The sequence below is a fragment of the Ambystoma mexicanum genome, chromosome 3p, assembly GCF_040938575.1.
Source record: "Ambystoma mexicanum isolate Mex_15411 chromosome 3p, UKY_AmexF1_1, whole genome shotgun sequence".
Taxonomy (NCBI): domain Eukaryota; kingdom Metazoa; phylum Chordata; class Amphibia; order Caudata; family Ambystomatidae; genus Ambystoma; species Ambystoma mexicanum.
This window is the reverse complement of record NC_090925.1, coordinates 35,656,812-35,728,611: the sequence shown is the minus strand read 5'-3', so window position 1 is coordinate 35,728,611 and position 71,800 is coordinate 35,656,812. Positions and strand designations below refer to the sequence as shown.

Here is a 71,800-nt window from a genome sequence, read left to right as displayed (position 1 = left end):
ACGGTGCACTGTAGGAGTCACAGAGGGACCAAGCCAGCACTAGAGAGGAGATCAAGCACTTGAGCCAGAAGGAGAGAGGAGAAAAGGAGACACGCAGTGAGACTCCGGAGCAAAGGAGAGACTCAGCGCACCAGCGGGACGACGAGCAACAGTGCCGGTAAGGGGTCCGGCAGGCCAGCCTGGAAACGGAGGTGCAGAGAGGTCTCCGCCACACAGGAGATCGACCGAGACCCGCAAGGCATAAGGGGAGGAGGCCCAGCAACACAAGACGAAAGCAGGACACTGCGCGCAGAAGGACTGGGGGAACCACAGACCCAGCACATGGGCAGATGGGTACAGAGCAACCACGCCTGCCCCACCATAAGCCACTTGAAAGCGAGGAGGTGAAGGCACACGATAGTGCTAATCATAAGACACTTGAAAGCGAGGAACCAGAGGCACGTGACAGTGCTGATCATACGCCACTTGAAAGCGAGGAAGTGAAGGCACACGCCAGTGCTAATCATATGCCACTTGAAAGCGAGGAACCAGAGGCACACGCAAGTGCTAATCATACGCCACTTGAAAGCGAGGAAGCAAAGGCACACAACAGTGCTAATCATAAGCCACTTGAAAGCGAGGAGCCAGAAGCACATGCCAGTGCTAATCATACGCCACTTGAAAGCGAGGAACCAGAGGCACACGCTAGTGCCACCACAAGCCACTTGAAAGCGAGGAGTAAAGGGCCCACATCAACAACAGTGACAAGACACTGGCACACGAGGACTAATGCTGCTGCGCCACGACCATGACCAGGCACCATCGACCATGTCACAGTCAGGGAGCACAGCGGTAAATGCCACAGCACCCGCCACTACAGGAGTAACCCCCACTAACCCGGTATAATTCTTACGCCGCCCGAACCCGTTCTCACTAGAAACACAAGAGAATCAAGGACATAGACGGCAGGAGTTGATGGCAGAGTTGGAAGAATACATGAGGGCTGTAGGAAACCAAGACTCGCCAAACAAACTAGACATCTTCACAAATCTGGGGGGGAAAGACATAAAGAGTGTCATCAAGACCATCCCGCTGGCAGAGAGGACGACATACCAAAAACTCATTGAAGCCATCAATAGTTGCCTAGTAGTCGTTCCTAATAGGGACTATGAACACTACATCTTCAATTAGTGCACCCAAATGCCGCAAGAAACAATTGGACAGTTCATACTACGTCAGCAAAGGAAAATCACATACTGCGACTTCGCTAACTTCAATGACGATGAAGCCATCCGCCTAAGAGTTATCGAAGGATGTCTGTCATCAATAATTTGCAAACACCTACTAAAGAAGCCGCTACCCCTGAAAGAGATAGCTGAGTTGGCCAGAGTATACGAGAGGATGGACATCTAAGCTGCCCACATGGAAAACCCAAAGAAGTCGGACTCCATCGCAGCCATCACCAGCAGCCAACCAAGCCGCCAACCCGGCAACACGTACAGACAAGACCAGTGGAACGCCACAAGACGCACACCACCAGAAAGACAATGCTACCATTGTGGCTTTGAATTTCCACACAAAGGCCAATGCCCCGCCATAGGCCAAATGTGCATGAGATGTGGCCAACAGAATCATTTCCAGAGCATGTGCCGGAAAAGGCACGCACACTACCTGCATATCGGCCACCTAACCGACAAACACCAGTGAGACGTTTTGAGGCGCCGAGGCCCTTCAACCCACGGCCGTGCCCCGAATGGGAGTATGCTAAACCCACCATCAACCCCAGACCCGCGGCCCACTCCGGGTTCATCAGAGTGTTAGAGAACATGCAAGTAGAACAGGCGACCGAGACCTATGCCAACCAAGAACAAATATACCACGTGCAGTCTTACCCAGGGGAAGAACTCCATAGGGAGAGTGTTATCAGGGACCCCTATGAGAACCCACCACTCATAGAACAACCACTGGAACAAGAACAATACGCAGAATATGACCGATACAGCAGAGAGTACGTCCGCCTCATCTCTGATGCCTCAGACGACAGCACTGCACCTCGGGTGACAGTCCACCTAGGGGGAATTGACACCCCGTTCCTGGTAGATACGGGCGCCACCGTCAATGTCATGAGCCACCTAACATACAAACACCTGGCAGACAAGTTCCCGCTACAACCATCACACGCCCACATTTTCCAATGGGGCGCAACACAACCGCTGACCTCCAAAGGACAGTTCACGTGTGACCTCATTCGAAGGGGTAAGAGAGTCCAGACGACGATACATGTCATCCACAGCCCGGCAATGGGAAGGTGCCTGCTCAGCCACAAAACCGCTGTCGCCCTACACCTCATCGACATCCACTATGATGAATCGGAAGCAATTCAAGGGCTCCCGCCCAACTCCCAACTCATACAAGACATCGACCAAAACCCCCTAGACATTGGGCCTCATTCCGAGTATGGCGGTAAGGGATAGCGGCCACCGCTAACGAGAGCGGTGGCGGTAATCCCTTACCGCCATACTCCGAGTTCCCTTTGCGCCATGGAGGTTTTAACACCTGCCTTTAGCAGGTGTTAAAAACCATGGCGCTAAGGGACCTTGATGTTAATTACGCCACCGTAATTTACGGTGGCGTAATTGACGCCTTCCCCACTCCCATTATGCCCTATGGGGCAAGAATGGGAATGGGGAAGGGTAAATGGGGATTGGGGAATTACCGCCCCGCCAACCTTGGAATGGGGCGGTAATTCCGCCATCCACCAAGGCGCTGCCGGTCCGGGTACGGCGTCAACCAAGGCGTTAATAGCGCCATTGGTTAGCGCCGTACTCGGAATGAGGCCCATTGAGACACTAAAAACCGCCTATCCGGGCCTATTCGAAGGAGTGGGTATGCTCAAGGATAATGTAATCAAGCTACACATTGACCCATCGGTACGGCCAGTGCCACAACATCCCAGATGGATAGGTTTTCACCTACAAGCGAAGGTCACACATGAACTGCAGACACTACTAAATAACATCATAGAGAGAGCGACGGGACCCACACCTTGGGTGTCCCCACTTGTAGTCATCCCCAAGGCAGACGGATTCCTCCGCCTCTGTGTCGATATGAGAATCCCCAATACAGCCATCCAATGGGAGAGACATCCAGGACCGAACATCAAAGATATGCTAATAAGACTCAACCAAGCCACAAAGTTCTCAAAGCTATATCTCAACCAAGGATACCACCAGCTGGTTATCGATCTGAATCAAGATCCATCACAACATTCACTACCCACGAGGGCTTGTTTCTCTACAAACGGCTGAACTTCGGCCACCGAAATTCATCCGCCGCCGAAATTTTCCAGGAAACCATTCACAGATTAATCAGTCTGTCACCAACGCATTCAATTACAGTGATGACATCCTCATATTCGGAGTCAACCAAGACCAACACAACGCAGCTCTACACCAAGGGCCTCATTATGACTTCGGCAGTAACCCTTAAATCTGGTGGTAGTGCTGTTACCGCTGGATTTAAGGGTCCGCCGAATCAGGGCTTCGGTGTATTTCTCCCCAGCTCTGAGCTGGCGGTAAGAGCGTGAAAATTCCCCATTGAGCCCAACGGGGAATGGGGCATTCCCGAATGGGCTCAGTGGGGAATGGGGACTTACATTACCGCCAAACTCGTGATCCGGCGCTATTAGCGCCGGGGAGTTCGGCGGTAGGGCAAATACCGCCGGCGGTACCGCCCAAGTTGTGATGAGGCCCCAAGTCTGCCAAATCCTCCAGGAGGCTGGACTTACAATCAATAGCCAGAAATGTGAGATCAATACTCACACCCTATGCTTCTTCAGCCACATTTCCTCGGACCAGGGCATCAAAGCTGATCCAGACAAAATCTGTGCCATAACGAACTTACCCAACCCAAAGGACTTATCCGAACTCCGCTCATTCCTGGGCAAGGCAGGGTACTGCGCCCGCTGCCTCCCACAATACGCCTCACTGACGTGCCCACTCCGCCAACTGCTGAAGAAAGATCAACACTTCACATGGACAGACCAGTGCCAACAAGCATTCTCCTCCATAAAACGAGAGCTGGCAACCAATCGCCACTAGCATACGTCAACCCGCAATGGTGCCCCGAAATCACTGTAGATGCCAGTCCGGTAGGGCTGGGGGCAATACTGGCTCAAACCGACCCGCAGCACGACGCCACAACCCACATCGTAGCATATGCCAGTCGGGCATTGAACGCCACCGAACAAGCCTACTCGCAGGCAGAGCGTTAGAGCTTAGCTGCCATGTGGGCGTGCAGAGAATTTCATCATTTCATCATCGGACACACCTTCACGCTCATAACGGACCACCAGGCCCTGCTGGCCCTCTTTGGCAACCCAAAAATAAAGATGCCACCGCGCATCGAGCGATGGGGCATTCGCCTCCAGGAAAACGACTTTACAATCATTCACAAACCTGGGTGCAATGCCAACCCCGCAGACTATCTGTCACGACACCCAGATGGGGAGTCCGACACCCCAATGCAAAGAGAGGCCGATGGATATGTGGCATACCTGTCATTGAATGCCTTCCCCCCGGCAATCACAGCACAACTGTTTGCGGAAAAGAGCAGAGCAGACCCCACCATCAGGGCAGCAATCCACCTCACCAACATGAACAAGTGGTGACAGGCGGCCAACGAACACTTCGAGCCGGGGGAGGGGGAGGGCCCAGGACCACTGGGGCCCTTAACAGTGAGTGCAGCTAGTACCTGCCTGCACCCTTTTGGAGACACCACTGCACTCCTCACTTGAACACCAACCCCAGGGTATTTTGCATTGGTCAGCTCTGGTCCAATAAAAGCTCATCATAATAATTATTATTAATAATAATAATAATTACAATTAATAATTATATTAATTAAAATTGTCATGCGAGGGTCAGACTGGTCAGAGCAAAGTTGGATTTGTTTATTTTTGTTACCGTGGCGGTTGCAATACCTTTTTGAAATGATGGTTTTCTGACCCTCGCATGACCCCTCTCTGCCGCATGCTGGCAAATGGTCTTTCAATACCTCGTATGCACAGACTTTACACTCATTTCTGCAGCCACGCCCAGGCCTTTCCATGTGCCATACATAACTCGCCCACTCAAGCAAACACCAGAGCAGGATCTCGCAGGGTCTAAAGCAGAAGCCATATGTTGTGAGACTAACGGGACACAGCCTACAAGGCTAGAAAATAATTAACTTACATTGAAAGGAAAACCATTCTGATGTTTCGTTTAGCCCTAAACCGGAATTGGCATTCGGGCGTGCTGTGTGGATATATGTATAATGACAGTTTTTCACTTATATGACATGGCGGAAGCACAGCCCTCCTGGAAACAAATCAAGGCCTGGCTGGTGCTTCACCCATTTCATCCTGTAAGCATCAGTGAGTTACCATGCCAACGCAAGAGACTCCTCCCAAAATCCCCTTTCTCTCTGGTACTTACAATACCAATGTTTTGGCATTAGGTGGTGCTAGCGTGCCACCAAATACACCAAAACCAGAATTGATAAAAGGCTTACACTTTGAGGCTCATTACGAGTCTGGCGGTCTGGATATAAGGGTGCCCATAGCAACGTACCGGCACCCATTCTGGAGCACCACACTACAAGTCTGCGGGCAGGGCCCGTTGCTCCCGGCAGGTCAGACCTGCCGGGCACAACAGAGCCCGCCCGCAGAGTTTTCATGGAAACACCGGCACCGTTAGCCATGGTGCTGGTACTTCCGCCTCCCCACTCCCATGTATTCCTATGGGGCTCCATGGGAATGGGGATTAACATTTGCCGGCGCCTGACCTCCTGATCCACCGGGACTTGTAAAGTCCTGGTAGTACCGGGAAGTCAGGCGCTGGTAGAGTGTTGCGAATCCGGCGGTAACCCACTAGAAGCACCGGCAGGGTTACTGCCAGACTCGTAATGAGGCCCATTGCGATTTAAACAGTTAGTAATAAACAGGAGGACCATGCACTTGGGGGGAGGAGGTGAGTGGGGGGTTCATCTTAAATGCAGTGAAGTGCAAACGTAAGCCATAAAAGCAAGGCCATGGCCATTTAAGCCTTTCTTTCACATTGCAGGGCATTTCCGTGCCCATCCAAGGCAATGCCAGGCAGCTTCTAAAGTATTCCATGATAAAACACTCTGCAAAGCATACTTTGTAGGTGGCTTTTACTTTTTTACAAAACAAAGCATAAAAGTGAAGTGTAAAGGCAATTTTGCCTGCTTTTATTCTTAACAATTGCACGCTGCTTTGTAAAAGTGGAAAATTGCATGCAGCAGAACCAAGAGCATGTAAGGGCTAACGTTTGCGAGCCACTGCATGCAGCTTGCTACTTTTTTTTAAAATGACCCCCTTAAACCCAGTCCAATTTGGTAACAACTCTATTCCTTCGGCTCTTGGTCAGGTTTTGTCGGTTGGGTCTAGGTGCCTTGTGGTAGTTGTAGTTTGCAATTTGTTTTACTTAAAAAAAAATATATATTTATTCACCTTTACCAACAGAATTCAGTACATCTCCACCAGACTGTTGTTACAAGATAGCCAACAATACATCTGTCATTGCCATCATTTCTTTTACTTGGTATTTGTTACCCTGGATCTGTGAATCATGCCAGGTTTCTGACAGGTCCTTCCTGGTCAGGACAGACACCCCCCAACACTCCTTCCCTAGCTTGACATGGCAATACCCATGATCCTGTCACATGCCCCCACACTTTCCAATAAGTCTGCCTCCTAGGTTTAAGGTAGATTGTTTATTTCCCCCTTGGTGTTCCCCATGGAAAGAGAATGATTGTAGGGCTAGAAAGCATGGTAGTCTCCTGGGAGTTGTATCTTTGTTTCTGGGCATCCATAGTAGCCGAGCATGATTGGTTAATTTTAAGCGCCTTCTGTTTAGGTAATATCTTAGGGTACCCATTTTATCGCCAGAGACTCTAGCTTCACATTAGGATAGTTGTGCTCAAGGTGAAACGGCTACCTACTCGCATGGGTAATAGGTTCCCCTTCCCATACTGGGGATAGGACTGCCCTACACCCCATCAGGGATGCATTCGTTTGCAGGATGAGTTCTCGTGTAAAATCTAGCATTATCACTGCTTCGACTGAGACAATGCCTCATTATGACTCTGGCGGTAGCCGTGCCGGTAAATACCGGCACGGGTGATGCCGGAGTCATTTTTTTTCAGGCGCCTGGGAATGGGGAACTACCGGGGCATTACAGCCGGAAAAAAGAAAATCCCCATTCCCATCGAGTCCCATTGGACTCAACGGGAATGGGGAGGATGGATGCCCAGGCATTGTGTGCAACAGTGCAGATGCATCCGCCAAGGTCTGCAAGCGGGTGCCGGTCTGACCTGGCGGGCTGAATGGCAACTGCTCGCAGAACTCGTAGTTTGCCGGTCTGGAAACTACGGTACCATAAGCTTACTGGTACCGTTTTTTACGGACTGCCAAACTCGTAGTGAGGCCCAATGTTCTCCTAAACTTATTAAACTCTTCTTCAGCTGGTTGGTGCCATGAAATGGGGTTTGGTTGAAATTTGCATAACATGTCAGTGCACGGGGCCCCGGGAGAGGAGAAATTTGGGACACATTTTGTATACTACCCAACAAAGCCCAAACAACTCTAATATTTTGTTAGCGATGGGCCGTGGTGAGTTCTGGACAGCGTGGATCTTGGCATCTTGAGGAATTAAATGGGCATTCCCTATTTGGAAACCCGGGTATTTGACATTGCTTTGGGCTAGGTGGGGCTTCACCAGTTTGACTATCAGGCCGACTCCCTGAAGGCAGTTCCACAGCATATATACGTGTCTCACATGGTCTTCCCATGTCTGTCTATGGATAGCAATGTCATCCTAATTGGCCCCTGGAAAAGCTCAGTATTGTTCAAGGACCATGTCATGGAGCCTGGAAGGGAGCTGAAGTTCCATGCAAGCTGATGCATGGAGCACAGAACTGGAGCAACGCCTCTGGGGTAGAAAAGGCTGTCGTCTCCTTGACTTTGTGGTCCAAGGGCATCTGCCAGTAACCATTAGTCAGGTCTAAGGATGAAATGCTCTTTGCCATCTGCTCGTCTACCCTAGGCACGAGGTAGGCATCACATTCTGAGACACCATTCACTCAATGCTGAATCTCCAAGTATTGTCGGGTTTCGGTGCTAATAAAATAGGGGAGGCTGACTCACTTTGGGACAGCTCAATGATCCCCAGGTTCAACATTCTTTTCAGTTCTTGCATCTGCATTCTGGTAGTCTATATGGTTTCAGACAGATTATCCAGCCTGGGAAAGTCTGCATTCTAAGCAAGAACCCTTCTACGTTGCCGTGTTTGTCCAAGAAAACGCGTGGCAATGTTTCCAGGAATTCAGCTAAATCTTTCTGCTGTCGAGTCTCCAAGCTCAGTGTAATAGTCACTCCATTAATCTCAGAAGGAGGTGACATTTCTTGAGCATTATTCTCTGAGAGGCCTGTAGAGGATATCTGTTCTCCTGCCAAGTCTTTAGCTTGTTCACCGAGTAGCGCTGAGAAGGATTTTTGCAGACTCAGTTATGGGCAAAAAGACTTTGGTGATGACAAACGGTACATACCACCAAGCCAACACGTTGTTTTGGGTAGTGCTCAACTTCACCATAACTTTGTCACCCACTTGCAAAGTTCTCAACTTCACTATCCAATTGTAATTTGTTTCTTGACTGGCTTTGGTGGCTTGAAGATGGTTTCATAACCAGCCGTCTGCATTTGCTCCATTATATTTTGGGCTTCTGGATGGCAATCAAGGCCCAAACAATCAGCTCATCCGAGTTCCACCCATCTTCTGCACCCATTTTTCTTAGGAGGAGCTATAGGGTCTTGTTGAATTGCTCCACTAGTCCGTCCATTTATGAGTGAGAAATTGAGGTTCTGAAGATCTTAATATGTATTTGTATTTGTATTTGTTTTATTTGTATAGCGCAAACCAGGCCCGGAGGCTACCGGGCGCATATCTTAGCAACAATGGTTACATAGTATTCCGACATATCAGGTAACAGTCAAATTGACATAGTAATCAGAAGCATTGGTAGTTTGTACATATATACATAGGTAATCAGGTAATCACATTGCAGCTTGGACCTCAGATGTGACTAGCCAATGTTTGGCTTTGTGTTTGAAGAGATTCAGAGAAGGAAGGTTTCTGATAGTAAGGGGGACAGAGTTCCACAATTTGGCTGCCAGAACTGGGAAGCTGGATCCACCGGCTGTTTGGAGCTTGTATCTAGGGATCCTTAGGTTCTGGTTGACAGTAGATCTTAGAGATCGAGATGGTGTATACTGCGTGAACCATGAGGAGAGGTAGATGGGGGCCAAGTTATTCATGCATTTGTAGGTCAGGGCAAGTGATTTTAAGGAGATCCTTTGGGTGACTGATAGCCAATGAAGGTTCTTCCTGGTTTCCGAGATGTGGGCCGATCTAGGGATATTCAGGGCTGCTCTAATGGCGTTGTTTTGTAAGACCTGCAATTTGTCTAAATTGCCTTGATTGGTGCCTTGGTACAGTGCATTGCAGTAGTCCAATTTGGACATGACCAGAGTTCTAGCAAGGATTGTGCAGTTATGAGTGGACAGAAAAGGGCAGCATGCTGTGATCAACTTGCAGGTGTAAGCAGCGGCAGCTGCAACTGCATTTGTTTGTCTGTGGAGGGAGAGCGCGGAATCGAGGTAGATTCCGAGCATTTTGGTATCTTTGGAGACTTTTATGGAGTTTCCTTCGATATTAAAGGAGCTGAACAGTGGGTTCAGCTTGTTCAGTCTTTGCTGTGTGCCAAGGATGAGGAGCTCTGTCTTGTCGTCATTGAGACAGAGCTCATGTTGTGCCATCCAAGTTTGTATAACGAGGTATATGTCATTTAATGATTTAGAGTCAAACGTGTAATCGCCCGTGATGGGGATGATTATCTGGGTGTCATCGGCATAGTTAGTGTAGGTGACACCCAGATAGTCAAGCAAATCAAACAGGGGTTTAGTGAAGACATTGCAAAGGGTAAGGGATACACACGATCCTTGGGGGACTCCGCAAGGGACTGGTGCAGGGTTGGCAGCGGCGCTAGGGGAGAATACCCTCATCTGTCTGTTATCCAGGAAGGATTGAATCCAGTTAGTGGCCTTGTCGGAGAAGTGGGCGGCCGTTTTCAGGTGCTGACAGAGGATTTGGTGGTTAACCAAATCGAAGGCTGCAGATAAGTCTAATAGTAATAGCAGGGCTAGTTTGCCTTTGTCTTTAAAGTCCTCAATTTGGGTTTTGAGATCTAGGAGGGCTGTCTCCGTACCTTGCTTAGATCTGAAGAGAATTGTCTCGTGCCTAGTAGATTGTTTATTTCCAGGAAGTTCTGTATCTGAAGATACGCTGCTCTATCTAAGATTTTTAACAGAAATGGGACCGTCGTGATGGGCCTGTAGTTGGTTGGGACCTCCGGATCTAAGGTGGGTTTTTTTAGGAGGGGGATGACCCATGCATCCTTTAAGTTGTTGGGGACCACTCCCGAGTATTAACTTGTTCAACTCATTCATCAGCTTGCAGATAAAACTGCTCCCTGGCCCTGTTAATATTTCCTTGGGGAAGCCTACGCCTTTGAAAAACAGCACCCGTACATTCAATATGGCCTTGGTGGTTTTCTTCGGAGCGGAAAGGGCTCCGGGTACCTGATTCCATAGTCCATGATGATGAGAATGTATGCGTTCCCCCACTTCACTGTTCAAGGGATCCCACAATATCTATTCCAATTTGATAAAATGGTATCTCAGTGATGGGTAGTGGCTGTAGTGGAGCTTTAGGGATGTCAGCTGAGGAGGTCTTCTGGCACTAGGGATAGCTGGCATAGTAGGCTTTGATGTGGGTGCAAGCAGCTGGCCAGTAGAAATGGCTGAGTACATTATGTTGTGATTTCTCGAGTCCCGAATTGCCAGCCGCGAGATGGGAGTGGGCTAGCTCCATAACCGCTTTTTAGAACGGCTGATGAACCAGCAACTGATATTGGCTAACCCTGTCTACCCGTGGGTTAACATCTACCTGTTCCAGAGGCCCTCTTTGATCAATGAAATGTGGTACCCTATTGGGCTTCCCGTCTTCCACAGCAACCAAGTTCTCTTTGGCTTGCTCCAATAGACGGTCAAAATGCCAGCACTCAGCAAACTAATGGGATGCTGGATAGAAGTCTTGCTCTGACCCGGTTTTGTGTCTGAAATCAGCCTCACCTCTCTCGATCTTCTCCATATCCGCCAGTTCTTCTTGAATTGTATAAGCCCTGTTGCTCGAATTGAATAGAACGACTTTTACTTTTCCAGTATTATCTCCATGCACTTTATTTTATTCATGGTTGCCTTACACTGCGGTTATGGGGTGGGGGACACCGCAAGGCCCCTCCCAAAAGGGGGCCATCTGCCACAGTGCCTCCTCGTGACGGCCCTGTCACTGTGTTCCTTAACAAATATTAAACTTGCCCATGGTTTGCAGAAAGCGTTTTGTGCAGCCATTTCCCGGCCTTGCCAGTGGTGGGCTCCTAGAGCCAGGCATGACTCCAGGCTCGGCCCTGGCTCGGTCCTACCCATGAAATCACAGGCTCCCCCACCCCTACTTACCCCGCGGGAGAAGCAAGTCCGGTGTAAATTAACTTTTTGTGAATAGCCTCCATTTCCTTCTCAGGGTCAAGTCAAAGTTACCCAGTATAATGGGCCGCATTACACAGTAGGAGGTAACCATGCCGGTAATAGCGGCATGGCTACCCCCTTACCGGGTACCGGGTCTGGGTTCCTCGACTGAGGAATTACTGGGCCATTCCAACCTTGGAGGACCCAGTAATTTCTCATTCAAGGAACCCGGACCCGGTAGCTCCCCATTCCCATTCGAGCCCCCATAGGGCTCAATGGGAATGGGGAGCATGCTAACAACGGGCAGGTTGTTAGCATGCTGGTGTCCTCGCAGGACCCGCTAAGGCCGCCTGGTAAAACCAGGCGTCCCTACCGGGTCCTGCGAGGAGACCTCGTAATAGGTTGGTAGGGGGTTAACGGATCCGTCACCTTTACCGGCACCGTTAACCCCTTACCACCCACCTCGTAATGAGGCCCAATGTCTTTGTCAAATGGCTCATTAGTCAATTAGCCTAACTATTAAGGGACTCTTTTTCGAAATACCCCATATTGTTTATGCATTCATACAAATCTTGCGTGAAAAATGTGTGCATGGTTATCACACAGTGTAATGCTCTGTGGTGTTCAGAATGTTTGAGCAGGCATAGCGGGACCACAGAATGAAATGATCTTTTCCACTTCCCCAATCTGCTCCACCTGCATATATGCCAGCATTTGATTTTTACGATGCCATGAAGGCGTTTGATTCTATGTAAAGACCAGAAGCGAGCATTATGCTTCAACTTCTATTTATACCTGTCTTCAGCAGTTTCAACAAAAAAATCAAATAATTTCAAAACTCTTTTTTTTACATAACTACCTTTCCCTATTAACACTGTCCTTTATGTAGTCCCTATCTTGTCCTGTCAAGTGACCATAGTCCTTCCTGTTCCTTTTCTCCGCCTCTTCTTTTCCTGCTCTTCAGCTAGATAAGTACCCTTTACTCTTAGCTGAGAGCGCGAATGTTCACACTGTTTATAAACATTTATAAATATTGGCCTAAGCATGTGTAATAGCTTTTCTGCATAGCTTAAAGAGCGCTAAGGCGCCAGGGAACCAGAATGCTAGAGTCGACTAGTATATCCTTAGATATATACAAATCTGCCCGATAGGCAGCGGACGCACACAGCAGTTAGGGTGGAGGAGGCACAAACATGTGCCGCGCTAACAACATGACTGGGGACCCGCCAGCCTTATTCGTGAGGCAGGAACAACGGCCCCCTCCATTGGAGGGGCAGAGCTTGAGGAACTCGACAGCCCCTACCCTTGGGTGGGCGGGGCCACACACACACACACGCTTGTACGGCGCTACTTCAGTGAAAGCAACGGCACTCGAGGGAATAACGAGTTGCTGAAGAGACGCAACATGCTGTGATCCAGCACCGGAGCACTAACAGCAAATCACACAGCAAACTCCCTCAGAACAGGGAGAGGTCGCACACCAAGTAACAGAGCAAGTTGGATTACGACAATTAAACACTTGCTGCAGATCATGCACCAGCAGCCAAAGCTGACTTAATCTCTCGCAAACAAGATTAAAGCACTTACAAATCAGAGCTAGGCAGGTGCAGGCCATGCAGACAAACTCCACAGCGCAGCAGCAACCTGAATTCAGGTAAAGGCACAAGCACCCAGACAGAAGCAATGTTAGAGTTTGAGTGGAGTGAGGAGGAGCAGGCAGAGGACCTGGATCACAGCAGAAGCAGTGACCCAAGGGGTGAGAACCCTACAAGACAGACTGGCTACAATAGCAAAGAATTTGAGCCAGAAACAAAAGAGCACCAAAAGAACAGAGAGCACGTCCACTAAGGACACCCGATGGGGCCCGCAGGGGTGTACTGAGACCCAGAAGAGGAAGGCCTCTTCTGACCCTCTGGGTCAACCTTACGGGGCAGACAGAGAGGCCCTAGAGGCTATCAATGCCTTAATGAGCTTAGAGACACGATCCTGCACAAGTCGGTGGTGCCAAGCCTCACAACCCCAAGCCAGGCGAGGATAATATGGGGAATGAAGGGTTAGATTCAGAGGAAGAGTCACCAGAGACCCCACGTTCTTCTCAAGGAGAGGAGGAGAGAACGGAGGAGGGAGACTTAGAACCCCCCGGAAAGAAGAGATTATGAAAGGAGAAGCACATAGAAGATAACAAAGAGATTCGAACCCGAGAACATTAGAAACCCCATATCTTCAGACTGGCAGGCATCTCCATGAGTAGCCAAATACATGACTCAGAGACTGTGCAAGGCGCTGGAAAAGGAAGCGAAACAATGCATGAGAGCGGAATGCCCGAGACCAGAGCTACCAGGAAAGGTAGCAGAGGCGATGCACCTCAGTTGGACCCCAAGATGTTAGCTTTCGTGTCTAAGACATTCAGAGACCCCCCGAAAAGGGAATAGATGGATCATGGAGAAGCTGTCAGGAGAACGTTCTTGATCTTGCAGGACCACTGGCCAAGATCATGAACCTAGCAGAGCGGTCCCGAGATACCGGAGAAGAGGTTGAACCAGATATCCTGGAAAATTGGGCACAGAGAGCAATATGCCTGCTAGGAAACACGAACTGCGCTGTTTCCTCGGAGCGGAGGTGAGAACTCTTGTTAAAGATCGATTATAAACTAGGGGACCTAGCTTCTTACGAAGCAGGCAAGGCAGCCAAGGCCTCCTCTTCAGAGAGACCTTTGGAAAATAAATGGGGAGTTTTTGCTGAGACTGGTCGCAACCGAGGTCGAGCAACCGGTCATACCAGGGCACAAGGAGACATCAGAATAACAGGGCCCACTACTGGAAAAATAAACAGGACTCCTTTTTCCACGCTATAGGCCGATTCTCAAGGGGTCGCCGAGGAAGGGGACGGGGAAGAGGACAGAACTTGCCTGCAGGTGAGACATGCTACATATCCGCCAGTGGGGGGGTACACAACATTCTCGGCAAAACTGGTGCATGCTTTACAGCGATGCCTGGGTGCTACAGTAAGCCAAAGGACTACAATTAGAATTTACACAAGAGCCATACCAGAGCCAGCTCCCACCCCCGATACATATGGCCCAGACAGAGAGAGGAAGCTTGCACAGCAAGCATCAGGGCCTAGTTCAGAAGAGGGCCATTGAACCATGCACAACGCCCACAAGGTTTGTAAGCAACATATTCCTGGTACACAGGAAAGAAAAGGTGACACCAGTGGTAATCTAAAAGATCTGATCAGCTGGGTGACATACCACCACTTCAAGATGGAAGGGATTCACCAGCTATGGGATACACTAAGGCAAGGAGACAGGCTCACAAGGATTGACCCAAAAGACGCATATCTCACAATAACCATACAAGAGCAATACTGTCCCTTTCTAGCATTAGCCTGGGCGAGCGATACTGGCAGTTCACGACGATGCCCTTTGGTTTGGTATCAGCACATGGGCCTTCACAAAACTCATGAGACCAATAGCAGCCGCGATCAGGGAGAAAGGGATCTGTATTATCATATACCTGGACGACATCCTGCTGTTAGCAGACAGCAAGGAAACTCTCCAGTATCTGACAGGATGGGTAAAATATGCTCTCGTCACTAGGATTCCTATTGAATCAGGAGAAATCCTACACAATTGCGACGAGGAGGATAGACTTCCTCTGATTCATTGTAGACACCAAGGCAGCAATGCTGGAATTACCAGCCAGGAAAGTGAGAGACATCAAGAGAGAGATCAGAGGGTGCCTGGACAAGAGCGCAGTATCTCGAGGACATTAGCGAGAACAGTAGGTTTGTTAGCATTGTCTATTCACTAATTAGGGTATGATATTTATTGCAAAGATCCTTGACACTTTTTTCGCAACATTATAATAAGAATCCCTTGTACACATATTTCATGAAACGTACATACACATGTGATGTCATCAGTGATGTCATCAATGACATTTGTGATGTCATCTTTGATGTCCTGGGTGTTAGTCTTAGCAGTGCACGGTGGTGGCCCGAGTTATGGTTGCTTAGCTTACCATAACTGGCGAATTTCAAGGGTTTTTCGGTTTTACTTGGAACCATAACGTCCCTTTGACAAAGTTTTTTCACTGAATTTCATAGGTTTTTAGTAGCGCAACTGAACCATAACGTTCCTTTAGCAAAGTTTTTTCACTGAATTTCATAGGTTTTTAGTAGTGCAACTTAACCATAACGTCCCTTAAACAAAGTTTTTTCATTGAATTTCATAGGTTTTTATTAGTGCAACTTAACCATAACGTCCCTGTAACATCCTTTTCAATAGATGAAGACCACTAACATCTTATGTCCTCAAAGTGGGAACGTCGGGTGGTACAAAAAAAAAAAAAAGATTTTCCTTCCTACACCGGGACGCCTTCGGCGGGAGACACAGGGTATGAGCGGGGGGTGGGGAGGAACATGAGGGCGACACGGGGCATGAGCGGGGGGGTACAGGGCATACACGCGACATGAGCGGGGTTGGGGGGAAAGGAGAGATACAAAGGGCATGAGTGGGGGGTGGGGGAACACGAGGGAGACACGGGGCATGAGCGGGGGGGTGGGGGGTAACGCGGGGCATGAGCGGGGGTGGGGGGAACACGAGGGAGACACGGGGCATGAGCGGGGGGTGGGGGGCAACAGGAGACAGGCACGGGGCATGAGCAGGGGGTGGGGGCATGAGCGGGGGGTGGGAGGAACAGGAGACAGACACGGGGCATGAGCGGGGGGGTGGGGAGAACAGGAGACAGACACGGGGCATGAGCAGGGGATGGGGGAACAGGAGACAGATACGGGGCATGAGCGGGGGTGGGGAGAACAGGAGACAGACACGGGGCATAAGGGGGGGGTGGGGGGCAACAGGAGACAGTCACGGGCATGAGCGGGGGGTGGGGGGCAACAGGAGAGAGACACAGGGCATGAGTGCGGAGTGGGGGGTACAGGAGACAGACACGGGGCATGGGTGGGGGCAACAGGAGACAGACATGGGGCATGAGCGGGGGGTGGGGGGAACAGGAGACAGACACGGGGCATGAGCGGGGGGTGGGGGAAACAGAAGACAGACACGGGGCATGAGCGGGGGAGTGGGGGGCAACAGGAGAGAGACACGGGGCATGAGCGGGGGGTGGGGAGAACAGGAGACAGACACGGAGCATGAGCGGGGGAGTGGGGGGCAACAGGAGACAGACACAGGCATGAGCGGGGGGGTGGGGGGTACAGGAGACAGACACGGGGCATGAGCAGGGGGTGGGGGGCAACAGGAGAGAGACACGGGGCATGAGCGGGGGGTGGGGGGTACAGGAGACATACACGGGGCATGAGCAGGGGGTGGGGGGTACAGGAGACAGCCACGGGGCATGAGCGGGGGGTGGGGGGAACAGGAGACAGACACGGAGCATGAGCGGGGGGCCAACAGGAGACAGACACGGGGCATGAGCGGGGGGTGGGGGGGTACAGGAGACAGACACGGGGCATGAGCGGGGGGTGGGGGGTACAGGAGACAGACACGGGGCATGAGCGGGGGGTGGGGGTCAACAGGAGAGCGACACGGGGCATGAGCAGGGGGTGGGGGGAACAGGAGATAGACACGGGGCATGAGCGGGGGGTGGGGGGAACAACAGACAGACATGGGGCATGAGCGGGGGGTGGGGGTCAACAGGAGACAGACACAGGGCATGAGCGGGGGGCAACAGGAGACAGACATGGGGTATGAGCGGGGGGAACAGGGGACAGACACGGAGCATGAGCGGGGGTGGGGGCAACAGGAGACAGACACGAGGCATGAGCGGGGGATGGGGGGCAACAGGAGAGACAAGGGGCATGAGCGGGGGTGGGGGGCAACAGGAGAGACACGGGGCATGAGCGGGGGGTGGGGGGAACAGGAGAGACACGGGGCAAATAGGAGACAGACACGGGGCATGAGCAGGGGGGTGGGGGGAACAACAGACACGGGGCATGAGCGGGGGGGTGGGGAGAACAGACACGGGGCATGAGCGGGGGGGTGGGGGGCAACAGGAGACAGACACGGAGCATGAGCGGGGGGTGGGAGGAACAGGAGACAGACACGGGGCATGAGCGGGGGGTGGGGAGAACAGGAGACAGACACGGGGCATGAGCGGGGAAGTGGGGGGCAACAAGAGAGAGACATGGGGCATGAGCGGGTGGGGGAACAGGAGACAGACACGGGGCATGAGCGGGTGGGGGGAACAGGAGAAAGACACAGGGCATGAGCAGGGGGTGGGGGCCAACAGGAGATAGACACGGGGCATGAGCGGAGGGTGGGGGGAACAGGACACAGACACAGGGCATGAGCGGGGGATGGGGAGAACAGGAGACAGACACGGGGCATGAGCGGGGGGTGTGGGGGCAACAGGAGACAGACACGGCACATGAGGGGAACAGGAGACAGATACGGGGCATGAGCGGGGGGAACAGAAGACAGACACGGGGCATGAGTGGGGGGTGGGGGGAAGGAGAGAGAGACACATGGGGCATGAGCGGGGGTGGGGGAGGGAGAGAGACACACGGGGCATGAGCGGGGGTGGGGGGAGGGAGAGAGACACAAGGGGCATGAGCGGGGGTGGGCGGGAGGGAGAGAGACACACGGGGCATGAGCAGGGGGTGGGAGGGAGAGAGACACACGGGGAATGAGCAGGGGTGGGGGGGAGAGAGACACACGGGGCATGAGCGGGGGGTGGGGGGAAGGGGAGAGAGACACACGGGGCATGAGCGGGGGGTGGGGGGAAGGGGAGAGAGACACACGGGGCATGAGCGGGGGGTGGAGGGAGGGGGGAGGGAGAGAGACACACGGCGCATGAGCGGGAGGGGGAGAGACACATGGGACATGAGCGGGTGTGGGCTGGAGGGGGAGAGACACATGGGGCATGAGCGGGGGTGGGCGGGAGGGGGATAGACACACGGGGCAAGAGCGGGGGTGGGGGGGAGGGGGAGAGACACACGGGGCAAGAGCGGGGTTGGGGGGAAGGGGAGAGGGACACATGGTGCATGAGCGGGGGTGGAGGGGAGGGAGAGAGACACACGGGGCATGAGCGGGGGTGGGGTGAAGGGAGACACACGGGCAAGAGCGGGGGTGGGCGGGAGGGGGAAAGAGACACGGGGCAAGAGCAGGGGTGGCCGGGAGGGGGAAAGAGACACGGGTCAAGAGCGGGGGTGGAAGGAAGGGGAGAGAGACACATGGGGCATGAGCGGGGGTGGAGGGGAGGGAGAGAGACACACGGGGCATGAGCGGGGGGTGGGCGGGAGGGGGAGAGACACACGGGGCATGAGCGGGGGGTGGGCAGGAGGGGGAGAGACACACGGGGCATGAGTGGGGGTGGGGGGAAGGGGAGAGAGACACATGGGGCATAAGCGGGGGTGGGCGGGAGGGTGAGAGACACACGGGGCATGAGCGGGGGTGGGCAGGAGGGGGAGAGACACACGGGGCATGAGCAGGGGGTGGGGAGAGTCACACGGGGCATGAGCAGGGGGTGGCCGGCGGGTGGGGAGAGACACACGGACATGAGTGGGGGGTGGGCGGCGGGTGGGGAGAGACACACGGACATGAGCGGGGGGTGGGCGAGAGGGGAGAGACACATGGACATGAGCGGGGGTGGGCGGGAGGGGAGAGACACACGGACATGAGCAGGGAGTGGGAGAGACACACGGGGGGTGGGAGAGACACACGGGGCATGAGCGGGGAGTGGGCGGGTGGGAGAGATGAGCGGGGCACGAGCGGGGCATGAGCGGGGGGTGGGCAGGAGGGAGAAAGACACACGGACATGAGCGGGGGACGGGCGGGAGGGAGAAAGACACACGGCGTTCGTGTGCAGGCGGCAGATCCCACTCCTCGGCCCTCCGCTGGCCACCGTGTGCCGATGGCGTGAGCGGGGGGCTGGAGGAAAAGGGAAGACACGGAGCATGAGTGGGGGTGGGGGACTTACTGTGCAGGCCGGATACAAAGCCTCTCATGCGAGGAACAAAGATGGCTGGCGTCTCTGAAGCCAGACCACTGCACGCTTTCACCGCATCCAATGAGAGAGCACGTCAGATGTCCGCGGACATCACGCAAGCTGCTTGCCCAATCACCGTCCTGTCCACGGAGCGAACAGGGAAGTGTGTCCGCAAAGTGAACACAGATATCACTAATTTTTTTCACTTACATTTTTGTCATTTTCTTAAAAACTACTGGACGGATTTACACCAAGCTGCCGCTCCTGCCGCAAATTTGGTGTAAATCCGTCCAGCGGTTTGGGCTGTAAGCGTGAGCAAAGTTCTTTCCCATTATGTCTATGGGAAAAAAAAAAAGTTTTGGGCCCCCCCTTTAACTTTGCCCCCCCTGGACGAATCCCCACCAAACTTTGCAAAAAACTTCGGAGTGACCCAAATACGTTTTTTGCAAAGTTTGGTGAGGATTCGTCCAGGGATAGAGAAGTTATAAGCCGCCCAAAAAGTGCTCTTCCAATGGAAACTGCAACTTAACCATAACTACATGGCCACTACCGTGGACATGTAATATATATAAGGGTGTTGGGCGGTTTGGCGTGGGGTGGGAGGTTGTGAGCGGTTTCCCCCCACATATATGGTACAATTGACCTTCATTATTCGGTCAATTGTGGAAAGGTCAATTGTCATTCGAACAGTTGTAAAACGAACAATTCGTATACAACCAAATATGCTGCTGTCAAACTACGCCTTGTGAGGTTTCTGAAAGTAGTGTATTTTCTGTGCAGTGTTCACACTGCTTAAGTTAAGATTCTGGCCAAGACACACCAGGGGCCAGATTACAGACACTTTGCACCAGTGCAAGTGCATGATGGCACAATATTAGCACTAGGAACAGGTTTGCCCTCATGTAAAAAACATTGGGGCCATTTTAGAAGAAAATCGCACTGTGACAAGTGCAATTTTTCAAGGTATAGGTAGTAGAGTAAATATTGCCCTAGTGCAAAAAACATGTATCTTTGATATATGCTTGTGCTAGGGCAAAGTTTGCCCTAGTGCAATAATGCATTGAACGTGCATGTTTTTTGCATTAGGCTCATATTTGTCCAGGTGCTTATACCATGAAAAATTGCATTTGTCACAGTGCAATTTTATTTTGCACTAGTGATACAGTGCAATTTTACACTTGCACCTATGCAACGTTTCTGTTGTCTGGCCCCTGAGTATCTGGCCCTGTGCACGTGCCACAGCATGTCACAGAACAGGTGGTGATTTCTGCGGCAGGTAAGAGACACCAGGCCTGGGAAAGTCCCACTGAAAAACGCTTTGTGATTGAGGCTGGCCGTGCACCGCAGGGTTTGAATCTGCAGTGATCTGCTTTCACTTTCAATTCCTGGAAGCTGTGAACTCGGTCCAGAGCAGGGAGGGGTGCTCTCTGCAGAGCACTGGAGAAAAAGCCAGAAACGGTATGTTATAATTTTATATACATCCATCGAGAGCACGAGCCGCATGCCCAGGATTTAATGAGCTGGCTTTTTCGAATGCACGTGTAGAGCACGAGAGAGAAAGAGAGCAAGCATTGGCAAAGCAAACATATTTGTACGGATTCAACTGGCCTGGGTAAGATTTGTTTGTTGACGAGGGGGTTATGCAAGAATATGTGGTTAAGAACTGTGGGTAGTGTGCTTACAGTGAGTTGGGGGGTGTTTGGTGAAGTGGGGTTGCTCTGGGAGAGATTTCCCAAGCCCTTATCAAGCAGGCGAAATGTTTAAATGATAGTTGCTGAGCCATGATAAACATGCCCCACCTACAAGCAGGGCCTTTATTCTGTTACCATTGAGTTAGCTGCTTATAAAATGTTGACTGTTCATCGATTACCATGCATTAAACAGTTTTCTATATTTTATTCGAAAACGTTATAGTCTTAAATGTTTACTTTCGTAGCATGTGCTAAAAAGGCAGCTGATAAGCAGGTTTGAGCACTTGCTTGACCTTTTAAAATCGGCATACGTCATCTAAATTGCATTTGGCATGCTCTATGCCTGGGCAGGGCTTAGTAAATGCTTAAATGAGGAGCTCTTTAAACAGTTTAGTTGCTTAGTCGATGCTTAAGAAAGGTCTTTCTTTTTTACTATGTTTTGTGCCTTAATTTATATAGTGAGCAACCTATTAGCTCCACTTTACCTTATTCCGGACGAGAATGCCTAATCCCCCACACTAGCGTGAGATGGGGGTTTAGATTCTATTAAAGATAAGGAGGCGAATATTATGCATTAGCTTTCTTTACTCTGACATACACAGCAGCAAAGAAAAATAAAATTTGTATAAACTTTTTCTAAAAAATTTTAACACAACATCAACACATTACATTTATAAATGTCCCATTCCAAGATCGTGGATAGGTCATGCCCCCCTGGGAGCCAATGGGCATGCAGCCAAGTCTATAAATGTCTCCGTAAACAATAACAAATCCTCTTTCTGAAGCTGTTCTTTCACAAAAATGTTACTGTAGCCATCCTTAACACTATTCCATGAACGACGATTCCATGAACCAGGCGAACTCGAAACTCCTCAACAGAAGCGCAACCAATCTCCTTAAATCCGAACTTCTCACCCGAAATCTGAAACAAGCAGAACACAATTAGGGTGGGTGGGTGCAATAATATTCGCCTCCTTGTCTTTAATAGAATCTAAACCCCCATCTCACGCTAGTGTGGGGGATTAGGCATTCTATGGCAAGACAGGAGGCTCCTATTATGCAAGTTCAAAGCCCTTGCAGAACATTAACCGCTACATGAGCAATGTGTTTATGATAAAACGTTTTGAAAGTTGACTCTCTTGACCAATCAGCTGCTTTAAGGATCTGTTCTAAGCTGCCACCCAAAAAGGCGGCTTTAGAGGCCATCGCACCCCTAACAGAATGGGGACCAAACGAGGAAGTGTCAACTCCTGCCTCCCGCATAACCCATTTAACCCATCTGGCCAAAGTGGAAGGGGAAACCGGTTTATGGGGCTTTCTATAGGAAATCAACAGCTGAGAGGTATTAGGAGGTCGCAGATTTTTTGTTTTTAACTCAAAACATTTCAGACCTGCAATAACACACAATTTATTGTTTTCAGGGAAGGCTGGATAAGATATGGAGGAAGTCATGCATTTAGTTCTTCGTGAAACAAAAAAGGTAACCCCCTGAGGGGTAAACATTTTATTATCCACATCTAAAGCTCTTATATCGGATATTCTTTTAATAGACACAAGGCACAACAACATTGCTAATTTGGAAAAAAGTTGTTGCAAAGACAGATCTTCATTAGGAGGCCAGGCTTCAAAGAGATCCAATACTAAGTTAACTTCCCAAAGAACTGAATACGAATAGATTTGAGGGCCCTACGTACCAGGAAATGTCTACCCACTGGTTCCCCTTTCACCAACAGATGACCTGCAGAGATAGCCGACCTGAAGCCATTAATGGTCCTGTAGGCTTTGCCCTCTTTAAACAAACTCACTAAGAAATTAACCACCTGTACAGGAGGGGCAGAAATGGGATTGATGTGCCTACCCACACACCAGCTAGTCCAGCGATTCCACGCTGAAGAGTATCCCAATTTGGTAGAGGGGGCCCAAGAGTCTATGATGACTGACATAGAGTCCTGCGAAAGGCCTCGGAAGCACCAGGAAGCGCTGAAATCTTCCACGCCATAAGGGAGAGGTGCCCCTGAAGGACCAACTCGTGAGGAAACCCTCCTGGGTTCGTTAGTAACTGAGGATGAAAGGGAAGAAGATGAGGAATGTCTACTGAGAGCTCTAGGAGAGCCGGAAACCATATCTGGGAAGGCCAAAAGGGGGTTAGAATCACTAACGTGACCTCCTGCCGGCGTACTTGAACCAAAACTCTGGCTATCATTGCAAAGGGAGGGAAGGCGTAAAGCCTCTGACCTGACCAATTCTGAAGAAAAGCATCGGTAGCGAGAGCGCCAGGATCTGGTCTCCAACTGAAGAACCTGGACACCTGACAATTTAGCCTCGAGGCAAACAGATCTACTGTAAACGGACCCCAAAGGGAGTCTATCTTGGCAAAGAGGTTCCTGTCTAACATCCAGTCGCTCTTGTCTTGGAGGTGTCTGGAGTTCCAATCCGCTACCTCGTTTCTGATGCCCGGAAGGTATTCTGCCCTTAAGATAATATTGCGGTCCAGACAGAAAAGCCAAAACTGCTTCGCTAGATCGGCTAGGACCTTGGACCTGGTTCCTCACAGATGATTGACATATCTCACTGCTGAGACATTGTCCATACGCAGGAGCACACAACAATTCCCCTGATCTTTGAGAAGATTGCGGACTGCAAAAGATCCCGCTAACAACTCCAGACAATTGATATGAAGTCCCCTCTCTTCCTCCGACCATTTCCCCCCCATGGAGACCTGGCCTAACCTTGCTCCCCAACCTGCTCTGCTGGCATCGGACTCCAGAACTACATCCGGGGAGGGACCAAAAATTGCTTTCCCATTCCAGGCCTCCATGTGTTGGAGCCACCAAAGGAGTTCCAATCTGGCCTCTGGGGACAGTTCCACCATCTGAGAGTAAGAGAGACATCTGCGCAGATGCCGAGCTTTCAGGCGCTGCAGCGCTCTGTAATGAAGGGGGGCTGGGAAAATGGCTTGGATGGACGCAGACAACATCCCCACTATCCTTGCTAATACCCTGAGAGAGATTTTTTCTCTTTTGAGAATACCCCTGATCTCCTTCTTTATCTTGGATAGCCTGCTGGCTGGAGGAGCAGGATGCATTCTTTTGAATCTATATCGAAGCCCAGAAACTGGATACATTGCGTAGGCTGTAATATGGATTTTTTGGCATTTATCACAAACCCCAGGCTCTGAAGAAGAGTTACCGTGAATTTCAGATGAGAGAGCAAAACCTGAGCGTCTTGGGCTAACAGGAGCATGTCGTCTAGATAAATAATTATCCTTATCCCCTTGGACCTGAGGAGGGCCATCACAGGCCTCATCAACTTGGTGAAGCACCATGGAGCCGAGGACAGACCGAACGGGAGGGATGCAAATTGCCAAACCCAACCCCCCCACTGAAACTGGAGGAACTCCTGGTGTGGAGGGAACACAGGAACTACTAAGTAGGCATCTTCGAGGTCCAACTTGACCACCCAATATGCCGGAAGGAGGGTGTCCCTGAGGAGGTGAATTCCCTCCATCTTGAAGTGGTGGTAAACTACAAAGGAATTGAGGGCTTTTAAATTTATCACTGGGCGGAACCCCTGATCCGGTTTTGGGACTAGAAATATGGTACTCAGAAACTGGGATGCCCTGTAAGAGGCTGGTACCACCGCTCCCTTGGAAATGAGGTCCTTGACCTCCACATCTATCAGCAAATTCTTTATTCTGTCCAGAACCAAAGGGGCGGGAACTGACAACTGGCAAGGAGGGGAGTAAAACTCTATGCGATAACCTTGGACTGTCTGCAACACCCAGGGGTCTGATTTGAGTGATTCCCACTGTGGGAGAAACCTGGCCAACCTCCCTCCCATACCTTTGAGGGAAAAAACATTTAGCACTCGGGAAAATACCTGATGCACCTCTGGACCTTCTGGTACCTCTGCCACCACGTCCTCTCCAACCCGAATTTTGTTGCCGGAAGAATTGGGTGTATGCACCTCGGGCAGAGGATGTATTCTGGGCGCCTCGCAAGGCAAACTGACGGGGGCGGGAATGGCCCTGGGAAAAACGGCCGGAAGAGTGGGCTCTACCTCTTCCGGCCCTGGGGAAAACCTTTTGCGTGAAGACCTTCTTTATATTAGTCTGGGCCTTATCCAAGGCTGTGAAAGTATGGACATACGCAGACAGATCCTTAAGAAAACTCTCACCAAACAACTTCCCCTGAGCGGAAGGACCCGCTTCCCTCTCTGACATATCCGCCAGCTTTGAGTCCAGTCTCATTAGTAGAGACTTGCGCCTTTCCTTTGATATCGCCGCATTGGCGTTGCCGAGCAGGCATACAGTCCTTTGTATCCAACCCCTTAACATTTTCACATCAACAGGGGAGTTGGAGGCCGCCGCCTCCTCAGCCATCTCAAAAATCTGAGTGACAGGACCCAGAACATCTAAGAGGTTGTCCTGACAGCTGCGCCCGGCCTTATCCACCCCCTTCCTGGGGTCTTTTCCTTTCTGAGTCAAGAACACAGCCATAGGCTGATCAATATCAGGAGTACACGCCACCTTGTCCTGCAGGACTGGCCTAGGGCATCCGGAGCGTAACTTGCTCCTGTACCCTTTAGGTAGCGGGCGCCTAACCCAATACTCTAGGAATGAGGCAATCTCTTGAGAGCGTTGCCACTCTGCTGATCTGGGATGCAAAATGAGGGCCGGGTCAAAAAAGGGGACCCCATTAATGTCTAATACAGGACCTTCCTGTGTGGGAACGGGAGCCACCTTCTTCTTACGCCTCTTAGGGGGCGAATCAGAGTCCTCAGAAGAATCCGAGGAAGAAACAGGTATAGGGGATATCTGCGCAGGAAGCTGGGCATAAGAAGGCCAAGGGGTTGAGGTGAGGGGCTGAGACTCATACCTATTGCGCTTTTGGGCTCTACCCGGGGAAGAGTCAGGGGAAGAGACTGGGCGAGGACTGAGTTGTCCTGAAAGATGCTTTGTTTTCCCCGTACACTTTTTTGGGGCTTGGGGCCGTACAGAGGGGCCAGCGCTCTGGGGAGGGTGAAAATCCGCTATGCGGTTTATTAGCCTGTCAAATGCCGAAGCCAGTGTATCATTAAGGCCAGACAAGGCTGAATCAAGGGAAGACTGGATAGCCTGCTCCACTGTAGGCTGTCTATTCGCCTGCCCCCCCGCATTATCTGTTTTCTTGGAAGAGCGCACCTGAGTACAGGCATCCGCTGAAGCAGGGGCAACATTATTATTTCCCATGCCAGACTTATCCATCATTGGTCACCACAGAAGCGTAAAAAACTTCCAATCAATGCAGCCGAGCAGGCTGTGTGCTAAAAGCACCACAAGTAGCCGAGCAGGCTTACACAACAGAAACAAACCACCACAACTGGGTGAAAAAACTGGTGACAGCCGAGCAGGCTAAAAACACACCCGAGCAGGGTGAAAGGAGTGGGAACAGCCGAGCAGGCTGAGCACCAAAGGAGCACAGAATGAAATAAGGGAAACAGACAATAAATAAAATCTAATAAAATCTAAACCACTCCTTTTATGGTGCAATGAATTAATGAAAAGCTTCTGCACCGTGACACAAACCCAGGCACAACAGGCAGGCCTAGCCTGAGTGTCTTTTGTGATACGCGAGCAGCGTAGATAAAACAAACACACACCTTGCGTGTGAAACAAAAGCCAGTAATCTGAAGTGCAGAGAACCGTGTCAGGAAGAGGGCAAAGTTCTGTAAACAAACAGTATGAGTCACGGGCCCGGCTGCCAGAAAGAGTGCGTACTCTGTGGAAGGCCCGGCTAATGAAATAAACACCCTCTCATGAAGGAGAATTCCACACATGCAACGCTGCCTGGCTTTGAAAGGCACGCCCGTAACAAATGGCAAGAAAATAGCAAATTGAAAGGCGCACGAACGCATTGCTAAAGCAAAGGAACAACAAACACTTTAATGAGCAGGCGCCCGCTCCACACGGAGCGGCGTCACAAAGTAACACTGTCACAATGAAACACGCCTGACCGGAGGAAGGCGTTCGAAAGAAAGCAACTTTTAAAGAAATTAAATGCAAATTTCTCTCTAATGGTTTAAACAGCTACTCAATATGAAATGAAATAACACATGAACACTCGATATAATGCACAATAAGCCACGAGCTAGTGAGAGTAACTTAGCTGTGTCATCAGCAGCAAAGAAAGAGGATTTATTATTGTTTACGGAGACATTTATAGACTTGGCTGCATGCCCATTGGCTCCCAGGGGGGGCATGACCTGTCCACCATCTTGGAATGGGACATTTATAAATGTAATGTGTTGATGTTGTGTTAAAAAATTTTAGAAAAAGTTTATACAAATTTTATTTTTCTTTGCTACTGTGTATGTCAGAGTAAAGAAAGCTAATGCATAATAGGAGCCTCCTGTCTTGCCATAGAATACACATTCCCCGGCTGCTGTCCCAGCCACCCCAGGCCGCTCCCGGGATGGTGCAATTTTTTTGTTTTGTTAATGTGGGGAGGCAACAGGGATCCTCTGCCTGTTGCCTGTCCGCCTCACCCTCTCCCAAAAGCCCCCCCATTCCCTTTTCCCACCCCCTTCATCCATCCCCACTTACCTGCGGGATGGGAGCTCTGTGCTCCGGTCCCAGCGCTCCTCCCTTCCCCCACCATAGACATGGAAAAGGGACTTAGCCCCTTTGCTATATTGTGGACATCTTTTTTTTTCTTTTCTTCTTTTCCTTCTTTTTCTCTGGAGATTGGCTGTGCAAGCATCACAAATCTCCTCAAGAAAAATAATGAAAGCCATTCACACTTCTGATAAACGCCCGGGTGCAAATGGCTTAAATGCCCGCTTAGGAGGCCGGATATGAATAGTAACGGCCCACAGCCCAAGCTGAGGCTCTCGCTTTGCTTGGGGCTGCCTTCGCTCGGGCTGGCAGGCCGTTACCGGACATGTCGGCTCTCCTGAGTGGGCATGAATGTCATAGGAATGGCTGGGCCTGGCCTTTGAAGCACTGAACCCCTCCCTACGCACTGGAGCAGCTCATGTCTACCTGGAAGGTGATAACTCCTAGGCGAGACAGAGGTGGTTACTGCAGCTGAAACCATTTGGCTTGTTTTTGGCAAAAGCCTAGCCCCAGACAATGAATACACAGGTGCCCTTGACCAAGAAGTTCACAAGTAACCAAACTGATCATTAAAGGACATCAGTTTATAATTGTGTACTCCCAGCAGTCACTATGTCAAAACCAGACAAAGCTTATAGTTATATATTTATCTGCCACCAGACCTCTGATCTCATATCGTTATATAATCTTAAATCTGCTTGTTCACTTTCAATGGTATTCCTGTTTTTATTGCAAAAAAAGCCATTGTGAAAATTAGAATTACTTGAGTTACCTGCCAGCTGGAAATACTTTGGATGGTATCTTATTGAGGTAGTCATGAACATTCCATCAAAATTGTAGACTCCAACAACTTTCATAGCAGATTTTGCAAACAATATCAGGTTTACACCTTTTAGTGAACAAGCCGACTTGTCAATTTCTAAAAGTGAAGCCCCTTTGTAGCTACACATGACAAATACTCACGCCCTGCAGAAGGTATACAGGGGTTGTCTTATATGTGGATGTTGCTAAATTCAATAATGCACCCAGTGTCTAACAGTCCACCTGGCTAGAAACCCTCCATTGCCAGTTCGTAAAACACATAGGACCTCATTACGCGTCTGCCACCGGCAGGTTACCCGCAGACTTGCCTTACCGTTACTGGCACTCGATATCCCAGTGTTACCAGGATATTACGGGCAACAGTGGTAAGTTCCCATTCCATTAAGTCACATAGGACTCCATGGAATGGGAACCACTCAAGCACTGGCACCATTGTAAACGGTGCCGGTGCTTCAGTGATTTCTTTACCGGTAGGGGCCTGAACTCCCAGCAGGTCTGGCCTGCCAGTAGTCCACTGTCCCTACCGGCAGACTCGGAGTAAGCCGGTCTGGGAAAGATGCCACAGCTGGTAGTTTCGGCCCTTTTACTGGCATTTTTCCCAGACCTGCGTGCTCATAATGGCCTCTAAAGTGCTGTCTGAAAGTGAGACTATTTAGCAGATCTGACTTTCATGGTAGAATCCATTACTAGAACTACTAAAACTTTGTAACATGTAGATTCCCCCAGGCAAATGGAAATCCATCACAGATACTGGAAGTGTCGATGGGTGCAGGTTGGTAGTCCATGAGTCGTGTGTTCTGGTATGATTCTAGGTTTGTTGTGGCGCTGACACTTAGGCAAATGGGAGAGTCCCTCTCTATTAGCTGCCACTGCTGTGGTGCCAGGAAAGTCACTAGCTGGGTAGGAGGAGGGGTGTGGTGTGTTATAGGGATAGGTATGTTCAAATAATTTCAATGTAATCATGTCATATTGTACAACCTAAATTGCCCTCCAATGAAACTAACTGTACCCTACTGTGGTGTCTAGCCGGTGGTGTGCCGCTTATCTAGGGTGAGGGAACAGGTAGATGCTTGCCCTAAATACATAAAAGGCAACAGGAAATAGTAAAAACACTTTTGCGACAATGTGCGCTGTACCCCACCGTGCTAGAGATCATACAGGAACCACAATTACTTTAATATCCCTGTTTATCGACCTCGAGTACAGTACAAATTGAAGCTAAAAACATAGCTCAAGAACTGAAAGAGCTGTGTGCAGAGTTGCCATGTGCGCAAATGTTCATACGAAGGTGGGGATCCCTAGATTAATGAGAAACCCCATGAACTGAGCTGTCCAACCTTGCTGCAGTCTCTACCCCTCCTGTTGCCTCCCAGGCTCTTTACAATGCCCTTGCCTCTCACTTCATTTAAAAAACCCAGGACATCCAGTCCACATTCTCCACCCCCACCCCTCCTCTCCCCTCTCCATCTGTGCTTGCTGCCCCCCCCTTTAACCACCCCCCCACCATCCTTCTTGTCCTTTCCTCTTTTCTCCGCTGACGAGGTCGCTAGAAAAGGTCGATCAATGAAAGCCTCGTCTAAACAGGTTCATCCCTGTTCCCCTAAAACCATCAAGGACCACATTGACACCCTCGCTCTTGCCCTTGCTGATTTTTGCAACTATTAGGATCCTTCCCCTCCTCTCTGAAGCACTCCCTTGTGCATCCTCTTCTCAAGAAACCCACAGCTGATCCTTCTTGTCCAGCTAACTATTGCCCGATTTCCATTACTCCCTTTCTGGGCAAACTCCTGGAAAAGTTGGCCATCTCCCAGCTTAACCTTCATTCCAATTCTGTTGGCTGACTCCATGACCACCAGTCTGGCTTCAGAGCTGCCAGAAGCACGGAAACTGCTCTCCTGAACATACGTGAATATCTGCTCTCCAACCTTGACTCTAACATTTCCTCGGTCCTCATCCTCCTCGATCTCTCTTCTGTCTTCGACACAGTCAACGATACCATCCTGCTCAACCGTCTCCATGAAAACCTGGGTATCACTGATCAGGCTCTGGCCTGGCTCTCCTCTTTCCTCTCAGATCGACACTCCCAGGTCCAACTTGGGTCCTTCCTTTCATCTATCTTCCTCTCTACCTGTGGTGTTCCCCAGGGATCTAACCTCTTGCCCTGGCTTTTCAACCAATACCTGGCAACTCTCGCCCACTGCATTGCCACTTTCTGCTCAAATTTCCAGTACTACGCTGACGACACTCAACTAATTTTCAAGCTGCACTCTGCCACCTCCTCTCCCTCTCTCACCTCTGATTGCCTAACTGCCATTCAAGATTGGTGTGCCACCAATGATCTTTGTCTGAATGCCAGCAAGCTGGAGATCCTCCTCATCGGCACACCTTCACCATCCTTTCCCCTCACTCTCTGGCCGGCCTCTCTTTGCCCTCCTCCTACCCCCACCTGTGAGGCTAAGAACCTCGGGGTCATCTTTGACTCCACCCTTTCCTTCTCAGCCCACATCTCTGAGGTCTCTAAAAAGTAAAATTTCCTACTGCACCTCCTCAGAGGTACTCTGCCTTTCCTCTCCTTCCCCCAGAAGCTCATGGTATCCCAAGCTCTGGTTCTCTCTTTGTTGAACTATTGTAACAACCTCTTTCTAAATCTACCTGCCTCTACTCTCCGCCCTCTGCAACTAATCCAGAACAGGACTGTGAGACTTGTCCTTGGCCTCAAGCCCTGGGATCGTATCTCTCCAGGTCTGAAATCTCTCCATTGGCTCCCAGTGGATGCAAGGATAAATTCAAAACCCTCTGCATTGTCCACAAGGCTTTCTGGGGCCTGGGTCCAAAATACCTTCAGCTATCCCTCCGCAAATACCTCCCCTCTCAAGCTCTTTGCTCCTCTACCTCCAACTCCCTCAGGGCCAGTCGTTTTTCAAAGAAAAGAGCTGGGGGTAGATCTCTGTCTTTGGCTGGGGCCTCCCTCTGGAACAGCCTCCCTGCCACGCTAAAACTTGAGGAGAACCATCTCCGGTTCCGGAAGCACCTCAAGACCTTCCTCTTTTCTTCTGCCTTCGCTCCCCCTCTCCCCTGCTGATCTGTTCTCTCTTGGCACCGTGCACGTGGCCACCCTCTGTCATCCGGGCCCAGGTGCCTGCTCACCCTGCCACCCTCCCGCACTGCCTCTGGGCCACCCCTTGCACTGGGGTCTGTATCTGTACCCATACAGCCGCCCCCCTTTTTCTTCCTGCACTTATCAGACCTACCCTGTCTGCTGCCTTTAACCTAGCACTTGCAAATTGCTGGCTGCACTACCACTGTTTGTTGCATTTATTATTTATTTATTGTTATTTATCTGTTTCTCCTCTGCTTCGCACTTTCCACTTCTCCCCCTTCCATGCACTTTTCCCCTCCCCCTCTCCCATGCACTTGCGCGTTCTCAATGTCACTGGGCCTAGTAAGATTGCTGTTTTGTTCTCCCCTGTTCCCCTCCCTTGCCTTGTCATGTTCTGAAACACTTGTGTACGAACCCGATAGAAATAAAATAATAATATTCAGGGATATATAGGAGTGCAACCACATTCTTCAGGGACTTTGTTAGGACAGTTTTTCTGAAGTCCAGCTAAGGGCTTAGTAAAACCATTCAACTGAGGCAGTACAAGACTCCACTCTTAGTATAAGGCTGTACCACCTGAGTATATGGTAGCGTAGATAGAGCAGCCAGGCTTATTTTAGGAGGGAGAGAGGGAAATACACAACAGTACAAGTGAAATTGTAATACAAATGATCCAAAGAAACACTGAAACACTATGTATTGCAAAAATAAAGGATTTATTTAAATACAGGTAGGCCCAGATAAATCTAGGGGTAAGTAAGTACTAACACATTATAAGAAATCGCAGTATAAAAACACAGCACTACACTTGAAAGCACACAGACCCAAGTATAAACCTTATTTGGAACACCTAACAGTAGTTCTAGGGATGTCAAAACCTTGTTATACACATTTAGAATAGGTCAAGCCTATTCTTTCGGAGTAAAAGACCAGTGGTTACTTTTGGATAACATTCAGTAATACAAGGGCAGTAAGCCCTTCCAGTTGTACAGTGACTCTTGGAACAAATCACATAAAAAGTCAACTGGACAATATACATTTGGTGAATAGTGAAACACTTATCCTAGGTGCAGTAAAAACCTCTAACTACTTTTGTCATAACACACATTTATACCAGGTGAGTAAAACCTAAGGAAGTAATATACAATTACAGATGCTTTTGAAATCAGGGAACCCCAGATTGGGGTAAGCAATAACTAGATAAGTAAAACCCACATACTTTAACTTCACAATGAAGGGGAAAGTAAAACCCAATGTCACACGTTATTGAATTGTTATTCTAGGTAGGCAACAACCTAATGTAGACTTATTAAGGACAGGCTAGCAGCAAGTCAGGGGAAGCAAGACCCAGTTGGGGGACACTCATACAGTTATCCTACAGGAATAATCTGGTGAAACCAACACATTACTTTTGTAAAGAGGCATAACCTAATCACAGGAGAGTAAAATACCTTCACATCTACTTTCTATTAGACTGGCACAACAGTGGCTAAGGAAGAAAAGATGTTAACCATACTTTTAAGAGTAGTGTATCACACATTCAAGATCAGTAAGAACTTTTGTAACTGTTCACTCTTAGAATTACAGGTACCAACCAACTCTTTACAAGTAATTAAAACACTTGATTTCTTTTCTAGGCAGAAGTCCAAATCCCTTCAAAGTCTTTCCCTTATTCTTGGAGCATGAGTGTTCTCAGTGGCAGAAGCGGGGTCACTAGGACTAGTGACCAACAGGCAGTGTTAGAATAAGTTCTTTAGTAGCAAAAGTCAGAGATCCTTAGGAAAACTGGGCAAACAGGTGAGTACTTTACTTCTAGGGTTAGAAGAGGGTCCAGGGGCTTCACAGAAGACACCCCAGCAGGATTCTAGCAGTGGGACTGTGTGCACTGTTCGAGGGACCTCACAATCACAGAAAACACCCCAAAGATACACAGAAATCCCAACAGGCTTAAGGTAAGTATATACCCAGGAAAACACAGTACCTCAGCAATGAAGAAGAGATTGCCGCAGGAGAACTTCAGGGACTGTAGCCAAATACCCGGTCAGTGGATTCCTTGTCCTGGAGACTGAACACAAGACCTCAGAAGGGACTTTGCAGCAGGGATTGATGAAGAAGGCTCTAGGCAAGATTTCTCTCATGGCTGAATGCGGTTCTGCAGATCTGGCGCCTTTTCTAGGAGCACAGAAGAAGACAGAAAATCACGGTTGAAATTCTCATCATTTAAAAGGTCCAGCACTCTTGTGAGGGGACTTTTCGGACTTGATTCATGTCTCTGTAGATACACCAAGATGCCCACGAAGTTTCAGCGAGATTCAGAATTCGGAAGACCATGCACCGCACAGTGGCTGGAGGTCCCATGGTATTGGGGTATTGCAAGAAAGCAAGATCGCAGCAACCCGTGGGATGGCTCAAAATGCAGGTCTTCTTGAGTCTAGTGGGTCCCACCAGGCTCTGGGTTTGGGTCTTTGTTTTCGGAGTCCCCAGGTCGATTGGAAGGAAGGACTGCAGCAGGCTCGCGTTACACAGCAGGTTCTCCAGTCGCTGGACATCGTCTCCACTGCTTTTACTTCATCATCCTCTTCGGTGTAAGTTCCAGTGGTCGACATGACTTCAGCTTCCAGGTTTCAAGTATTTATCAGGAATTACAACACAACCTCTGCATTCTCTCCCTGCATTTTACAAGTTGAAGCAAGGAGTAAGGCAAAGGATGGGGAAGTTTCGGACTTCTCCCCCACTTCCTGTGCTTTCAGACTGACTGGAGCCTGGGCGGGGTGTCCAGGGGACTCCCACCGAAGACAAAACTCACACAAAGGAATTTCCCACCCTGGATGTCAGGGGAAGGAACAAGAAACGACAAGAAACAATAAAATGGCAGAAAAAGAAGACAGGGGCCATTTTGGTAAAATGAGCACCCTTAAGTGCCTTTACTGCAGCTGTGATCACAACCTGCGGTAAAGGTGCACCCAATTAGAAAAAGGTATCACTGCCACCAGCCATTAAAGGTAAGCTTGTCACTGTAACATAATTGTTACAGTTTTTATGTGAAAGGGGATACATTGTATATCCCCAGCACTCCACTTAAGGTGGGGTGTGCTGGTTTCACCTAACAAAATGTAAAAGGGATCCAAAGATCCTTTCTACCCTTGGGAACTGTAGTTCACTCAAAGTTAGCACAAGAAAGTTAAATGGGGAGCCCCTAGGGCAACCCAGCAACAACAAGCACTTATTGCCAATAAGTTGCTAAACATGATAACTTTAAAAAGACACGATGGCGAGTCTTAAAAATGACACCCGTAAAAAGAGTGAGGAAAAAGGTTCCCACTCACTGAGGTATTAATGAAAAATATGCCACTGGAAAAGCAAAAAAGTTCTAGGGTTGAACTAGGAAAGGAAGATTTACCAGCTCTGTGGAAATCTTACTTAACAGCCTTTGATGCTAATCTAACCAAAACACAAATTGCTGGGTAGGAAGCAGAGTTGGCATTCCAGTCTGTAGCCCCTGATGGATGAGGAGCAACAGCCTTAAACTCAACATGGACAAAATTGAAATTCTGAACACCCCCAATACCCTTTGTATTCAAAAGCACATACCATGGACGACCAAGATGGGTAAACAGACTGGAAGCATCAAAAGTAGTTAAAGATCTCAGAATATCAATGGACAACAACCTAACACTAGAACCACAAGTCAATGCAGTAGTGAAGAAAGGCTTCTTCCTTGTGCACACAATCTAACAGATGCTTCCCTTTCTCATCTTCCCACATAGAACAATTAACACCATCTCCCTTGTAATGTCAAGAATAGACTATGCCATCAGTATTTAGGCCGGTATGTGTGAGACACCTGAAAGTACTCTCACATCTACTGCCCAGGGATCTTCTGTTCAGGTGGCCAGGGAAAGGCCAGCGCTTATGGATCCCGACCCTGGGGGCAGAAACGCGAGGGAGGTTCACCTGGGTGGAGGCTCCTTGGAGATTGGAGAGAGGGTACCTGAAGGCGAGACATGGTATACCCTCTTTACCAACACTGACCTCCCCTCCCCTCCCTTGGTCTTCATGGGATATTGTCAGTCATTTGCCCTTTTTCCGTGTAATCTCCCACCAAATATTGAGACGAGGAAGAGGCAGCTAAGAGTAATGCACACTTCCTATTGCAAACACCACTCTGGTACTGGGACAAAGAATAGTGGTCTGAGGCGTCAATTAATGAAGATCAGGTATGTCACACTAACAGGTTTATACAAGGTCAGGCAATTGAGTCTAACCCTTTTCACCTGCAGTCTGTTACTTAGTAATAAGACAGAGTATAAAAGATGGAGCCCAAAGGCAGACAGAGAGGAGAGAATCTGCTGTGTTGGCATCCAGCCAAGTGTGCAGCGACGCCAGCAACAATTCCTGCGAGTCCTGCCAAGGGGACTTTGTAGGACCAGGAACCCTTGTATGTGAAGGTGGGTGGCAGGTGCTGCTGTGTAGCAGAGGAGAGAGAAGAGCCGTCCGCACCCAAGCCCGGGGGCAGCTGGAGTTGGGGAGGACACTGGGGACTCGGACAGCATAGGGAGCAGAGCAGAGGTGACAGGGCGCGTATGGAGACATGCCCGGCGAACTGGCAGGTGATTTCCTGCTTGAGAGATGCTGGAAGGAGCCACGAAAGCCAGTAAGTGTCAGAAGACACTGAGGAGACCGGAGTACTCCGAAAAGAACTTTGAAATAAGTAACGGTCCCTGCATTTAAGTAAATTCATATTGAATACCGAACTGAGAGAAAGTTGCTAATGAAATGAGCACAAGTAAATTCTACCTATAATGAATGGCAACCTGAAAGAACGGTGTGCTGAATAGTGAATCAACACTCTAATAGACATATCAACCACACTACCAACAAAGAACAGGATGGACAGCATTAAAGGCATATGAAGGATTGACGAGTTGGGATGAGCATTAACAATGCAAAGATAAGAAAGGCTGTCAATTAGAACTGCATACGTGAGAAAGAGTCACAAGCATATGACAGGCTAAGAACTGGTATCAACGTGTGTTATAAGGAATACAAGTGTGGAAAGTGAAAGCCCAAGGCAGAAGAGCCTTTGAGGGGCCCAAACAGCTTTGGAGAGACGTATGGTTGTGCAACCTGTGCAAGGTGGACCTTGCGGTCTGACAAATGCACCTAGACCAGCAGGTCTTCTAATTTGCACGTTATAAACATCAAGAAGCAAGCCAAAGAAAATTACAGGGTTACTAGTTGCGTGACCTGTGATGGGTGGGCAGTGTGGTCTGAAACTGTGCCTAGACCAGGAAACCCTGAAAGTGAACAAGCTGTGAAGAACTGTGAAATACTTGGTGAAACAAACCTGAAGGAGGGGCAAACAGACCTAGCGTTTTCATTTGAACTTTGAGCAAAAGGAAACAAATGTGAATATTATGCTAAAGTCTTGGAGAAGGGAAACCTGAGAGTCAACCAACTGGAGAGCATCGTCTTTGGGAAGGGAGTCTCAGGACCTCCATTTTGTGTGAATTGTGCTACAGTTGGAGAAGGTAATTTCAGAACTTGAACAAACACTATTGAAGTGAACCTTTGTTAGAACTGTGTTGAACTTGAAACGGGAACCCAAGAAGAACTCAAGTTGAAAGTAACTTAGTCTTTACTTTTGAACACTTATATTTTGTTGAGAAAATTCCCACACCATGTTTTGTTACAGTTGTGAGGACAAGCATAGGTTTTGCCATAGACAGACTTTCATTTTGGACTTACAGACAAAGACTTTGGTCCTCATTACGAGGTTGGAGGTAGCCATGGCGCCTCCAAAACCCTTCCGACTTCGGCCTGGTGAATGGAGCAATTACTGGTCCATTCCGAGGTCGGAGGGACCGGTAATTCCCCATTCACCAGGGCCATTCCCATTCCCATTGAGTAAGGGGGAAGGCGGCAATAACGGTACCGCAAATTGCGGTACCGTTATTGACCCTGGTGTCCCTTTGCGGTTTCCGTCCTTAACGCCAACAAAAACAAGGTGTTAAGGAAGAACACACAAAGGGAACTCGTAGTAGGGCAGTAAGGGATTACCGGCACCGGTGCCCTTACCGGTGCCGGTAATCCCTTACCGCCCACCTCGTAATGAGGCCCTTAGTTTAGTTACTTTAGGCAGGGAAAAATCCCACCATAGTATAGGGCAAGTTAGACGTTACACCATCCTGATCATTAATAAACGTTTGTTTAGAACTACACTTCTGTTGTCATCTCTCTTGATACCATGCCTGTCCAACATTGTACACTTGGTTTTCAGTGGTTACACCAAAGTGGTTGTGCCCCTCTCTCAACTTTGGATGTAGACTTTTGGTTATCAACAAATTCAGGAACTTCAAAACCAACAGTGTACTGTTCTTATGTGAAATGGATTTGGCTTTCATAGAGATCCCTCTGTGGGCATGGGCATTGCTTGTTCTATCTTCAACTTCTACTATGTCTTTCTTCTGCTGCTTCAACTTTTGATGTGTTGTGAGGTAATTGTTCACAGTGGAAACCAAAATGAGGCGCACACGATCGCGTTTTAACAGTGTTCCCTTCGGGCAGCTCTCAGCCTCCAAGGCACATGGAAACATTGTCTCATGCACCCTGTCCTTTTAACAATACCTGAAACTCTTCAGGAAAGTCAGTTTCGCTTTGCTTTGGCTACCGACAGCAATCTCTGTACTAATCAGAGACTTGCGACCGCTCAGCAACAACGCATTTCTGCTTCACTGGAAATTAAGGCTTTCCATCGCACGCAAGCATTTCGGGTAAGCTCGTGCAACTTTAATTTTATCAAAAGACTTCCCACTTCTACGGTTGATTCTCACACGCTCATTACTCAAAGCAAGTATGAATGAATGTTGGCTACAGTTACCGGCAAGGAACTTCTGCTTCTTAGGAGTACAGAGCTTCTTCTTCCAGCTCCCAGTTATAAAGGTTGCAGGCTGCGGCGGCTTCTCGTTTTTGCTTCTTCTCCTGTTACTACTAAGGGCACTCCTGGGATCCACACCTCTACATTGCATGGGTCTCTGCGATCCAGCCTCATTAAGGGATAGCTTGCCACTCTCCAGTTTCCCTCGACTGGACTCTGCACAAGAGTCTTACCAACAACTTCAACTTCTGCTCTGCACACACAGAAGAGAGGCACACCTGGAAAGACTGCCTGCTGCTTCCTTTTTTCACCAGTGCTGCCACTGCGCTTCAGGGTTTGTGAGCACAGGAACCAACAACTCAGAGTTTGCAATTGGAATTTGCCCATCTACTATGGCGTCCATGTTGTAGTTGCACTTCCTCGTGTTCTGCTGGCTAAGTGTTCTGCTGCCTCTGCTTCTATGCCTTCTGATCTTTTGCGTTGTAGTTTCTGCACTGCAAGAAGCAGATCGAGCTCAGGAAAATATCCCATGGTAAGAGCAGGGAAAAGAGAGTATTTGGTATGCAATGGCAAATTTCTCTACCTTCCTTTTCATCAATAACATTTTTGAATGCATTGGCCAGAAGAGGATCATTGTGTTGGGCGAAAGTCGGCATAACATCTTCCTCTTTATCTATATTCAAGGTACTCATTGGTTGTTGATCTGCTTCGCCAAAACCTTGAGTTCCCCTAGTTGTGGTTCCTGAATTCTGAATTTCTTTACGTTTTGGTAATAAGGCACATTCCAGTATACCTTGTGTTATCCTTTCACCAGCTTTAACTTGATAAACTTTTTTCCTGTTATTCTGTATTAGGACTTTTATGTCACCTCAGTAATCTAAATCAATCTCCCCTGCCAACACGTCTAGGCCATATCGCCAAGCTAAGCCAGGTTTAGAGGCAAGGCAAATATAATTACCCTTAGGGGGTGTGAGAATTAAATCTGCGAGGATCAACGCTCTTTCCCCAGGTTGGATTAACTCTGCCCTATTACTAAAAATAACAAATCCAATAGAATGTTCTTGAAGCTCTTGAATGGGCTTGAAGCTCTTTTACAAGTTTTTTCAAATTGGAGGGTTCCCCAATTTGTATCAATTGAGTCACATCCCACTTTTACACCATAAGTGAGAGGTCAGTAATGTGAGACTCACAACTGTATTGAGTTTGCTCAGGATTTGCCATTTTATTATGTACAAACTAATAACAAAATACCTAACTAAACCTACTCTACCAGGTGATACCCTGCCTAAGATCTAAGGGAAAGCCACGTAGCATCGTCAAAAATAACCCTCACCATGAACAATATCAACATTCCCATAATATAAATACAACATAAATAAAAGGTTACCAAAAACACAGTGAGCCTCATTACGAGTCCGGCGGTAACCGAGGCGGTAAAACCGCCTGGTTACCGCCAGCCTCGTATTACCATTCCGCCTCCGTGATTCCTGGAATTACCGGGGCATTACAACCCCGGGTTTCCGGGAATCACGTAGACGGAATGGTGTAAATCCCCATTCCTATTGAGTCCTTTGGGACTCAATGGGAATGGGGATCATGGAAACACCAGCAGCATCTCGTAATGCTGCCGGTGTTTCCTCGTCCACCTGCAGGCGGGCGGTGTTAAACCCGCCAGGTCAAACCTGGCGGGAACATCACCTCCCGCCTGCAGGAGTCGGGATCAGGCGGTCCGAAAACAACGGTGGCGGCGGGTTTACCGCCACCGTTATTTCCAGACCGCCTGATTTCTAATGAGGCCCAGTGTCTTGGATGGCTTCTCGTGGTCCTGTGCAGATCTTGCTCCTCAAGAATGTCCAAAGTCAATTTTCTCCAAGTAACAAAAAGTCTCAATAAAAGTCTTGAAAATTTCCAAGGAAACAAAAAGTTCACAGAAATAAAATCCACTGGTCAAAGTCTCTTCTTTGGTGGTTAAAAATACTTCCTTCTTTACAGTTCCACAGAGAATTAGCAGTACCAATGGAGTTTTTGGACAGGTTCCATCCAAGAAAGAACAGACAAATTTGGCAAAGGTTTCATCTTCCACTTTGTCAACAACTACTTCCCTTTTGAAGTCTGCTGTGCCTTTTATACAATTGTGACGATGTTCTTGCTTGCGATGCACTCTTCTCTCAACCAACTTCCTTCTACAATGTGACTATGAGAATAACTTCCTTGGCCCCACAGTTAACTTCAATACTATCGACAACCACAGTCTCGTTACTGCTACTACAATTTCTACTACTTCTCAATATGCTGCTTCATTGGCAACTTTTAAAGTAGGCATTACTACAAGACATCTTCTACCTCCACGGGCCGGCAAGGCAATCTTTTTTACCTATCTTCAGAAAGGGCAGCCTCTTTGCCAGTCTGGGAGCAACCACAGATTCTGCTTCACTTTGGTGAACAATGTAAGCAAGGCATGGTACCAACCAGTAAGACAGACACAAGTGATCACAGTTCAAGGGTGTTTATTGAAATTCAATTGGGTTTGAAAAACACCTATCTAATCCTAAATCTAAAGATGGGAGCAAGCTACGACCATCAAATAATAATAACGCAGTCCTAGTCGAGTCTGTCAAAATAAAAGGGCCTATACTAATAAACCTATTGCCAATCCTTACTTTTAAAGACAAATAGTGTGGGAAACAATGTTATGCAAAAACAAAAGTCTTCAATAAATGATAGGTCAATATGCTCAAGCTGTTGGCTTCCCTTCGCCATGTTTTCAGCACGGGACAAGGAGGAACACTTGAGTTTAGCAGAGTCTCTGGCTTCTCTAGCACGAGGAAGCAGTCAAAACCTCAACATCAGGGCTTTCTGTGCCAAAGACTCTTTGCCATTCAAAGGCCTCATTCCGAGTATGGAGGCAACCATGCTGCTTTTAGCAGCATGGCTACCCCCATACCGGGTCTGGGTTCCTGGACTGGGGAAATACCGGGCCATTCTGACCTTGTAGGGCTCGGTATTTCCCCATTCCAGGAACCCAGACCCAGTACATCCCCATTCCCATTCGGGTCCCCATAGGGCTCAATGGGAATGGGGAGGATGCTAACAACGGGCCCGTTAATGACGGGCCCGCTGTTAGCATCCTGGTGTGCTAGCGGGTCGCGCTAAGGATGCCTGGTTTTACCAGACGTCCTTACTGGGACCCGCGAGCAGACCTCATAATGAGGTGGTAGAGGGTTAACGGGGGCGCTGTTACCCTCTACCACCTGCCTCGTAATGAGGTCCACAGTCTCTTATTTCAGAGGGCTCGATACAATACGACAAAAATTCAAGTTCCTTTCTTCTTAGGATTTGACATATACAAGTTCTCAGGTGATTTTTGATTCACCCCGGGTCCTCCTCTGCCGGGCACAGACTAACTTTATCTTTTTTTCCAAGCTCACTTTACTTCAAAAATCTAAGGCTTTCGACTGTGCACAGGATTTTACTCATCCCGTTGCAGGACCACTTCAATATATAATTAATTGTTCTCTTCTTGATTTAACCTTTTTCTCACTTTCATTTTTGCCACTTCTCGGCTGGATACCTTACAGAGACCTTCAACTGAGCACCCACGCAGTGCCGGGATACTCTGTCAAAGGTATAATATCTTACTTTGAAATTTCAATCACTCATCAGCAGTTCAACTTTACTGGCATCCTTCATCACACGCATTTTAACAATCTTCGTTCCAGTGCTCGCTATACACTGTTGCTGCTTGCAACCTTGGCTTCAACACAGACTGGTCTTGCATCGGTCTCCCCAACTCACCGGCTGTGTTTATTTTACTGATGCTGCTTTTTTCCTGAAGCCAAGGTCGGTACCACAGAGGCTCGTGCTTCTCCTCGCAGGAGGGCCCCGGGTATCTCCGACACACAATGCAGGATTCTTCAGCCCGTTTCTCCTGTTACTACAAGGGCACTCCTGGAATCCACACCCATATACTGCATGGGTCTCTGTGATCTGGCCTCATTAAGGGAGAGCTTCCCACTCTCCAGTTTTCCTCAGCTGAACTCTGCCCAAGGGTCTTAGGAACAACTGCAACTTCAGCTCTGCACACACAGCAAAGAGGCACACCTTGAAAGACTGCCTGCTGCTTTCCTTTCTCTGAAGTGCTGCCACTGCTCTTCAGGGTTTGTGAGCACAGGAACAACTCAGAGTTTGTAGTTGGAATATGCCCATCTTCTCCGGTGTCCCTGTTGTGCTCACACTTCCTTGTTTGCTGCTGGCTAAGTGCTCTGCTTCCTCTGCTTCTACGCCGTCTGACCTTCCAGCTCCTGCCCCAGCATCTTCCTTCTCAGGCGTCCTTTTATGCCCCTCAGGTGGGCTGATGAGATTCAGGTGCAGGTCATTAGGCTTGCCGGCTTGACCTGGGCTCCTGCCTGGCTCTTGAGCTCTCTTCTTTTTCACAGTCCCAGAGGATTTCTGGGACGTGTAGTTTGAGTTAGAAAGATTCTGTTCCACTCCTCCGGAATGGGAAAAAGCCTTAAAAAGGGCAGGGCCATGGGGAAAACCAAAAAGGGGTTCCTCCCATTCATCCTGGTCTGATTTCCCCCCATGTGATCCTCCTGCAGTGCACCACCTCCAGGGTCGGTATCAGAGAGCGCCTGCCCTTCCTTGGCCACATGAGAAGGGTCACAGACCAAGTTTCTGGGGGAATTCCATCTGATTCTCTACAGCCGCTTCATAGAACTGTGCCTTTGTGGCATTAATCTGGGCCAGGGTGGTGGGCAGGGAGATGTGCAAGGATGCATGTCACAGGAGTGCCTCCAAGACCAGACCAAGCACAATTGAGAAGGTGGGCTGGGACATGTCATGTAACATGCCCACAGTGTGCTGGACGGTGCCACTGGCCAGGAAATGTATCATGGACACTAGCTTCAGCAGAGTGGGCAGTGCAGTCCTGATATTGTTCCTGCTCTGTATGTCTGCATGGATCATGGCCAGTACCTCAGCTATTATCTCCCTGTTCAGCCGGTACAGAGTAATTAGCTGGGCATCAGTCAATACCCAGGGTGAGGGACTGACACAGGGTATGGGCACTCGCCTTGCACGGAGTCGCCTCCCCTTCTTCCTCTCTGTGTCATGTGCTGCTCAATGTGGAGCATGAGGGGCTGCATCTCGCAATTCGCGGCTGCTAGTGGCAGCATGGGGTTGGAAAGCATGTTTGGGTCGGGTCTGAACTGTATGTACTCCTCCTGAGTGGTTTGGGTGCGCCTCTGGCTTGATTTCCATCACTTGCATGCATTTACCTCCACCTTCTAGGAACTGAACTGTGTTTTTGGTGGAATTACTGCCCATTTTCTGCAGTATTTGAACTTGTAATATGGTAGAAAGTATCAATGCTAATTCTGCGCGTTGCTGTTGGTCATACCTGTCTGCCAGAATAGTTAGAGCTGGCTCTTCCAGGCCCACCAGAACACCCCACTCCCACCAACTCAACATCCCCATTGTCAAACGCGCCAAAGCGTGAAGTGCCAACTTCACTTTCATTCCTGCTAGACAAGGGAACGCACAGCCACCCACCCTCAGGAACAAACCTTTACACATTGCTTTCCGCAAAGCCCTCAAAACTAGGCTGTTCAACTAGCCCACACACCTACCTCCAATCCGGAAGACCTTTATTTACCTTTTTGTTTTATGTTTTGTTCCGGATGTACCAGGTTCTCCTGTAACCCCACAAACCTCGTAAACCGTTATATGTCTCACCTTTGTAACTAAGTAACGTACATACCTCCGTTGTAACAGTGCCGCGATGCCTATGGGCTGTTTTGTGCGCTATACAAATGTAAAAATAAAATAAAAAACACCTTGTCCCGTGCTTAAAATGGGGGGAAGGTGTCCCGTGCTTAAAATGGGGGGAAGGGAGACCCCGCCCACCACATCCTGATTTATTATTTGTGAACACTTCTTTCATGCTTGTGAACATCATCCCACACTCTTTCTATATTTAGTTGTAAGGATTGGCAATAGGTTTTTTAGTGTATGCCTTTCTATTTTGATGAGACACCACAAGGACTGCCTTATTTTTCATTTGATGGTCGAAGCTTGCTCCCATCTTAGATTTAGGTTTAGATTAGGCGTTTTTCCATCCTGCATTTACAGTTTAATAAACACCTTTGAGCTGTGATCACTTGTGTCTGTCTTTACCGTTGCCACCATGAGTGCCTTACAATATAAATATGTTGATCATCTGCCATAAAGCGGATTCCTTACCGGAAAAGCTGATGACGTTTTTCCAGACGGGATCCAGTCCACAAATTGAATTACATCTGAGATTTATCAAATGTCAGATAGGTCCTGGTTAAGACGCAATGTGATTTATTTCCCTTCATCTTAACTTCAGCATTTTTTCAGAGTCCTTGTGGAAAGAGTGGGACTTTCACTCCCCGGATTACTCCCATGATCCCTCACAATTGACTATTCAGGCTAGGGATGATGGGAGTTGTGGTCCAACATATCTTTCGGCATCTGTAGAGCCAAAAGTTGCATATCTGCAGGCACCTGGAGTAAGAGTCGCTCATCGGCTTTCTGTCACAATGTAACTGAAATGATCAGTGCTTTTGGCTCCAAGTAGGACCACTGTGATGATTATGCCTTAACTCAAACACCATCTCTGTTTTGAACCATTTTACAGAGATCACAAGATGAGCAGATAGATGTTGTATTTTAAGTCAGGCCTAATGCATAAAAAGTAAACAAAGCACACAGGGGGTCATTTTGGATCTCCACAGAGACTAAAACCTGCGCTAAAAGCATTCACTACCCCATCCTATGTTAAATCACACAGCATCTATCTCCACCCGCGTGTGATTTTGATGTGTGTATGGAAAGGCTGGGATTCCTATGGTATCAGCATGATTTCTGCACCAGCCTTAGAAAGGCAGTTTCCACATGTCTCCATGTCAATGCCATCTGCCATGCATGGACGTGGTGGCAAGCATTTATGATTTAGAATCCCAGGTCTGTGTGTATTTCTGTGTTACATTTTCATCCATTAAGAAATGATATAAACATTGTTTATCAGGTAGCTACATTTATTCATTGTGCCTATCTCTTAAGATCACGGGAATAGAGAGAGATAAACTGGTTATTTATTGTTGTGAGGGGGGCTGCAAGTATCTTCTCCCCCCAGAATGTTGTGATCATCCTATTTGAATGATGTAATAATGAATTGTATGCTAATTTTTAATCCTTCCATCCATTGGTTTTTGTTGTAAATTATTGTACTTTTGTTGTTGTATTGTAGTCTTTTTTGGGACTTTTATGGCCTAGTGCCGAACAATAGTAAATAAATGAAATGAATCAAAGTAGAAATGAGACGACTAAATGTTAGCGGCTCCCTGAGTGCTATTTATGAGCCAATATAAAATAACCCATATACAATTTCCCCCTCATCAGTTGTGCAAGATGAAGAAAATACATATTTTGTAGTATTTTACGGTTTTAGCCTGCGTGATCTATGACTGTGTTTTCTGTGTTCCAGATCATCTTTTCCCAGTATTGATCTTTGACCTGAAGACTTGATCTTGAGCCGATTGTGGCATGGAAGGACAAATGCCCACGGGCAGAAAAAACAAGTTTGTTAATCCATGGGAAATCTCGGCCATGCCCGATGCCCCACAGCTCAACGACGGTGAGGACTATCACATTTTCATGAGTTACAGCAACACCGACTCCACCTGGGCTCGCGGCTTGATCCAAGAGCTGGAGACTGCGATCCGTAACCTGAAAGCATGTTTTCACGAGAGGAATTTCCTGCCAGGGAAAACCATTGTGGAAAACATGTCCATTGCAATCCAGAGGAGCCAGAAGGTGTTCCTTCTCCTCAGCAGGGACTTTCTTCAAAGCAGGTGGTGTCTTATGGAGGCCGACCTATCGGTCTTTCGGGAGCGCAACCACCAAAAGCCTGTGATTCCGCTGATGTTGGAGCATTGTCCTATTCCTCTCCACCTCGCCCACTTAACTTACCTCGACACCAAAGATACCGATTTCTTTGCGAAAATTGTTTCAGTTATCTGCAATTCCAGTAACAGTATGGAGAATTCCAGCCTTGTGCCCTACCAACCCCTCTCTCTTTACGAGGGAAAGCCCTTGTTGTCTCTGCCTGCTGTGAATGAGCATAATTCGAAGAAGTGGGGCGGAACCACTTTTAGTGCCAACATCCCTGACGCACTACGCATGGTCTTTGAAGACCAGGCAGTATACTCAGAAGCCATTCAGATGATTAACCAGGTCTCAGCCAGGAGCCGGAAATTGACTTTCCTGGGCACTGCTCTGGCAGGGTTTTTTGTTGGACTGTTATCTGGATTGCTCCTGGTGGGAGGAATCTACGCAATTGAATGTTATAAGCCTGAAGAATGCTCTTATCGGGTGTTCTTTGGTTCCATCTTAATTGTGGCAGCAGTTACTCAGATTGCAGCTTTTCTCAGCCTTGCCCTGCATTTGAAATATGTTGCTGTTCAAGGTAAGCTCAAGGAGATGGCACAAGCAGCTGGCCGTGCCAACTGCCTGCTGGTGCAAAACTCTATCTTAGTTGGCTGTGTGTCAGTTGGGAAGCTCCTCTTCCTTTATGTCTCGTTGACAAAATGTCGACAGCGATTTGCAGAAACCTTTATCAGCGAGGATGGATCCCTGGCAGAAGAGATGTTCCAAAGGGCCCTGCGTACCTTTTCCTCTGATTACACCTGTGCTGCTTCCCAGAAACATTTCCCATTTCCTTGGCCGGGTTTGGGGGAAGGACACATGGAGGGTGGCCCATGCTTTTGTCAGTATGTTTCATATTCCTTAGCAGTCAGGGACAATAATTCCACATGTTGTCCTCCCTTATCTAATTTGATCTTGAGTAACATGGAATGAAGTGTTTATTTCCGTGCTGCCATATTTTTTGGGCCATTAACCCTAGGTAAAAAAGTTATCGAATAAATCAATCTTGATTTTCAGTTTCATATTAATCCTTATTAAAGATTCGTTTTTTAAGAATAAGTAAGGCGAAGTAAGAATCCACATACTTACAATTACACATGCATACAAGGTGAAAGAAAGGTCAGGCATTCATCATGGTTTGACGTATAACCCCTGACTTCCTCAGGCTCCACGTAACCCTCTCCATGGAGAGCAGTCCTGACCTGTCAATTTCACAAGTTTCTGATGTCGGCGACTGCTGGATATCCTGGATATCCTGGACTCCAGCAATGGCAGTCATTTGAAAGAGGAACATTTAGCTTATCAGTGATTATTAGTGTAATAAAGCTGCTTCTTAGACACTCACTTAGGTTCCTTTAGTTAAGCTTTATTGTAAGTCTCTTTAAGATGGTACAGAGCGAACCACTAGGTCCCATCACCCAGGCTGACTTGTCCCAACTGACTCAGGCTGGAACCTTGGCACATCATTCACACATAAACATTCCACTGCAGGACATCAACATTCTCTCAGCTCATACATACACAGCAGGCAGGATACAACAATTAGCATTACTTGTACTCATGGAACAAGGAGCAGGGCACTTTAATTGGAATGTCGATAAATAAATGTATATGTCTGATAGTAGACAACAACCTTGAATTATTAATACGATGGTTGGTTGGGTTTCCTTGTATGGTCAAGCAGTTATTTGTTTTGGGCTCATCTTTGTGTTTTGGTGTACCTTTAGAGCATCATGGTAGTTTGCTGTAGTAGGTAAATAGAGCTGGACTTTCTCCATACTTTCATCTGAATTTCATCTTGACTGACCCAATCGATGATTTAGGCTACTTTATTTAAGCAATAACCCCTGAATGCCGGGTGCTTTATTGGGCCAGGTAATGCCCAGGGCACTGGCCATAAGGGAAAGCCGCCCCTCTGAACTTTCTGATTGGCTTGGAGGCCACCACTCCTCCACCTCCGCTAGGTGCTAACATAGTGCATTGCATTTGAATTCTTTTCAGAAATTGTCAGGGGCCCTTTTGTGATTTTCTTCGCCAGTCTGCTTGCTTCAGTGCTCCATGAACCCACTTCACAAGCGCATCATTTATTGTTGGCCTACACATAAAGAAGCAAGACGTAGTTTAGTTTAGTTTAGTTATTTATTTATTTATGTATAAAGCACAACCAAACCCTCAGGTAACTGGGCGCATTAGTCTTGAGAAACAACATAGTTACATAGATGTTGCATGTGATGGAAGCATAAGGCACTTATAGTAGGTAGCATAGAAGCAAATACAGTGGGTAGCATAAAGGCATATACGGTGGGTATCATAGGACCGGGTTACAGGTTGGTCCAGTTCGTGGTATAGACTAAGTTACAAAGTGCTGAATGGAAGTTGCAAGATGCAGCATAGGTGAGCATAAAGGTATCATTTCATTGAGTAATGAGCCAGGGTTTCACCATGGCTCTGAAAGGCCAGAAAGATTCTTCAGACCTGAATGTCGGGGGGAGTGTATTCCAGCATTTCGCTGCTAGCACAGGGAAGCAAGGTCCTCCTGCTGTTTTCAGATACAAGATACAAGTCCATACATTTTAAGCAAAGTCTTCACTTACCAAACCCCGACTGCGACATTATCGTATGGTGTTGTAGTGCGGTGACCAGAATAATATTTTGAAACAGCCTTGGTGCAAATCTTTGTTGCTGAGAAGCCATATGCTAGCTCTGATTTTGGTTTCCCTGGCTGGTCTGAGATGTCCAACGCTGACTTCGCCAATCAGTGTAGGAACTGAGAAACTGGCAGTGAGATACACCGACTTTCACAAGTCTTTACCAGAATTGTTTTATTGCATTTGATATGCAGATATCTCTGCTGGGATTGGGTTAGGGTTTCTCGGGGTGGAAGTACGGATATTTGCCGTATGTGGTATGACATTTTGTCAGAGGGATATTATTGAACCAATGGCGCAGCCAACTGGGTTTCGCATAGGGAGGGTGCTGGGAAAAATCATGGAGCAAAAATTTCAAGACATATCTAATCGACACAGAAATGTAAGATGAGGGCTTAATTTTGACCACTTCTCAAAGTTGTCCTGAGGGCCATTTGTTGTCTCCCCCTTTCACAACTTACCCCAAATTGTCATTGTTATGTCCTTTATAATTTCACTTTGCATCACAGGACTGGTTGTTTCTCACTCAATGCATAGCAGGGTGAAGGGGTAAAGGCGGAGGCATCATCAAGCAACCAACTGGCAATATATCACACCTCAACCATCAGGATCCCAGGGCAGAAGCACACATCTCAGTAGGGATCATGTGGGCAGGGAACGGGGAGGCCAGGAAACACAAAAAAGGAACAATGCATGCTCAGGAATGTGAAAGTTTGGCACTAGAGAGAAAACATCAACTGAAGCCGCAAAACAAGAAAGTGATGAGAGATGAAAAGGGAAGTGCATCTGAGTCCAGGCACCATCGGAATCCAAACCAGGAAGTGGGAGGGCACGTCACATCCTGGTGTCTGCACTACATGTTTGCTGAAAATAATACAGCTGGTGGATGGTTGCATGGCACTGCACATATGTGGGAAGGTCAAGATGTGCCCTTTGCTGGCAGAGTCAACATATTCAGAGACTGAAGAATACACTCTCATCACCTGCCTCGCTCATCCTGATGTATCCCGGCCAACCATGTGGTTTTACACCACTGATGTCACACAGGCCCCTTCTTCTTACTCCAAGGACTGGGCTGGCCACAGACCTTTTCCGTGTGAAATAATGTGGCCGGTTGTGGTTCTGGGTATAGAGGATGCAGGGGGTCTGTTGAGAGACACCCTGAAAAATGGAGATCTCTTCTCAACTTTCTTGACAGGTGGTGGTAAAGTGAGACACCTTCAGGCACAGCGTCTCCATTCTGGGTACGTACGTGTTCTGGGTACACAGGAGTTCTGATCAAGCGTTCCTCGATGCAGGCAAGCTCCAAATGTTTTCCAGCAGTTAGCTCTTCAGTTTCTCGGGGATGGTAAGGTAAGGGTCTCTTTTGCCATCTTCACCCCTGCGAAATCAGATTTTGAATTCAACAAAAGTGGGTTTCCCACTGCATTTGTAGGGAATTTCTAGCAGGATTCCGTTTTCCAAGCCTACTGATAGACACCAGTGGTGATAACCTCCAAGAGAAGTGTCCACCCTCTTTTACAATCTTTCAGAGGTCTCAGCTCCCAGTGGAGGCAGAGACCACAACCTCACATACAGCACACATAGGAGTAGTTTACAGAACCGCAATGCTTTTCTCCGTGGGTGTCACCTGCCGGTGCAGCAATGGTTAATAGGTGGCAAAGTGGTATATGTGGCCTGTTAAATTGAATGGCCTATTCTTCGATGGTTTTAAATGGCAGAAGGGCTTCTTGCTTGTATTTTGTAACCCATCATAACAGTGATGAGTTTTGTTAAACATGCCCCAATGCTGGAATCACAAGGATGTGAGCTTAATTATTTTTCCCTTACTTCACAATTGGTAACTTCCAAACATCTGGTAATCTTTCTGCTGCCCAAATGAGATCATATAAAGCTAGTAAACCTACTTTCTTCTGGGAACAATTAGAAATGACTGTAATATAGTTCATCTTCTCCACTTATCTATTCCTTCGTGTAACTCTCTCCAAGTGAAAGGCTATTCCAGATCAGTTTCTTCTTCCTCTCTGGGCTGCAGGATGGCTGCATGTCTGTGCATACTTTCTTTTGTAGGTATGTTTTCTGAATTAATTCTCTGTACTATTTATCATTTGGGAATACATTCCTAGCACATCAGTTGTATCCCTTGCACTGTACACTGCCACTCCCTCCACCTGTAAAGATAAGATGTCTTCCCTTTTTCCACCTATCCCGGGATGTCTCTAAACCTACTTCATGCCTATTTCACATGTGTACCTCCATTAAGCCTTTCACAGTATCTTTGCCAACTTCCTCCTTTACTCTTCCTTAGTACTCTTTGTGTTGTAGCTGTAGCTATTCTAAGAAATCTACATATATTAATGTATTCTTAGCCTGCCTCAGTCTTTCCTTCTATTTTTAATAGCATCATCACACTCTTTACTCCACCAAAGAACTGCTCTCTTTCCAGACTCCATGAGTCTCTAGGTAGGAATTGTCACCCTAACTATGTCGTTGACCGCCTTTAATATATTTGCATGAATGATGCTCACGTCCCCATGTTCTCAATGCCTGGATATTCTTCTTTTGGATTGCACCTAAAATTGTTCCCAGTCTGCTTTATTCCAGTTCAATTTTTATCACCTTTTTCACTGCTTATACTCTAAGGCCCTGATTCACAAAGCGTTTTCCAATGGGGTATTGCCATTATAAAACACTTCTGTGAATTAGGCACCAAATATATAATAATTGCAATAACAATAGGCAAATGTTCACTCCGCCACTAGATCCTATTTTATCACACTCGTCTCCGAAGCCCTATTAAAGTAAATGATGCTTAGGATACATCTATACACATTTCCTTTCCACTGCTTGCATCCATGTGTGTACACTCCTCTGTATTTAGAATACACATATTATTTTCTTCCACATATTTTTCAATATTTTCCCGCTGTCTGTCTGTTCTTTCCTTCACCAGAAGGTGCCAGGACTATTAAAGTCTCCACATACCACGATTCTCCGAATAGGATTTTTTGTTTTTTTCATTGTCTGTCTTTTTATTACATGGACGCTGTAGCGTCCATGTAGTTATGGTTAAGTTGGTGTTTCCATAGGAAGAGCATTTTTTTGGGTGGCTTATGACTTCGCTCCCTCTGGAGGAATCCTCACCAAACTTTGCAAAAAAAGTATATGGCCCACTCTGAATCTTTTTGCAAAGTTTAGAGAGGTTTGGTCCAGGGGGGGCAAAGTTATAGGGGGCTCCCAAAACTTTTGTTTTTTCCCATAGACATAATGGGTAAAAACTTTGCGCACGCCTACAGCCCAAACTGCTGGACGGATTTACACCAAATTTGCAGCAGGAGTGGGGGTTTGGTCCCGAAAGCGTGCTTTTGCAAATTTGGTGTAAATCCGTCCAGTAGTTTTTTATAAAATGAGCAAAATGTAAGGCAAAAAAAATTAGTGATATCTCTGTTCGTTCCGCGGACAGACTTCCCTGTTCGCTCCGCGGACAGCGCCCCTATTGGCCAAGCGGCTTGCGTGATGTCCGCGGACATGCGACGTGTTCGCTGATTGGACGGCGTGGTGCGTGAAGCGCGTCAGATTTTTTGTGGCGCCCGCCATCTTGCATTCGCCGACGACCGCGGACAGCGCAGTGAAACCTGGATTAAAAATTGTATTTAGTGGAGTGTGTTGGTGTGTAAGAGTGTTTGGGGAGGGTGGGGGAGTATGAGATAGGTTCAATGTTCTGTTTTTTTTATGTGCTAGACGCTTTTGTTGTGTTCGATTTGTCTGCGGACAACACGGCTGTTCTGACATTTTCTATATAAACTAAATGGTGGGGTGTTCTGAGGATGGAGTATGTGTCCGTTTTGTTCGAAGGCAGGCTAAAATTGAGCTAAGAACACTCGCTGTGTCCTTAAATGTTCGTACATAAACAAAATGGGGGTGTCCTGAGGACACTGTCCGTATTGTACTCTGGCAAGTTGAATGTGTTCTAAGAACACTCGCGGTGTCCTGAAATGTTTGCAATTAAACAAAATGGGGGTGTTCTGAGAACGCTGTTAGTATTGTTCGTTGTCAGGTTGAAAGTGTTCTAAGAACCCTCCTTATGTCCACTGACATTACAATTTCCTATGGGCCTTACCCGACTTTTTGTCCACCAAACAAACGATAAATCAGGCTGCTGTGCGCCGACATTATGTGATAATCCTATCACTTGCCCCATCGACCTGGCTGACCTGTTTTTGCAACACTAAATCATATCTCCCGCCCCTAAGCCTGACATTATCAAAGCATTCATATTCCCCGTCTCTCTCCGTGACGTTACAGGGTGCGTAGCCAAACGCGCCCAGTCGTCTCCAGTCCTACGCGACTTTACACAGAACCCGGAAAACAACACACATCATCTCACAACACAGCACGCCACAATTCGGAATATGAAACTGTGATTTAAAAGCAAACAGCAACATTGTACATTTCGTAAACTACATTCATTTGACATCATATGTTTAGAGAATATTCAGCGATTTGCATTTGTCTTTGCTGTCGATCTGCAAAAGTTCATCTTGAGTCACGCGCTGTTCCTTTGCACTACACAGGGTGTTGGTTTATGATAAAAGAAACACTGTGGTCGCACTGATAATCGGAAGGCTGTTCCAACAACAAGGCATTATGGATTATAAAATACTAGCATATTAAAAATGGCAGTACACGTTTAAGAAGCGACAACAGAACAACCTAATTATTGTGGGGTTTATGTAAATACTACTGCATTTGCATGTGAATGTATGCATATGGATGTAATGAGTTTGCATCTGTGCATTCGCGACTTTCATTACGAAAAAGGGGTGAGCTCAATGAGAGGCTATAACAACCATGCCCTCAGCAATCACCCATCATGCACCTGGTGAATTATGCAAATTAGGTTATGATGTCATTTAGCTACTTCTAGCTACTTTTATGACGGCCAATAGCTACTTTTCTTACTAAGGAGTTGCCAACACTGCTTCTACGCGACTTCATACAGAATAAGGAAAACAACACAGATCATTTCACAACACAGCGCGCCACAATTCGGAATATGAAACTGTGATTTAAAAGCAAACAGCAAGATTGTACATTTCGTAAAGTACATTTATTTGACATCAACTATTTAGAGATTATTCAGCGATTTGCATTTGTCTTTGCTGTCGATCCGCAAAAGTTCATCTTGAGTCACTCGCTGTTCTTTTGCGCTACACAGGGTGTTGGTTTATGATAAATGAAGGACTGTGGTCGCACTGATAATCTGAAGGCTGTTCCAACAACGAGGTATTAGACCACCATAACGGTTGGTATGTTGCTTCTAGTCGTTAGTACCGCGTAAGGGCATATTGGTCCTTGGCGATTGTCCCATAAAATGGTGAAGGTCATGAAGTTGTTTACTAGGAGCTGCACCTGGCAGATCGGCCGGGGTCTGAAAATCGTGGCATTGACAGTAGGGAAGGATGTACCTGTTTTAAAAACATAAATTAGTCTCACCAGCCGATCTTCATTAAAAATATTCATTTTATTTATTAGGGTGTGAAAAAATTTGCTAGCGAGGATAGTGCAACGGAGTATTTTAACTTATTCGCACTAACCCACCCTCTCCCCTCTGCCTTTTTCAGAGCCGTCTGAGCGCCAAGGGACCACTTTGGCGGTGATAGTGCGCGGTACAAAACAATATGCCACATTGAACGAACAAGTACAACTTAACTGGGCTTTAACGCCACGCTATTGTTATTATATTCCGGTATAAAATAATCTAAAGGGTTACTTACATTATATTGGCATTTTCCATTGTCTACGCGTAATGCAGTCCCTAAATACGACTCTGTCTGTGCCAACGATCTTTCTCATAGTGATATAATATATAAAAGCGGTTTCGTTTCAGAAATTTCATCCTTATCGTCTCTTATGTTACTGCACCCCTACTTCAAAAGAAGTCTTTTGGCACGATCTCTGTCTGTCAAGGTCAAAAAACAATAGAACCTTATAGTGCGAGTCGTGGGCCACTCCGGCCCGCAAGCAAAAAATGGAAGCGGCTAACCTTCACTGTGAACAAGCATAAATTCTTACTTTGCAACATTCTGTGTAAAGCCATCCCTGAGAAGTTGCATTTTACACTCCATCTTTGTATATTGTCTGCGTGCTAATGAAAAAATTTTGTTAAAGCGAGGTTATGGTTAAGTTGTGCAACTAAAAACCTATGAAATTCAGTAAAAAAACGCTGTTAAAGGGACGTTATGGTTACGTTGCGCTACTAAAAACCTATGAAATTCAGTGAAAAAACTTTGTTAAAGGGACGTTATGGTTCCAAGTAAAACCGAAAAACCCCTGAAATTCTCCAGTTATGGTAAGATAAGCAACCATATCTCGCGCCACCACAGTGCACTGCTAAGACTAACACCCAGGACATCAAAGATGACATCACAAATGTCATTGATGACATCACTGATGACATCACATGAGTAATTACTTTTCAGGAAATTTCTGAACAAGGGATTCTTAATATAATGTTGAGAAAAAAGTGTCAAGGATCATTGCAATAAATATCATAAGCTAATTAGTGCATTAAGCAATGCATTGATATAAACAGCTTTCTATTATGAGGTTCTATCTAGTATGCTCAGCTACTCATGCAGAAACATAGCATTGTGTGCAGCATACATGATGAAGGTATAATATTCATAATGTTGATATGTTGAATAATTAAATGATAAATGTTTTCTTGTTAGAGTTTTGTGTACTGTGAAATATGTAATAAGTAGCTAATAAAACCCATGTATTACATAATTGCATTACTACAGACAAAACACAAAGAGACAAGAAAGTGAAGTAAGCAAAAAAGCAGAAGTAGTAGCAGAAACGATTCATAAACTAACTGATTATTTTCATGCAAATAAACGATTGCTCTGTTTCAAAGCTGCTATTTACCCTATGTATATGTATCACATGATGTGACTGAACCCTAAGGAAAGTAGTGTGAGTACAATGTATACAAATATGAGCATATACAGGGAAAGTACAGCCATAAAAAAACAACAGAACTATCAGAAAGTGCTGATAAGGCTATTGATTATCTTCATGCACAGAAAGGATTACTGTCTTTCAAGCTTGTTTCATATGATGTGACTGGACTCTAAGGGAATTACTGTAAGAACCTACTTGAAGGATAAGTCTACAAATATAGTATGTTTACAATTTTTAGTTCCTGACTGTTACTGAAGAAAACCATGTGGCCCAGATATGTCAGTAAAGGAAAAAAGAGGGAGCCAGACATGTGATGTCATCAGTGATGTCATCAATGACATTTGTGATGTCATCTTTGATGTCCTGGGTGTTAGTCTTAGCAGTGCACGGTGGTGGCGCGAGTTATGGTTGCTTAGCTTACCATAACTGGCGAATATATATATATATATCAGATGGCCACGTTAGTGGCCATGTAGTTATGGTTAAGTTGCTGTTTCCATAGGAAGAGCACTTTTTGGGCGGTTTATAACTTTGCTCCCCCTGGACGAATCCTCACCAAACTTTGCAAAAAAAAGTATATGGCCCACTCTGAATTGTTTTGCAAAGTTTGGTGAGGATTCGGCCAGGGGGGCAAAGTTATAGGGGGGGTCCCAAAACTTTTTTTTTTCCCAGACTGAATGGGAACATTTTTTTGCTTGCGCCTACAGCCCAAACCGCTGGACGGATATTCACCAAATTTGGACCAGGAGCAGCGGCTTGGTCCCGAAAGCGTGCTTTTGCAAATTTGGTGAAAATCCATCCAGTATTTTTTTTAAAATGACCAAAAAGTAGGTCAGAAAAAATGAGTGATATCTGTGTTCGCTCCGCGGACAGGACAGGGATTGGGCAAGCGGGTTGCGTGATGTCCGCAGACATCTGACGTGCTCTCTCATTGGATGCGGTGAAAGCGTGCAGTGCATCGTGGCTTCAGAGATGCCCACCATCTTTCTCGCATGAGAGGCTTTGTCAGGTCAGCAGCAGTGGGATCTGCCGCCTGTACAGTAAGTCCCCCACCCCAGCTCATATGCGTGCCTGTCTCCTGTTCCCCCCACCCCCTGCTCATGCCCCGTGTCTCCCTTCTTCCCCCACCCCCCGCTCATGCTCTGTGTCTCCCCTGTTCCTACAGCCCCCGCTCACACCATCGGCACACGGTGGCCAGCGGAGGGCCGAGGAGCGCGATCTGCCGCCTGCACACAGAATCATGTCCGTGTTTTTGTCTGTCTCCCCTTCACCCCCACCCCCCGCTCATGCCCCGTGTGTCTCGCCCCTTCCCCCCACCCCCCGCTCATGCCCCATGTATTTCTCCCCTTCCCCCCACCCCCGCTCATGCCCCGTGTGTCTCTCCCCTTTCCCCCCCACCCCCCGCTCATGCCCCGTGTCTGTCCTGTTGGAACAGGGCAGACACGGGGCATGAGCGGGGTAGGGGACCCACCCCCCGCTCATGCCTCGGTGGGGGCCCCACCCCCCGCTCATGCCACGTGTCTCCCTTCTTCCCCCCACCCCCCGTTCATGCCCTGTATCTCCCTTCTTCCCCCCACCCCCCGCTCATGCCCCGTGTCTCCCTTCTTCCCCCATCCCCCGCTCATGCCCCGTGCCTCCCTTCTTCTCCCCACCCATTGCTCATGCCCCGTGTCTCCCTTCTTCCCCCTCACCCCCGCTCATGCTCCGTGTCTCCCCTGTTCCTCCACCCGAGCTCATGCCCCGTGTGTCTCTCCCCTTCCCCCCCACCCCCGCTCATGCCCCGTGTGTCTCTCCCCCCCACCCCCCGCTCATACCCCGTGTGTCTCTCCCCTCCCCCAAACCCCCCGCTCATGCCCCGTGTGTCTCTCCCCTCCTCCTACCCCCGCTCATGCCCCGTGTGTCTCCCTCCTTTCCCCCCCACCCCCCGCTCATGTCCCATATCTCCCTCCTTTCCCACCCCCACCCCCACCCCCCGCTCATGCCCCGTGTGTGTCCTGTTCCCCCCCACCCCCGCTCATGCCCCGTGTGTGCCCTGTTTCCCCCCCCAGCCCCCCGCTCATGCCCTGTGTCTCCCCTGTCCCCCCCACCCCCCGCTGATGCTCTGTGTTCCTCCCGTTCCCCCCACCCCCCGCTCATGCCCCACGTATGCCCTGTTCCCCCCACCCCCCGCTCATGCCCCATGTGTGCCCTGTTTCCCCCCCGCCCCCCGCTCACGCCCCGTGTCTCCCTTGTGTTTCACCCACCCCCCGCTCAGGCCCCGTGTCTCCCTCCTTTCCCCCCCGCTCATGCCCCGTGTCTTCCTTCTTCCCCCCACCCCCCGCTCATGCCCTGTGTCTCCCTTCTTCCCCCCCACCCCCGTTCATGCCCCGTGTCTCTCTTCCTCCCCCCCACCCCCCGCTCATGCCCCGTGTTTCCCTTCTTCCCCCCACCCCCTGTTCATGCCCCATGTCTCCCTTCTTCGCCCCACCCTCTACTCATGCCCCGTGTCTCCCTTCTTTCCCCCCTACCCCCCGCTCATGCCCCGTGTCTCCCTTCTTCCCCCCCACGCCCCGTTCATGCCCCGTGTCTCCCTTCTTCCCCCCACGCCCCACTCATGCCCCGTGTCTCCCTTCTTTCGCCCCCCCCACCCCCGGCTCATGCCCGGTGTCTCCCTTCTTCCCACCCCACCCCTTGCTCATGCCCCGTGTCTCCCTTCTTCCCCCCCACCCCCCCGCTCATGCTCCGTGTCTCCCCTGTTCCTCCAGCCCCCGCTCACGCCATCGGCACACGGTGGCCAGCGGAGGGCCGAGGAGCGGGATCTGCCACCTGTACACAAACTCATGTCTGTGTTTTTGTCTGTCTATCCTCCCCCCCACCCCCCGCTCATGCCCCGTGTGTCTCTCCCCTTCTCCCCACCCCCGCTCATGCCCTGTGTCTCTCTCCCCTTCCCCCCACCCACCGCTCATGCCCTGTGTCTCTCTCCACTTCCCCCCCACCCCCCGCTCATGCCCCGTGTGTCTCTCCCCTCCCCCAACCCCCCGCTCATGCCCTGTGTCTCTCCCCTCCCCCACCCCCCGCTCATGCCCCGTGTGTCTCTCCCCTCCCCCCACCCCCTGCTCATGCCCCGTGTGTCTCTCCCCTCCCCCCACCCCCTGCTCATGCCCCGTGTGTCTCTCCCCTCCCCCCCACCCCCCGCTCATGCCCTGTGTGTCTCTCCCCCCACCCCCTGCTCATGCCCCGTGTATCTCCCCCCTTCCCCCCACCCCCCGCTCATGCCCCATGTCTCCCTTCTTCCCCCTGCCCCCGTTCATGCCCCGTGTCCACCTTCTTCCCCCCACCCCTTGCTCATGCCCCGTATCTCCCTTCTTCCCCCCACCCCCCGCTCATGCTCCGTGTCTCCCCTGTTCCTCAAGCCCCCGCTCACGCCATCGGCACACAGTGGCCAGCGGAGGGCCGAGGAGCGGGATCTGCCACCTGTACACAAACTCATGTCTGTGTTTTTGTCTGTCTATCCTCCCCCCCACCCCCCGCTCATGCCCCGTGTGTCTCTCCCCTTCCCCCCAACCCCCGCTCATGCCCTGTGTCTCTCTCCCCTTCCCCCCACCCACCGCTCATGCCCTGTGTCTCTCTCCACTTCCCCCCCACCCCCCGCTCATGCCCCGTGTGTCTCTCCCCTCCCCCAACCCCCCGCTCATGCCCTGTGTCTCTCCCCTCCCCCACCCCCCGCTCATGCCCCGTGTGTCTCTCCCCTCCCCCCACCCCCTGCTCTGCCCCGTGTGTCTCTCCCCTCCCCCCACCCCCTGCTCATGCCCCGTGTGTCTCTCCCCTCCCCCCCACCCCCCGCTCATGCCCTGTGTGTCTCTCCCCCCACACCCTGCTCATGCCCCGTGTATCTCCCCCCTTCCCCCCACCCCCCGCTCATGCCCCATGTCTCCCTTCTTCCCCCTGCCCCCGTTCATGCCCCGTGTCCACCTTCTTCCCCCCACCCCTTGCTCATGCCCCGTATCTCCCTTCTTCCCCCCACCCCCCGCTCATGCTCCGTGTCTCCCCTGTTCCTCAAGCCCCCGCTCACGCCATCGGCACACAGTGGCAAGCGGAGGGCTGAGGAGCAGGATCTGGTGCCTGCACACAAACTCATGTCTGTGTTTTTGTCTGTCTCCCCTTCCCCCCACCCCCCGCCCATGCCCTGTGTGTCTCTCCCCTTCCCCCACCCCCTGCTCATGCCCTGTGTGTCTCTCCCCTTCCCCCCACCCCCCGCTCATGCCCTTGTCTCTCTCCCCTTCCCTCCACCCCCCCGCTCATGCCCTGTGTCTCTCTCCCCTTCCCCCACACCAAGCTCATGCCCCGTGTGTCTCTCCCCTCTCCCTGCTCATGCCCCCTGTGTCTCTCCCCTCCCCCCTACCCCCCGCTCATGCCCTGTGTGTCTCTCCTCCTCCCCCCCACCCTCCGCTCATGCCCCGTGTGTCTCTCCCCTTCCCCGCACCCCTGCTTATGCCCCGTGTATCTCCCCTTCCCCCCACCCCCGCTCATGCCCTGTGTCTCCCTCTGTTCCCCCCACCCTCGCTCATGTCCCGTGTCTCCCTCCTTTCCCACCCCCACCCCCCGCACATTCCCCCGTGTGTGCCCTGTTCATCCCCACTGCCCCAATGCCCCGTTTGTGCCCTGTTTCCCCCCACCCCTCTGCTCATGCCTTGTGTCTCCCCTGTTCCCCCCACCCCCCGCTGATGCTCCGTGTGTTCCTCCTGTTCCCCCCACCCCTCGCTCAGGCCCCGTGTGTGCCCTGTTCCCCCCATCCCCCGCTCATGCCCCGAGTGTGCCCTGTTCCCCCCACCCCCCGCTCATGCCCCATGTGTGCCCTGTGACTCCCCACCCCCCGCTCATGCCCCGTGTGTGCCCTTTGTCCCCCCCAACCCCCGCTCATGCCCGTGTCTCCCTTGTGTTCCCCCCACCCCCCGCTCATGCCCCGTGTCTCCCTTCTCCCCCCCACTCCCCGCTCATGCCCTGTGTCTTCCTTCTTTCCCCCCACCCCCCGCTAATGCCCCGTGTCTTCCTTCTCCCCCCCACCCACCGCTCATGCCCCGTGTCTCCCTTCCCCCAACCCCCGCTCATGCCCCGTGTTTTTCTCGCCTTCCCCCCACCCCCTGCTCATGCCCCGTGTCTCCCTTCTTCCCCCATCCTCCGTCCATGCCCCGTGTCTCCCTCCTTCCCCCACCCATTGCTCATGGCCCGTGTCACCCTTCCCCCCACCCCCCGCTCATGCCCGTGTGTTTCTCCCCTTCCCCCCCACCCTCCGCTCATGCCCCGTGTGTGCCCTGTTTCCCCCCACCCCCCGCTCATGCCCCGTGTCTCCCTTGTGTTCCCCCCACCCCCCGCTCATGCCCCGTTTCTCCCATCTTGCCCCCCACCCCCCGCTCATGCCCTGTGTCTCCCTTCTTCCCCCCCACTCCCCGCTCATGCCCCGTGTCTTCCTTCTTTCCCCGCACCCCCCGCTCATGCCCCGTGTCTCCCTTCTTACCCCCCACCCCCCGCTCATGCCCCATGTCTTCCTTCTCCCCCCCACCCCCCGCTCATGCCCCGTGCCTCCCTTCTTCCCCCCACCCCCTGCTCGTGCCCCATGTCTCCCTTCTTCCCCCCACCCATTGCTCATGCCCCGTGTCTCCCTTCTTCCCCCCACCCCCGTTCATGCCCCATGTCTCCTTTCTTCCCCCACCCCCGCTCATGCCCCATGTCTCCCTTCTTCCCCCATCCCCTGCTAATGCCCCGTGTCTCCCTTCTTCCCCCCACCCATTGCTCATGCCCCGTGTCTCCCTTCTTCCCCCCCACCCCCGCTCATGCTCCGTGTCTCCCCTGTTCCTCCACCCGAGCTCATGCCCTGTGTGTCTCTCCCTTACCCCCCACCCCCGCTCATGCCCCGTGTGTCTCTCCCCTTCCCCCCATCCCCCCGCTCATGCCCCATGTGTCTCCCCCCCACCCCCCGCTCATGCCCCGTGTGTCTTTACACTTCCCCCCCACCCCCCGCTCATGCCCGTGTCTCTATCCCCTTCCCCCCACCCCCCTGCTCATGCCCCGTGTGTCTCTCCCCTCCCCCCGCTCATGCCCCGTGTGTTTCTGCCCTCCTCCCTACCCCCCGCTCATGCCCCGTGTGTCTCTCCCCTCCCCCCAACCCCCGCTCATGCCCCGTGTGTCTCTCCCCTTCCCCCACCCCTGCTCATGCCCCGTGTGTCTCTCCCCTTCCCCCACCCCCCGCTCATGCCCTGTGTGTCTCTCCCCTCCCCCCACCCCGCTCATTCCCCCTGTGTCTCTCCCGTTCCCCCCTCACCCCGCTCATGCCCCGTGTGTCTCTCCCCTTCCCCCCAGCCCGCGCTCATGTCCCGTGTGTCTCTCCCCTTCCCCCCACCCCCCGCTCATGCCCCATGTGTCTCTCCCCTTCCCCCCATCCCCCGCTCATGCCCCGTGTGTCTCTCCCCTCCCCCCACCCCCCGCTCATGCCCCGTGTGTCTCTCCCCTTCCCCCCACCCCCCGCTCATGCCCCGTGTGTCTATGTCCTCCCCCATACCCCCGCTCATGCCCCGTGTGTCTCTCCCCTCCCCTCACCCCCGCTCATGCCCCGTGTGTCTCTCTCCTCCCCCCACCCCCTGCTCATGCCCCATGTGTCTCTCCCCTCCTGCCCACCATCCGCTCATGCCCCATGTCACTCCCCTTCCCCCCCACCCCCGCTCATGCCCTGTGTCTCCTCTTTTCCCCCCCAACCCCGCTCATGCCCTGTGTCTCCCTCCTTTCCCCCCACCCCTGCTCATGTCCCGTGTCTCCCTGCTTTCCCACCCCCCGCTCATGCCCCGTGTGTGCCCTGTTCCCCCCCACCCGTGCTCATGCCCCGTGTGTGTCCTGTTTCCCCCCAGGCCCCCCGCTCATGCCCTGTGACTCCCCTGCCCCCCCACCCCCTGCTGATGCTCTGTGTTCCTCGTGTTCCCCCCACCCCCCGCTCATGCCCTGCGTGTGCCCTGTTCCCCCCCACCCCCCGCTCATGCCCCGTGTGTGCCCTGTTTCCCCCCACCCCCCGCTCATGCCCCGTGTCTCCCCTTCCCCCCACCCCCGCTCATGCCCTGTGTCTCCCTCTGTTCCCCCCACCCCCGCTCATGTCCCGTGTCTCCCTCCTTTCCCACCACCCCCACCCCCCGCACATTCCCCCGTGTGTGCCCTGTTCATCCCCACTGCCCCAATGCCCCGTTTGTGCCCTGTTTCCCCCCACCCCTCTGCTCATGCCTTGTGTCTCCCCTGTTCCCCCCACCCCCCGCTGATGCTCCGTGTGTTCCTCCTGTTCCCCCGACCCCTCGCTCAGGCCCCGTGTGTGCCCTGTTCCCCCCATCCCCCGCTCATGCCCCGAGTGTGCCCTGTTCCCCCCACCCCCCGCTCATGCCCCATGTGTGCCCTGTGACTCCCCACCCCCCGCTCATGCCCCGTGTGTGCCCTTTGTCCCCCCCAACCCCCGCTCATGCCCGTGTCTCCCTTGTTTTCCCCCCACCCCCCGCTCATGCCCCGTGTCTCCCTTCTCCCCCCCACTCCCCGCTCATGCCCTGTGTCTTCCTTCTTTCCCCCCACCCCCCGCTAATGCCCCGTGTCTTCCTTCTCCCCCCCACCCACCGCTCATGCCCCGTGTCTCCCTTCCCCCAACCCCCGCTCATGCCCCGTGTTTTTCTCGCCTTCCCCCACCCCCTGCTCATGCCCCGTGTCTCCCTTCTTCCCCCATCCCCCGTCCATGCCCCGTGTCTCCCTCCTTCCTCCACCCATTGCTCATGGCCCGTGTCACCCTTCCCCCCACCCCCCGCTCATGCCCGTGTGTTTCTCCCCTTCCCCCCCACCCTCCGCTCATGCCCCGTGTGTGCCCTGTTTCCCCCCACCCCCCGCTCATGCCCCGTGTCTCCCTTGTGTTCCCCCCACCCCCTGCTCATGCCCCGTTTCTCCCATCTTGCCCCCCACCCCCCGCTCATGCCCTGTGTCTCCCTTCTTCCCCCCCACTCCCCGCTCATGCCCCGTGTCTTCCTTCTTTCCCCGCACCCCCCGCTCATGCCCCGTGTCTCCCTTCTTACCCCCCACCCCCCGCTCATGCCCCATGTCTTCCTTCTCCCCCCCACCCCCCGCTCATGCCCCGTGCCTCCCTTCTTCCCCCCACCCCCTGCTCGTGCCCCATGTCTCCCTTCTTCCCCCCACCCCCGTTCATGCCCCATGTCTCCTTTCTTCCCCCACCCCCGCTCATGCCCCATGTCTCCCTTCTTCCCCCATCCCCTGCTCATGCCCCGTGTCTCCCTTCTTCCCCCACCCATTGCTCATGCCCCGTGTCTCCCTTCTTCCCCCCCACCCCCGCTCATGCTCCGTGTCTCCCCTGTTCCTCCACCCGAGCTCATGCCCTGTGTGTCTCTCCCTTACCCCCCACCCCCGCTCATGCCCCGTGTGTCTCTCCCCTTCCCCCCATCCCCCCGCTCATGCCCCATGTGTCTCCCCCCCACCCCCCGCTCATGCCCCGTGTGTCTTTACACTTCCCCCCCACCCCCCGCTCATGCCCGTGTCTCTATCCCCTTCCCCCCACCCCCCTGCTCATGCCCCGTGTGTCTCTCCCCTCCCCCCGCTCATGCCCCGTGTGTTTCTGCCCTCCTCCCTACCCCCCGCTCATGCCCCGTGTGTCTCTCCCCTCCCCCCAACCCCCGCTCATGCCCCGTGTGTCTCTCCCCTTCCCCCACCCCTGCTCATGCCCCGTGTGTCTCTCCCCTTCCCCCACCCCCCGCTCATGCCCTGTGTGTCTCTCCCCTCCCCCCACCCCGCTCATTCCCCCTGTGTCTCTCCCGTTCCCCCCTCACCCCGCTCATGCCCCGTGTGTCTCTCCCCTTCCCCCCAGCCCGCGGTCATGTCCCGTGTGTCTCTCCCCTTCCCCCCACCCCCCGCTCATGCCCCATGTGTCTCTCCCCTTCCCCCCATCCCCCGCTCATGCCCCGTGTGTCTCTCCCCTCCCCCCACCCCCCGCTCATGCCCCGTGTGTCTCTCCCCTTCCCCCCACCCCCCGCTCATGCCCTGTGTGTCTATGTCCTCCCCCATACCCCCGCTCATGCCCCGTGTGTCTCTCCCCTCCCCTCACCCCCGCTCATGCCCCGTGTGTCTCTCTCCTCCCCCCACCCCCTGCTCATGCCCCATGTGTCTCTCCCCTCCTGCCCACCATCCGCTCATGCCCCATGTCACTCCCCTTCCCCCCCACCCCCGCTCATGCCCTGTGTCTCCTCTTTTCCCCCCCAACCCCGCTCATGCCCTGTGTCTCCCTCCTTTCCCCCCACCCCCGCTCATGTCCCGTGTCTCCCTGCTTTCCCACCCCCCGCTCATGCCCCGTGTGTGCCCTGTTCCCCCCCACCCGCGCTCATGCCCCGTGTGTGTCCTGTTTCCCCCCAGGCCCCCCGCTCATGCCCTGTGACTCCCCTGCCCCCCCACCCCCTGCTGATGCTCTGTGTTCCTCGTGTTCCCCCCACCCCCCGCTCATGCCCTGCGTGTGCCCTGTTCCCCCCCACCCCCCGCTCATGCCCCGTGTGTGCCCTGTTTCCCCCCACCCCCCGCTCATGCCCCGTGTCTCCCTTGTGTTCCACCAACCCCCCGCTCATGCCCCGTGTCTCCCTCCTTTCCCCCCACCCCCACTCATGCCCCGTGTCTTCCTTCTTCCCCCCCACCCCCTGCTCATGCCCTGTGTCTCCCTTCTTCCCCCCCACCCCCGTTCATGCCCCGTGTCTCCCTTCTTCCCCCCCACCCCCCGCTCATGCCCCATGTCTCCCTTCTTCCCCCCCACCCCCTGCTCATGCCCCGTGTCTCCCTTCTTCCCCCCACCCCCCGCTCATGCCCCGTGTCTCCCTTCTTTCCCCCCACCCCCCGTTCATGCCCCGTGTCTCCCTTCTTCCCCCCCACCCCCCGCTCATGCCCCATGTCTCACTTCTTCCCCCCCACCCCCTGCTCATGCCCCGTGTCTCCCTTCTTCCCCCCACCCCCCGCTCATGCCCCGTGTCTCCATTCTTTCCCCCACCCCCCGCTCATGCCCCGTGTCTCCCTTCTTCCCCCCACCCAGCTCATGCCCCGTGTCTCCCTTCTTCCCCCCGACCCCCCGTTCATGCCCCATGTCTCCCTTCTTCCCCCCACTCCCCGCTCATGCCCCGTGGCTCCCTTCTTTCGCCCCCCACCCCCGGCTCATGCCCCGTGTCTCCCTTCTTCCCCCCCAACCCCCGCTCATGCCTCGTGTCTCCCTTATTCCCCCCACCCCTTGCTCATGCTCTGTGTCTCCCTTCTTCCCCTCCACCCCCCTGTTCATGCCCCGTGTCTCCCTTCTTCCCCCCCACCCCCCGCTCATGCCCTGTGACTCCCATCTTTCCCCCCCATCCCCCGTGTCTCCCTCCTGTGCCCCCCCACCCCCCGCTCTTGCCCTGTGTCTCCCTCCTGTACCCCCACCCCCCGCTCATGCCCCGTGTCTCCCTTCTTGCCCCTACCCCTTGCTCATGCCCCATGTCTCCCTTTCCCCCCACCCCCCTGTTCATGCCCCGTGTCTCCCTTCTTCCCCCCCACCCCCGCTTATGCCCCGTGTCTCCCATCTTTCCCCCCACCCCCCTTTCATGCCCTGTGTCTCACTCCTGTACCCCCCCGCTCTTGCCCCGTGTCTCCCTCCTGTACCCCCCACCCCCTGCTCATGCCCCGTGTCACCCTTCTTCCCCCCCACCCCCCGCTCATGCCCCGTGTCTTTCTTCTTTCCACCCCCCAGCCCCTGCTCATGCCCCTGTGTCTCCCATCTTTCCCCCCCACCCCCCACTCATGCCCCGTGTCTCCCTCCTGTACCCCCACCCCCTGCTCATGCCCCGTTTCTCCCTCCTTCCCCCCACCCCCCCCGCTCATGCCCCTTGTCTTCCTTCTTCCCCCCAGCCCCCGCTCATGACCCATGTCTCCCTTCTTCCTCCCCCACCCCCGTTCATGCCCCGTGTCTCCCTCCTGTACCCCCCACCCCCCGCTCATGCCCCGTGTCTCCCTTCTTCCCACCCCACCCCTTGCTCATGCCCCATGTCTCCCTTCTTCCCCCCACCCCCCCGCTCATGCTCCGTGTCTCCCCTGTTCCTCCAGCCCCCGCTCACGCCATCGGCACACAGTGGCCTGCGGAGGGCCGAGGAGCGGGATCTGCCACCTGCACACAAACTCATGTCCGTGTTTTTGTCTGTCTCCCCTTCACCCCCACCCCCCGCTCATGCCCTGTGTGTCTCTCCCCTTCCCCCCACCCCCCGCTCATCCGTGTCTCTCTCCCCTTCCCCCCACCCACCGCTCATGCACTGTGTCTCTCTCCACTTCCCCCCCACCCCCTGCTCATGCCCCGTGTGTCTCTCCCCTCCCCCCACCCCCTGCTCATGCCCCATGTCTCTCCCCTCCCCCCAACCCCCACTCATGCCCTCTGTGTCTCTCCCCTCCCCCCACCCCCTGCTCATGCCCCGTGTGTCTCTCCCCTTCCCCTACCCCCCGCTCATGCCCTGTGTGTCTCTCCCCTTCCCCCCACCCCCGCTCATCCGTGTCTCTCTCCCCTTCCCCCCACCCACTGCTCATGCCCTGTGTCTATCTCCACTTCCCCCCCACCCCCCGCTCATGCCCCGTGTATCTCTCCCCTCCCCCCGCTCATGCCCCATGTTTCTCCCCTCCCCCCACCCCCCGCTCATGCCCTGTGTGTCTCTCCCCTCCCCCCACCCCCGCGCATGCACCGTGTGTCTCTCCCCCTCCCCCCACCCCCCGCTCATGCCCCGTTTGTCTCCCCCTTCCCCCCCACCCCCCGCTCATGGCCCATGTCTCCCTTCTTCCCCCCACCCCCCGTTCATGCCCCGTGTCTCCCTTCTTCCCCCACCCCCCGCTCATGCCCCGTGTCTCCCTTCTTTCGGCCCCCACCCCCGGCTCATGCCCCGTGTCCACCTTCTTCCCCCCCACCCCTTGCTCATGCCCCGTGTCTCCCTTCTCCCCCCCGCTCATGCTCCGTGTCTCCCCTGTTCCTCCAGCCCCCGCTCACGCCATCGGCACACAGTGGCCAGCGGAGGGCCGAGGAGCGGGATCTGCTGCCTGCACACAAACTCATGTCTGTGTTTTTGTCTGTCTCCCCTTCCCCCCACCCCGCTCATGCCCCGTGTGTCTCTCCCCTTCCCCCCACCCCCCGCTTATGCCCTGTGTGTCTCTCCCCTTCCCCCCACCCACTGCTCATGCCCTGTGTCTTCCTTCTTTCCCCCCACCCCCCGCTAATGCCCCGTGTCTTCCTTCTCCCCCCCACCCACCGCTCATGCCCCGTGTCTCCCTTCCCCCAACCCCCGCTCATGCCCCGTGTTTTTCTCGCCTTCCCCCCACCCCCTGCTCATGCCCCGTGTCTCCCTTCTTCCCCCATCCCCCGTCCATGCCCCGTGTCTCCCTCCTTCCCCCACCCATTGCTCATGGCCCGTGTCACCCTTCCCCCCACCCCCCGCTCATGCCCGTGTGTTTCTCCCCTTCCCCCCCACCCTCCGCTCATGCCCCGTGTGTGCCCTGTTTCCCCCCACCCCCCGCTCATGCCCCGTGTCTCCCTTGTGTTCCCCCCACCCCCCGCTCATGCCCCGTTTCTCCCATCTTGCCCCCCACCCCCCGCTCATGCCCTGTGTCTCCCTTCTTCCCCCCCACTCCCCGCTCATGCCCCGTGTCTTCCTTCTTTCCCCGCACCCCCCGCTCATGCCCCGTGTCTCCCTTCTTACCCCCCACCCCCCGCTCATGCCCCATGTCTTCCTTCTCCCCCCCACCCCCCGCTCATGCCCCGTGCCTCCCTTCTTCCCCCCACCCCCTGCTCGTGCACCATGTCTCCCTTCTTCCCCCCACCCATTGCTCATGCCCCGTGTCTCCCTTCTTCCCCCCACCCCCGTTCATGCCCCATGTCTCCTTTCTTCCCCCACCCCCGCTCATGCCCCATGTCTCCCTTCTTCCCCCATCCCCTGCTCATGCCCCGTGTCTCCCTTCTTCCCCCCACCCATTGCTCATGCCCCGTGTCTCCCTTCTTCCCCCCCACCCCCGCTCATGCTCCGTGTCTCCCCTGTTCCTCCACCCGAGCTCATGCCCTGTGTGTCTCTCCCTTACCCCCCACCCCCGCTCATGCCCCGTGTGTCTCTCCCCTTCCCCCCATCCCCCCGCTCATGCCCCATGTGTCTCCCCCCCACCCCCCGCTCATGCCCCGTGTGTCTCTCCACTTCCCCCCCACCCCCCGCTCATGCCCGTGTCTCTATCCCCTTCCCCCCACCCCCCTGCTCATGCCCCGTGTGTCTCTCCACTCCCCCCGCTCATGCCCCGTGTGTTTCTGCCCTCCTCCCTACCCCCCGCTCATGCCCCGTGTGTCTCTCCCCTCCCCCCAACCCCCGCTCATGCCCCGTGTGTCTCTCCCCTTCCCCCACCCCTGCTCATGCCCCGTGTGTCTCTCCCCTTCCCCCACCCCCCGCTCATGCCCTGTGTGTCTCTCCCCTCCCCCCACCCCGCTCATTCCCCCTGTGTCTCTCCCGTTCCCCCCTCACCCCGCTCATGCCCCGTGTGTCTCTCCCCTTCCCCCCAGCCCGCGCTCATGTCCCGTGTGTCTCTCCCCTTCCCCCCACCCCCCGCTCATGCCCCATGTGTCTCTCCCCTTCCCCCCACCCCCCGCTCATGCCCCGTGTGTCTCTCCCCTCCCCCCACCCCCCGCTCATGCCCCGTGTGTCTCTCCCCTTCCCCCCACCCCCCGCTCATGCCCCGTGTGTCTATGTCCTCCCCCATACCCCCGCTCATGCCCCGTGTGTCTCTCCCCTCCCCTCACCCCCGCTCATGCCCCGTGTGTCTCTCTCCTCCCCCCACCCCCTGCTCATGCCCCATGTGTCTCTCCCCTCCTGCCCACCATCCGCTCATGCCCCATGTCACTCCCCTTCCCCCCACCCCCGCTCATGCCCTGTGTCTCCTCTTTTCCCCCCCAACCCCGCTCATGCCCTGTGTCTCCCTCCTTTCCCCCACCCCCGCTCATGTCCCGTGTCTCCCTGCTTTCCCACCCCCCGCTCATGCCCCGTGTGTGCCCTGTTCCCCCCCACCCGTGCTCATGCCCCGTGTGTGTCCTGTTTCCCCCCAGGCCCCCCGCTCATGCCCTGTGACTCCCCTGCCCCCCCACCCCCTGCTGATGCTCTGTGTTCCTCGTGTTCCCCCCACCCCCCGCTCATGCCCTGCGTGTGCCCTGTTCCCCCCCACCCCCCGCTCATGCCCCGTGTGTGCCCTGTTTCCCCCCACCCCCCGCTCATGCCCCGTGTCTCCCTTGTGTTCCACCAACCCCCCGCTCATGCCCCGTGTCTCCCTCCTTTCCCCCCACCCCCACTCATGCCCCGTGTCTTCCTTCTTCCCCCCCACCCCCTGCTCATGCCCTGTGTCTCCCTTCTTCCCCTCCACCCCCGTTCATGCCCCGTGTCTCCCTTCTTCCCCCCCACCCCCCGCTCATGCCCCATGTCTCCCTTCTTCCCCCCCACCCCCTGCTCATGCCCCGTGTCTCCCTTCTTCCCCCCACCCCCGCTCATGCCCCGTGTCTCCCTTCTTTCCCCCCACCCCCCGCTCATGCCCCGTGTCTCCCTTCTTCCCCCCACCCAGCTCATGCCCCGTGTCTCCCTTCTTCCCCCCAACCCCCCGTTCATGCCCCATGTCTCCCTTCTTCCCCCCACTCCCCGCTCATGCCCCGTGGCTCCCTTCTTTCGCCCCCCACCCCCGGCTCATGCCCCGTGTCTCCCTTCTTCCCCCCCAACCCCCGCTCATGCCTCGTGTCTCCCTTATTCCCCCCACCCCTTGCTCATGCTCTGTGTCTCCCTTCTTCCCCTCCACCCCCCTGTTCATGCCCCGTGTCTCCCTTCTTCCCCCCCACCCCCCGCTCATGCCCTGTGACTCCCATCTTTCCCCCCCATCCCCCGTGTCTCCCTCCTGTGCCCCCCCCACCCCCCGCTCTTGCCCTGTGTCTCCCTCCTGTACCCCCACCCCCCGCTCATGCCCCGTGTCTCCCTTCTTGCCCCTACCCCTTGCTCATGCCCCATGTCTCCCTTTCCCCCCCACCCCCCTGTTCATGCCCCGTGTCTCCCTTCTTCCCCCCCACCCCCGCTTATGCCCCGTGTCTCCCATCTTTCCCCCCACCCCCCTTTCATGCCCTGTGTCTCACTCCTGTACCCCCCCGCTCTTGCCCGTGTCTCCCTCCTGTACCCCCCACCCCCTGCTCATGCCCCGTGTCACCCTTCTTCCCCCCCACCCCCCGCTCATGCCCCGTGTCTTTCTTCTTTCCACCCCTCAGCCCCTGCTCATGCCCCTGTGTCTCCCATCTTTCCCCCCCACCCCCCACTCATGCCCCGTGTCTCCCTCCTGTACCCCCCACCCCCTGCTCATGCCCCGTTTCTCCCTCCTTCCCCCCACCCCCCCCGCTCATGCCCCTTGTCTTCCTTCTTCCCCCCAGCCCCCGCTCATGACCCATGTCTCCCTTCTTCCTCCCCCACCCCCGTTCATGCCCCGTGTCTCCCTCCTGTACCCCCCACCCCCCGCTCATGCCCCGTGTCTCCCTTC

At 51.8% G+C, this 71,800-nt stretch overlaps 1 protein-coding gene across 2 annotated transcripts; it reads left to right on the top strand.

Annotated features, from left to right (window-relative positions):
• The first annotated feature begins 20,959 nt into the window (after window positions 1-20,959).
• LOC138580110 (uncharacterized) lies at window positions 20,960-47,635 on the top strand. 2 transcript variants are annotated; one of them, XM_069650389.1, is made up of 2 exons: window positions 20,960-21,030; window positions 46,168-47,635. In XM_069650389.1, exon 2 carries the CDS (start codon window positions 46,227-46,229, stop codon window positions 47,538-47,540), a length of 1,314 nt encoding a protein of 437 aa, XP_069506490.1. In that variant the 5' UTR covers window positions 20,960-21,030; window positions 46,168-46,226; the 3' UTR covers window positions 47,541-47,635. The 2 variants fall into 2 exon arrangements, with proteins under 2 accessions (XP_069506490.1, XP_069506489.1); XM_069650388.1 differs by lacking the exon at window positions 20,960-21,030 and adding an exon at window positions 21,037-21,184.
• Window positions 47,636-71,800: the final 24,165 nt, after the last annotated feature.

Bases quoted from the DNA above. Each gene is read 5' to 3' on its own strand.
- LOC138580110 (XM_069650389.1), top strand. From the start codon at position 46,227: ATGGAAGGACAAATGCCCACGGGCAGAAAAAACAAGTTTGTTAATCCA.